Here is a 72,089-nt window from a genome sequence, read left to right on the forward strand (position 1 = left end):
TTTCCGACCTCCAAGAATTTATAGTAGGAGCCCAAGCTGGGCTGGGGGCTAGGCTCCACAATGTTCTCCAACTTTTCTTCCTCCTGTGGTGATTTAGCTGCCTCCCCTTCCATTTCTTCGGTCACCTTTAGCCTAGCCAGTGTTTCCTGTAGAACAGTCTCAGCATCCTATAGAGAGGCCTTTGTGTCCAACATTTTCATTCTTTCTCTCCAGCTGGATGTCTTCGTGCTTCCCCTTTCATAGGTGATGGATTCCTTTGAGGGAGACCTCTCCTTTTGTGTAGCTAGGGTGTATAAAATCGTGATTCACTCTTTTGACGGTGGCTGGGGTCTGCCAGTTTTTATCCGCATGCTCCTCCTTGCCTTAAAATACATGGGAGGCTCCTTCTTTCCCTTCCCTTTTTTCTTTGGATATGTGCTTAGGGTAGCCTGTTACAGGGAAAAGTGTCTAGACAGAACTGCTTATCCCACTAAGGTGTGATAGCTACCTTAGAAACAAACAAAGTAAAGATACTTTCGTTTTTCCTTTATGAAATATAGATGAGATAAGAACAAAGAAGACCAACCTCTGTCTTGCGCTAATCTCCTAGTTCAATTCCTCTCTCTCTTGATAGTCTTTCGCTACTTGCTCCCTTGTATGCTCAGCTTCACAGAGTACCTGTAAGATCACAGTAGCATAGCACTATACAAGAACATGGATCTAGAATCATAAACAATCTAGGATTATATGTAAATTGACCATACAAATGCATAAAACATAAATGACACAAGAGGATGGAGGAAAACTTGAATAGCTTTTATTTATAAACAAGAAAAGGCCAAGGGAGTTACAACTAGTTGTTCTGACCCAACATCATCCTCTCAGCAAGTAAGCCCCTCTTCACCTCATACAAAGCTTAGATCACCCAACACTCTGATGTTGTCTCAAGAAACCAACAACAATTCCTTACAATATGCAAAATTCCAGCCCTTGGATCTCTAGGATGACTGATCCATATGTAGATATCTGTAAGGGAGATGAGTCAGCTTGTGATTTGATTAGTGTCTTCCCTCTGATAGTTCTTGCTTCCACTTGGAGATTGATGATCTCTTACTCATCTTTGGTCGAACTCAGAGAGGCAAGTGTCACAGGAGAAGTTTCTGGAAGATTCCATGCCTCTCCACCTCGTGGAATGACACTACCATTTTTCACTTCTCACCCATCGCACCCCATAGAAGGGCTTTTTGAAATGAAACGCACCCACACAGTGTATTTAGGTGAGATGCAATGCACTTTGCCTATGGAGCAGCTGAAATGATCCTGTTTTGACCAGTTTTGAGCAGTTTTTCATGGAGAACTTCTGGGAGAAGTTGTAATCAGTTGACCTTGTTCCTTTAGGGGTTAGAACAACAGTTTTAGGGACTTAGGAGCCCTTGGTTTATGGACATTTCATGTTTGGGGTTGTAGTGCCCAAAAATTTCTATAACAGTTGCCCCCTAAAGCATGAGGTTGTTAATCTTTTGATGTCGGGTGAAATGCTTTATTATGAGGATCTGAAGTTCTTTCAAGCTGGGAGGAGACCTATAATAAGATACAATACAATACATTATCTTCATAATATTTTCATGATCTAGCTGAGGCGGGCAGTCCCATGCTCAACTTTATAAATTCATTTTCATGTACATAGGACAGACAATCTTCTGAGTGTAGACTGATGATTCTGGTAGAGTCATCATCCCTTCGATTAGATGATTATCTGTGCAACAATAATGTACATTTGATGTCTTTATTTCCCTAAATACATATTGCGGCCCGGATGGATGAAACTAGATCCGAGGTCTTCAATCTCATTCGATCTTCACTCGAAGTACAAGTCTATCCATGTGAGAGATGTTCTGGAGTCGAACATGGAAAGACATCGCCTGATTACCAGCCAATGATGTAAGCTGTTAACATGCACGAGAGGAATCACCGATAATGATAATGACCCTCAAGGTACTGCAGTAAAATTCACGTGGTGTGAATAAAGGACTTGGTGTCGAACACCACGCAAAATCTTTCGGTCGAAGGCCATTGATGTAAACCTATCGCCTGAAGTGAGAAACTTGCCATTGAGGCATGCAAGCTTCAAAGTACTGAACGGGGTGTTCCTAGATGGACTTCTTGGATAATGAGCTGATGTCGACAAGAAGCGATCCATCACAGGAGGGCCTTAATGAATCCCACATCAATGACACGGAACGGAGCAAATTATTTTAATGGAGGTGAAAACGATCTGATGACATAAGGTTCAGGGTGGCGGTCATGAAAGAATGGAGTGTAAATGTATTGTAGCGGGTGAGACACAGGTGAATTCTCTGAATGACTTCTCTTGAACATATCGGCGACACTGGCGTGATGGATTGGTAGCATTAACCCCAAATGTGGATGGTGTGATGGGACCATGGTGATGTGACCGGTGAATGAAACAACCCAACCTGACTTGGATGCAGAGTGAAACTGTCATGTTCAAGAGCGACTTGCTACCATCAAAGTTTCTTCAAGTTTTCTTCCCAATTTTCCCCAGTCATTGCTGACCAGTACCTTTTTATTTTTGTCAAGCTTGAGGAGGATAACATATGCTTTTTCTATAACTTTCCCTTTGGGCAAACCCGTTGCTATGTTTTAACAAGCCTAGCAATAGTGAAACTCGTTCTTGTCTGCTATGGACAAGTTTGTCACTATTAAGTTTTAACGAGTTTAACAACAAAGATAAATCGGTCCTTTTCAATTTTAGAGAGTCTCAAAAGGAACGTAAAGAAAACTCAAAAATTCCTTTTTCGTCATCTAATCCCTTAAGTCCGAAAAAGTATAAAACAATACAAAAGGGATGAATTTTCGATACTTTTAACGAGCCAAACAAAACAAGCACTCGATATTTTTGTGTAATAATCCCTCAGGTCCAAAAAGATTAAAATTTAGAGGAGGGATAGCACTTCCGGTCCCTTTAACGAGCTAGAGAGGCCAATGGCTCGGAAATCTTTTCATATTTTATGAGTCAGTTGAAAAGAGCTTAAAGGAGACTCGTCTTTTGAGGAATGAGTGATAAAATTGGGTAGCAGCTGATTCTAGGTAAGGTTTGGAATTTTCCAATCACGACAGTGTTACAAGGATGGCTAGTGAGATCACTCTTCGCAGTTGTTCCTCAAAAGGGGTAAACAATCAAATGGAGGTGAATGATCGGCCAATACAGAGTGGAGGTGATGATGAGAACACGACCAGGGCTTTAAAGGCTAAAGTATTACATTCACGATGGTTATTTACCGAAAATCGGTTCATTTTTTTTTATTGAGCTTAAACACTGGGGGAAACATTTGCTCATGACTTATGTTTATTTTTTAACGAGCTTGAACTATGTGCTAAAACTGCTCGATTAATCCAGTCGTATAATAAGAATGTCTCATATATGAAAACGACAATTTTTAGAGTTTTGCCCCACATCCTTTCTTTATGCAAGTTAGGAAATGACCAATCCTACGAGTTTAAAGGGTTAGAGGACCTACAAATTTAAAAAAATAAATAGTCGCTCTTCGCTTCCACGCCAAAAGGTTTGCATGCCCCCAGGTATAAAACAAAGTTTCAAGGTCACCTTTCAAATCTCCAACAAAACATTTGCTTTATCAAGAAAGGTCTACCTCTTTCGGGTTACCAAAGATTGTTCTATTCACAGTGCAAACAAAACACTTCTTCGGCGATGTCTACCGAAATAGACAAAGGTGAGACAATCCACTCACATAACTTTGACAAGAGAATCTTATTCCAGTCTAACCCCCTTCTTCCAATCACGGATGGGAGTACAGTCCAGTCATATATCTTTTGCGGAAACTACCCTATACCCGAATTTTTCCTGCCGAAGCAGACCAGGGTGCATGCCCCCTGGGTTTCAGTCATGTCCCCCGAATCAATCGCGCACATCAGGTGGGCAGACTAGAGATTGATGAGACATTCTTTGTGTGAAAAGACCATTCATGGATGGCATATGACTATTTACTTTGTGTGATCCGGGAAATGAAAGATGGTCTACGAGCTTGACCACTCTTCCTTCATGCGGAAAACACATCACTCTAAATAGTGATGAGACAATGGCTCCCATGCAATAAATATAGTCTCGTCCAAGGAGTAGATTATAATCTAGGGGTCCTTGAACTACCATTACGTTCATGTGAATGGTTTTCCCTCTCAATGTTATGGGCACATTGGGAAGGATCCCTAATGGTTGACTGGTTCCTTTGTCAAAGCCTGTTAGATTTCTTATCTCAGGCAAAAGCGATGGTGAACCAAGCGCTTTCCAAGCAGTTGAGGAAAGGATACTCACAGAAGCCCCTTCATCTATGATGGTACCAGCCATAACCATTCTATATACTTGAGCAATGATTCAGAATGGTACACTAGCTGGTAAACGGGGTCTTCCTAGTTGATTCCAGTCGAAGGAAACAACTAGGTTGCTTGGAGGTGGGACCGAATAGACGGCCGGGTACGACTCTAACGAACTTCCTTCCTGCGGTAAAGGAACGGGTATATTGCCACCATGTTCATCGGAGTCTGTGCTTACGAAAAGAATTTGGACGGTGTCATCCTTATTCTCTTCTGTGACTGTATCATCTGAAGATAGAACCTCTGAAGGCAAGACCAAGTCAACTGCCACCTCGACCTTTTGACTTTCGTCTGGTATGGGTTCAGATGGTTTGTCTTCAATGATAGATGCTTCGGCTGATCACCTAGGCGGGTCAGCTAGATTTTCAACTAGTGATGGACTCGGCAAGAGTTTTTTATATCCAGGAAGAAGTTGTAACGGTGAAACCGGACGATCGTTCAAAACTCTTTTAGCCTCCAACGGTGGACGGCATGATCGCCTTCGCACAGTTTACAAGGAAATCTATATTTTCCTTTTTGTCCTGGGGCTTCACTTTCACTAGTCGAGGGTGTGCTTTCAACATGATCATCAGAGGTTGACGACATCGGGTTGTGCAAACGAGGAGACCAATCCCTTAATATCCGAGGGATGCAGGGACAATCTCTATGATAGTGGTCTCCTTTGCAAATGACACATGGTGATTTAGGCCTGGTCGGTGCAGTGTGTGGATTTTCGCTAGACGATGCTTGGTTGCCCCCTTTTGCTTTTGGCTCCTTCTTCTTCTTCTCTTTCTTCTTCTTTTCCTTCTTCTTCTCAGATACTTGATTTTTGGCTTTACCAACCCCATCAAGTGAAGAGGAAGGGGGAGAGGAAGAATTGGAGGAAGTAGAAGGTTGGTGGGTAACTCTAGATTTGTTTAGTTGCTGACTCGATTGTTCAGGAGTTGCTGTGTTCTAAACGACAGAGGTTGAGAAGAGCCATACGGGCAAGCTGATTGTGAATCCTGGAAGTGACAATGTGGCCATATGGGGTGCACCAACATCTCCCCATGAGGAGAAGGGACTAGGATTTCCCCCAAGGGGAATTCCTTGGTTGGTGGGTTCCATTTTCTCAACCTAAGATCAATGTAGGAAAGGGTGATGATTATTCCATTTAAAATAAATTTTAGATGCTTTGACACAACTTGTTTTTTCATTTTTTAAGAGTCGAGAAAAAACAAAAGATGACTCTAGTCGCCTTCGATTTTTAATGAACCTGAAGTGACAAGTGCTCAAATGGACCTTTTCCGTTAAGGAGTTTGAAAAGGATTGAAAGGGACTGCTCTAGAAATTTAGGTAGAGGGATTACCAAACTAATCGCAAAACTGTAGAATACTTTTTACGGTACAGCAGTCAATCTTCCCGAATGATGTGTTCAGTGCATTGTGATCGATAGGGCGACAGACATGGCTTCCTATGGATAAAGGATTAAGCCTATTGGGGTCTCCCAAAATATACTCGATGGTACGTGGGAGCACAAGTCCGTACAGGCACTTATCGTCTCAAAGCGGAGGAATCACCCAACCATCAGTGAGAACAATAGTTACCAGGCTTTACAACACCGGAATACGTCTCTAGCCTAGACTTCTAGATGTTGTGCATTAGGTTCCAAAGCGTTGTTAGATTCATTGAATTTATTTTATAGTTGATCTTGTTTATGAAATTTTCCTTTCAGGTTCACTGCGAGATGTAGATGTATAATTGCTAAAATGAAATCTAAGATGATAAACAGTCTTTTATCTTCTTTGTACAATGAAAATCCTAGCTACTAAGGAGAGAGAGACAGTATTCTTTCACAAAGAGAAAAGAGCACACACTAAATGCACAGTCCTAAATCAAACCAATCAAACAGTCTAAATGCAAATGCACATGCATGTATTTGTTTTCAGCTTTCTTAGTATGTGAATGGTAAAAGGAAAGCTAATGCACAAATCTGAATTACTTTTCAAGCGACAATTATTAACAAGTTTCTTTTCCAAAATAAAAAATGGATACAATCACAACATTTTACGATTTGGAAATGAATACTTGTTTTTGACACTAGAAAAACTACAAATTCAGACCAAATACAATAGTAACAGGATAATCGACTATCAATAGCAACCAAACTCTTTCCTATGACTGAAAACGACACTTGCGACACTTTCAAATCAAAGGACGACAGTACGATTACGTTACTTTTTGCAAAGGAGAACTAAAAATTACTCAACAAATACACAAAAACATTTACACTTCTTTTGCACACAGGAGGCGGAATAACAGCAAGGAAAAGGGGTTTCAAACAGAGATATATTGATTATAGGCAGCAAAATTCATGAATACAACTGGAAAGAATGAATCACAGAAACCAAAACTGAACAATGCCTACTCTGATCAACGCACCTGTAACACAGGGAATTTGAAATGCAGCGCACCTACTACACTCGGGAAGTGCACTGAATTTCAGATTCACAGAACAGTACCTGCACTGGGCCAGAGACGAGACTTTGCTTGGGTTCTGGGTAACAGTTTGCAGTTCAGTTCATGGGTTTTGGCCGAGCAAAAGGTAATCAGTAATGCAACAATCAGGGGTAGATCTAAGGAGGATCTAAGAGCTACCACAAGGGGCAATCAGAGAGTTTGTAAATCAGTTGTTTAATTTATAAACAAATCCCAGAGATTGACTGAAGCGGCATTTATCTACTTTGCATTTGCATAGCAAATGCAGTTCGAAAGCTACCTGGCTCGACTTCAGGCTCTGTCTGTAAGTTTATAAAATAGACAACAAGGAAGATAAACAAACAAACTAATTCATCCCCAGTGGAGTCGCCATTTTGTTACAAGGAAAAGTGTCTACACAGAACTGCTTATCCCACTAAGGTGTGATAGCTACCTTAGAAACAAACAAAGTAAAGCTACTTTCGTTTTTCCTTTATGAAATATAGATGAGAGAAGAACAAAGAAGACCAACCTCTATCTTGCACTAATCTCCTAGTTCGATTCCTCTCTCTCTTGATAGTCTTTCGCTACTTGCTCCCTTGTACGCTCAGCTTCACAGAGTACCTGTAAGATCACAGTAGCATAGCACTATACAAGAACATGGATCTATAATCATAAACAATCTAGGATCAGATGTAAATTGACCATACAAATGCATAAAACATAAATGACACAAGAGTATGGAGGAAAACTTGAATAGATTTTATTGATAAACAAGAAAAAGCCAAGGGATTTACAACCAGTTGTTCTGACCCAGCATCATCCTCTCAGCAGGTAAGCCCCTCTTCACCTCATACAAAGCTTAGATCACCCAACACTCTGATGTTTTCTCAAGAAACCAACAACAATTCCATACAATATGCAAAATTCTAGCTCCTGGATCTCTGGGGTGAGGGATCCATATATAGATATCTGTAAGGGATATGAGTCAGCTTGTGATTTGATTAGTGTCTTCCCTCTGATAGTTTTTGCTTCCACTTGGAGATTGATGATCTCTTACTCATTTTTGGTCGAATTCAGAGAGGCAAGTGTCACAGGAGAAGTTTCTGGAAGATTCCATGCCTCTCCACCTCGCAGAATGACACTGCTATTTGTCACTTCTCACCCATCACACCCCATAGAAGGGCTTTTTGAAATTCAACGCACCCACACAGTGTATTTAGGTGAGATGCAACACACTTTGCCTATGGAGCAGCTGAAATGATATTGTTTTGACTAGTTTTGAGCAGTTTTTCATGGAGAACTTCTGGAAGAAGCTGTAATCAGTTGACCTTGTTCCTTTAGGGGTTAGAACAACACTTTTAGGGACTTAGGAGCCCTTGGTTTATGGACATTTCATGCTTGGGGTTGTAGTGCCCAAAAATGTCTATAACATAGCTAACACAGCTGCTGCCTCCCTGGCTAAAATCTCAAGCGATTTTTCCTTTTCTTGCCCTGTTTCAAGACTTCCTGTAGAAAGTCGTGTGTCGACTATTTTCGAGCTTCCTGTAGAAAGTGTTTTCTGGCTTCCTGTAGAAACGTTTTTCTGGCTTCCTGTAGAAACTGTCTTCACTGTTTTGGTCTGCTTGGTCGGGGGTGTCTTCCCTTTAAATTGTGGTGTGGTTTCCTTGGTTATGTTCTCACTTGTTTGGAATTTTTCAGTCCTCTCTTCCCTACTCTGCAATCGTTTCTCCCTTGGTGTTGGTGCCTTTGTTCCACCCACAGTTTTGGGCTCAGCAGCTTGGCCTTTCCCTCGTTTCTCTTCTTGTTCTTTTTGTGGTGGTTCGTCTTGTGTTTCCTTACCCTTGGATTTCTCTTCTGCCTCAATGTGCTCTCTTTCTTCAGTGCTGGATGAAGTGAGTTCCTCGGCCAGAATTCGAATATCATCATCCTTAGACATATTGTGGAAAATCTCCTAGGAGAGAGGGACAGTATAGGTATGGATGGAATCTTCCACTAGAAGCTTGATAAGCCCATGACGGGATAGCTGATCCGGTGTCCCTTCCTTCAATTTTGTGCCACACTCAATTAATGATTGTAGGAGGAAATAGGGGATGCTTAACTTCTGTTCTGGGGGTAAATCCATCCCATGTCTGAGTTCACTTAGCAACCGGAAGTGATAACCGTATACAATACTGAACCGCCCCTCACAGGTAATGTATATCATGATCTGAAGACTGACCTCGCTCCAAAAAGGATGTAGGCTGGCTCTCCAGACCCCATTCTTATCTTCTGAAAATTGTTCCTCTGGTAGGAAGAATTATTTATTGGCTTTCTGGCCCAATGCCCTCTCCTCTTTGCACCAGGGTATCCCTAATGGCAGATCAGTAACCCGACTAATGAGTTGTGGGGTCAACTTTAGGGTCAACCCTCTGAAATTCACAGTGGCCAGCGTCTTTGATTTAGGCTGTAGGGATATTAAGAACTCTTCTGTTACCTCATTGTCATGACCTTGAATTCTGTCACAAAAGGTCATCCAATTGGCACAGGTGAATATGTTCACCACCTTGGGAGTTTCACACAATTTTATGGAATTTGAGGATTCCTTTCTCATAAACCCTACTGGCATGGTGAGAGTGCTTTATTTTGGCTTGTGCTCTGATTATAAAGGGGAATTATGTTTATGATTTCCTCCCCTGAACTTTGAAGATAATACCCCTCAGGTGTTTATGTTTCAACCTTGCACCAATTCCTTGGTTTTTTTTAAAAACCTCAATTGTTCGTGTATAGAAGGAAGACTTGGGTTTCCCTCAGACAGAGTGCAGAGCTCAATTTCTACCCCCCAACATACATATAACCATGTAAAGTTCACATTTTTCTTACACAGGTTAGTCCTAACAGTGCTTTAACTTTTCTACATGAGGAATTGTTTAGGAACTGTGGAGAAAAACTTGGACACAAAATCAACGAAGAAATTTCATGCAGTCCCAAGTAAACTGCTATTTTGACTCACAAGCAGACTTGTCTCTAACCCTCCAATTCAAGACAGCTCAATTCACCATGTTTTCAATATATACCATGCATGGGAATGGTGTTTTCGAGCCTACCTCTCTTTGAAACTCCAATTTCGACGTAGAAAGCCTAGGTTTCTCGGCTCAGGGAGGCTATGTTGTAGAGCTCCTTCCTGTAGAACACTTTGCTGGCTTCTGGAGGATGTTATGGTGCTTCTGAATGAGCCTGGAACATGAGATAATTTTGAAACAGGCCGAGAAGCTCGGGCTAACAGATTGCGGAGGAGGAGGATGCATACTTTGCTGAGAACAGTTGCAAGTGTAGATGATAGTGGTTAATTGTGAGTTCTTCAGCCGAGCATTTTTGAATTATGGCGCAATTCATGGCGAGGGGGATGAGGTGGCCACGCCAATCCATTAGCCAACGTCACGGCCATCATTCCTCTACCTGTCTCTGACCGCCATTACCTCTCCTCTGCTATTAACCGTCGCCACCCTGCCAATCCCGCTAATTCTCCTTGAATGGACACTTCCCACGTGTCGGCTGCACGTCTCTTTGGTGAATTTAAATGTAACTGAGCTTGTTCGGATCCCACGAAGCCATTCGACTGACTATGGGTGGCCAGTTGACTGGCCACCGAATTCATTCAATCCGAACGATTTCACATATATGCAGTTTTTGGAATATAGTCTATACAATTTGATGAATAAGGTTAGACACTTACCTGTGTGGCTATGGACGTGTTCTGCAGGCTTCGGGATGTGGAACAATGGCTTTGCTCGTTGCTGCTTTATGCACAGGCGCTGGAACTCCTTCTTTCATTGGTTGACGTTGTATCCACGGCTTTGGGACCAGATCCTTTGGTTGTAAACGTTGCATGCACAGGTTCTTTCTGGGTTCAGTTGTCAAGGATGTGTTCACATCCAAGCGGAGCTTTTTACATGTCCCCTGTGTCGATTTCAGCTGCTACTAACTCCAGAGTGTGTGCTTCAGACGGATCAGGTGCTACAGGATTCCTGTAGGATATCCTGTAGTTGCTTCTCATCCTGGGATGCATGCTTAAACGAGTAGGGTTTTATTCACTGAAGAAGAGTCCTGATGGAGATTTGATAGGTGGAGTGTGTGAGCCTTTGTTTGCTTGGTTTGTCACTTTAAAAAAAAATCAATCTGAGGAAAATAGGACTCTTTGTATGACTGTGCAGGAATACATAACCAGATTGTTGCAATGGCGCTGGAAAGAGATGAAACAGGTGATGGATGGAAGAGAGGGGTGGTTGCAGGCCTAATCAACAGACTTCAAGCTTCAAATCCCCTTCTAAAATTGAATTTGGCCTGCCTGAAGGCTCTACAGGATGTTTCCTATAGAGATGCAGAACTTCCTATAGAAAGCCCCAAAACTTCCTGTAGAAAGCCCCAAAACTTCCTATAGAAAACCCAGAACTTCCTATAGGAGGTGGAATCTTGACCTAAATGTGTTCAAATCCTAGGAAAAGTGAGTGGCTATGGAGGGAGTGATTGTAAGGATGTCCTATAGCCTGGTACGGACCCTTGTCCTTGTTTTGCACGACCTTCTTTATCTGCAATGTATTCCTTGCAACCTACAATAATTTTACAGATATTAGACCTGTTCTTTTTTCTTTTTTCTTTCTTTTTTTCTTTTCTTTTTTCTCCTTTTTTTTGAGAGAGAGACAACAGGGGTGCCTCCATGAGGTTTACACCCCCACTATTTTCCCTGGGTGCCTCAGAGAGGTTTTCACCCAAGGATCTATTTTTATTCTATTTCTTTATTTTCTGAGAGATAGTTGGGTTGCCTCCATGAGGTTTTCACCCTCACTGTCTGCCCTGGGCACCTCAGAGAGGTTTTCACCCAGGGATCTTTTCATTCCCTATTTTTTTCTTATCAAGGTGTGGGCAGAATAGAGGCAGAGCCCTGCTCCACTACCAGCACTGATTTTTCCAAAGTTTCAATGAACTCCTGCCTCAAAAGGGGTTTCCTGCAGATTTTCAATCGATGCCCATTGACAAGCATGGGGATGGATTCTTCATCAATGGTCCTGATAAGGATTGAACCATTGTCATTGCATTTCTCCACTATATATGGTCCTAACCATATTGTCCTCAGCTTTCCTTTGAAATCTTTGTATCTTGAGTCATACAACAGCGCCCAATCTCTCGCCTGGAATTGATTTTCATTAAGGTGCCGGTCATGTGATATCTTCCTTTGGAGTTGAACTACTTCTGAGTGGAGGACGCTCTGCATTCTGTGTTCATCTAATCCATTCAGCTGCAATAATCTTTCACGTTGAGCATGGCTGAGATCTAGGTCCAGCTAAGCTACCACCCTCAATGTGTTGTACTCGAACTCTATGGACAACAAAGATTTCTTCCCGTAAACCAGCTCATAATGTGTGAAACCTATTGTAGTCTTCTAAGTGGTGTTGTAGGCCCAGGTGGCCTCAACCAGGTGATCTTCCAAATCCTCTCTGCTACTGCTCACCACCTTAGTTAAAATCCCTTCCAATGCTCTATTAGTGACTTCCACCTGCCCATTTGCTTGAGGATGATATGGGGTGGAAGTCTTTTGCTTGATCTTGTGATGAGCAAGCAAGTCTTCAATCAAGTTGGAGGTGAACTGGCTTCCTTGATCATTGACTAACTCTCTTGGGTACCCAAACTTGTAGAAGATATTTTCCCTTAAAAACTCAGCCACCTTTTCTTCTGTCACTGCTTTGATTGCCTTTGTTTCTTCCCATTTTGTCAGAAAGTCAGTGCACACAATGATGTAAGACCTTTTCTTTGAAGGAGGGTTGATAGGACCAACAAAATCCATGCCCCACTTCTCAAATGGCTCGAAGGTCACTTGAGGTTGGAGAGGCATTTCATCGCTTGGAGTCAGTTTCCCCATCCTCTGACATCGGTCACACTGGTTGATGTATCTTCTAACATATTTATGAAGAGTAGGCCTATAGTAGCCTGCCTGTAGAATTTTGAAGGCAGTCCTTTTTGCTACAAAGTTTCCTCCACAAGGTCTGTCATGATAGGTTAATAGGATGTCAAAGACTTCCTCCTCCCTAACACAACGCCTCAAGATTTGATCTGGGCCAAGTTTAAATAGGTTGCTCCCGATCCAAGTGAACGGGGCACTCTTCCTCACAATTCTGCTCTTCTCCTTTGAGGATAGATGCGGAGGGAACTGTGCTGAGACCAAGTAATTTGCTATATCAGCAAACCATGGAGAGAGTACTGAGATAGCAATCAGATTTTCATCTAGCATATGGTCATCCACTATTCCTTCTTTACCTGCAGGCAAATCCAATCTAGACAAGAAGTCAGCAACAATATTTTCCTTACCTGGCTTTTCGACAATAGTCAAATCAAATTGCTGTAAAAAAAGTAACCATCTAATGATACGAGCATTGACATCATGCTTATTCATTAAATATATAATCGCAGCATGATCAGTGTGTACAAATGTTTGATAACTAGTGATGTAGTGTCTAAACTTCTTTAAGGAATGGACTACAGCCAGGAATTCTTTCTTGGTTACAGTATAGTTCATTTCTGCCTTGGACAGGTTTTTGCTGACGAAGTATATGGCATATGGTAGTTTCTCCTCAAATTGTCCTAAGGCTGCCCCTATGGCTTTGTTCGAGGCATTAGTGTGGATGTGGAAAGGTAGGGCCCAGTTTAGACCTCTCAAAATTGGGGCGGACACCAACTTATCTTTCAACTCATCCAGAGCCCCTTGACAGTCTTCAGTCCATTTGAACTCAACATCTTTCCCTGAGACGCCAAAAAATGGCGAGGCTAGCTTACTGAAATCTTTAATAAATCTTCGATAATATCTTTCTAAGCCTAGGAAACTCTGAACATCTCTCACCTTTTGAGGAGATGGGACCATCTGGATGATAGCAATCTTGTTAGCATCCACTTGTAATCCTTGCCGAGAAATGGTATGACCTAGCACGGTCCCTTCAGTCATCAGGAATTCACATTTTTGAGGACTGAGGGACAGGTTCATCTCAATGAACTTGGTTAAAACTTTTCCCAGATTAGTCAATGCTTCTCGGAAGTTGGACCCATAAGGAGTAAAGTCATCCATATAGATTTCTACTGAATCGTGGACCAGCTCAGAGAATATGCTCAATACTACTCTCTGGAAAGTGCCAGGAGCATTGCATAGCCCAAAGGGAAGGAATCGGTAGGCAAAGGTACCCCATGGACAAGTGAAGGTGGTTTTATATTGGTCCTCTGGGCTGATTTGGATCTGATTATACTTGCTGAACCCATCTAGGAAAGAGAAGAACTTCTTCCCTGCCAGTCCATCCAACACTTGATCTATGAAATTGTGATAGACATTTTTTTGCCTTACAGCTCTAAGCATGAAATTTCCATAAACCAAGGGATCCTAAGTCCCTAAAGGTGTTTTTCTAGCTCCTAAAGAAACAAGGTAAACAAATTACAACTTCTCCCAGAAGTTCTCCACCAGAAACTGCTCAGAACTAGTCAAATCAGGATCATTTCAGCTGCTCCACTAGCTAGCTACGTTGCAAAGCACCCAAATACACTGTCTAGGTGCATTGCAACGCACTTGAATGCACTACCAGGGTGCGTTGAGCGGGAAATGACAAGTGGCAGAGTCATTCCATGAGGTGGAGAGACAATGGAAGCTTCCAGGATCTTCTCCAATGACACTTGCCTCACGGAATTCGACAAGTGATGAGTAAGAGGCTCTCAGTCTCCAAGTGGAAGCAAGAACTGACAGAGAGAGGACACTAATCAATTCATGAGCTGACTCATCCTCTTTGCATACATCTATTTATGGATCCCTCACCAAGAGATCCAGAGGCTGGAATTTTGTACATTGCAGAGAATTGTTGTTGGTTTTGAGACAAATATCAGAGTATTGGGTGATTTATGCTTTGTTGGAGGTGAAGAGGGGATTCTATGCTAGGAGGTTGATGCTGGATCAGGAATCATCGGTTGTAACTCCTCCTGGATCTTCTTGTTTTATCAATAAAACTATTTGAGTTTCTCCTACATGCTTGTATATCATTGATGTTTGTTATATTTGTATGTTTAGCTTAAATCTGATCCTAAGCTATTTATGAACATAAATCCATGTCTTTGCGTAGTTTCTTTCTTCTGTGATCTTACAGGAACTTGGTGAAGTTGGGCAAGTAAGGGAGCAAGTAGCTGGAAGCTGTCAAAGAGGAGAGAGATTGGATCAAAGGACTAGCGCAAGACACAAGTTGGTTCATCCTATTCCTCTTCGGTTATAGTTCATAAAGGAGAATACAAGAGTAGTTTTCCCTGTTTGTTTCTGAGGTCACTGTCACACCTCAGTGGGATAGGGTCGTTCTAAATAGACACTTTTCCCATTAACAAAATGGCGACTCCGCTGGGGATCATGTCTAGTTAGTTTGTTTGTGTTTCTCTTGTTGTTCGTTTCATAAACATAGAAGTAGCGAATCGAACTGCATTTGCCATTAACAAATGCAAAGTAGACATCTGCTGCTTCAATCCATTCACTGGATCTGTTTATGATTTGAACAGCTGGTTCACAAATGATCTGATTACCCTTTGTGATAGCTCTTAAACCTTCATTAAATCAACCCTCTGATTGTGCATTACTGATTGCTTTTACCCGCCCAAAAGCCATAGATTAAACTGCAAACCGTGACCCAGAACCCAGATAGGATTCTCGCTTCTGCCCCAGCGCAGGTGCTGTGAAGAGTTCCTGCATTTTAGCGTAGTTCTCGAGAGGGCAACCTGTGTTGCAATCCAGTTTCTCTGTGTACCAGGTGCGTTGATCAGCTTAGCCTTGTGCAGCTGAGGTTCTTTGCTCATTTTTTCCAGTTTTGTCTCTGATTTTTGCAGCCTGTGATCAGTGTGTGTGTCTGTTTAAAAACCCCTTTTCTTTGCCTTAATTCTGCCTCAATTGCATAAAAGAAACTGTATTTGTTTTTGTGTGTTTGTTGCATCATTTACAGTTTCCCATTGCAAAAGTAGAATAGCCATACTGTCGTCCTTTGATTTAGATCTGTCGTAAGTGTCGATTTTGATCTTAGGAGAAAGTTTATTTGCTGTTGACAATTGATTATGCTTTTACTTTTGCCTTTGGCTTGAATTTGTGAATTTCTAGTGTCGAAACAAGTGTTTACTTCAAAATCATAAAGTGTCGTAAACCTTTTGATTTCGAAAAGAAGCTTGTTTGTGTTTTTCACTTGAAAACGAATTCAAATTTGTACAACAACTTTCTTTTTAGGCATCAATATTAAGAAAGTGAAAAACAAATACATGCACATGTGAATTTGCATATTGACAGTCTGTTTGGCTTGATTTAGGAAAAGTGCATTTACAGTGTGCTCTTTGCTCTTTGAGAAAAGATTGTGTCTTTCTTTTCCCCTTGTAGCTAGGATTTTCATTGCTGAAAAGAGATAAAAGCTTGCTTATCATCTTTAGATTGCATTTTAGGAATTGCATCTACATCGCGTGGTGAACCAGAAAGGAAAAATTCATAAGAAAGATCAACCTAAAATAAATTCAATGAACTTAACAATGCTTTGTAACTTAACGCACAACGTTTAGAGGTCTAGGCTAGAGACGTATTCCGGCGTCGTAAAACCTGGTAACTGTTGTCCTCACTGATGGTTGGGTGATTCCTCCACTTTGAGACGATAAGTGCCAGTACAGACTTGTGCTCCCACGTACCGTCGAGTATATATTGGGAGACCCCTATAGGCATAAAACCTTTATCCATAGGAAGCCGTGTCGGCCGCCCTACTGATCGCAATGCACCGAACACAGCATTCGGGAAGATTGACTGCCGTACCATAAAAAGTATTCTGCAGTTTTTCGATTGGTTTGGTACTCCCTCTACCTAGACTTCCAGAGCAGTCCCTTTCGTTCCTTTTCAGACTCCTTAACAGAAAAGGTCCATCTGAGCACTTGTCACTTCAGGCTCATTAAAAATCGAAGGAGACTAGAGTCATCTTTTGTTTTTTCTCGACTCTTAAAAATTGAAAAAACAAGTTGTGTCAAAGCATCTAAAATTTATTTTAAATGGAATAATCATCACCATTCCCTCGTTGGTCTTCGAAGTTAGTCTCTTTTCATCGCAAGTTCTTGTAGAATCGCTAGAAAATCTTTTGGATAGACTAGATATGTATGAACAACCGTCGACATCCAGGACTGTGTCATCCAACGTAGCAGCAGCAGAGCCTCCTGCTGCTACTCCAACGATGTTTGATGGTATATCATCTGTCCCAGCAAGTTATCAACAACAAGCTGGAGTCCAATCAAGGACTGTTTCGATGACATGGTCAGTTCCTATTTCTTCATCCGGATTATCATCTGGTATTTCTTATGTTAAAACTCAACAAATCGATCCAATGTGTCTTCAAAGGCCAATATACCGTTTAAGTACTGGATTTACACCATATGGAGGGCAGTATGCCTTTTCATTGTTCCCTCCTGGAGAACAACCATATGGGAGTTTACAACAAAGTTTAGGTCAAACTGGAATTACATCCAGCGGTTGGGTACCAATACTGCCTCAACAACCAAGGGTTGCATATTCAATGCAACCAGTCCACCCTGTGTCGAATATTCCCACTATACCTAGTATGGCGATTGCGTCGCAAGTACAAGCGCTACCTGTTGTATGTCAACCCCAAGTTTCTCAGGTTGTAATACAACAACCTCTTGTCTCGACAACTCAATCACAACCTCAGGTTAGTGCCTCCTTATCTGGAGCGACTCAGGCTCAAACAAGTACTATGACTCCTCATCTTGGTCAATCATCCAGTATTGGACAACAACAAATGGTCCAACAACCAGGGCTAGTTCAATCTCAACAACTGCAATTCCAGCAATCATATCAAGGACCTGAGCGACAAGTCTTTGTAAGTAATGGGCAACTGTATTTCCAAAGCAGTTATCAACAACCATACTATAATGGTTATGCCCATCAACCTTGTCAAAGTTGCCAGCATCAAATACATTATGCTGGTATGCAAAGACCCACTGCTCAGGCGATTCCACCTTATCCTGGGTATGCTTCACCTAACCTGAATCAACAATTGCCCTTTGTAGTAACTCTAGAATTACCAGATCTAAACCAGCTGACAAATGATCCAATTGCTTATGCCCCTTGGTGGCCAGTGATTCCGCATAAACTTCCGTCAGATATTCCTAAATTTAATGGAAATCCGGGTGAAGATCCATCGATCATGTGATGACCTTTCATCTGTGGTGTTCATCAAACACCCTGAATGATGATTCGATAAGACTTCGCCTTTTTTAGAGGACGTTAACTGGTCCAGCGGAAAAATGGTACATCGAATTGCCTAGAGCTTCATTCGACAACTTCAGTACCCTAGCCACAACCTTTTTAACCCATTTTCAATTACCGATAAGGTACGAAACGGGAACAGAACTCCTTACCAACTTCAAACAAACGACGGCCACTCACATATCCAATCATATACATGAGTGGCGACGTCGTCGTAGGATGGTAAAAACGTACGTCCCCGATCAGCTCTTAGCTGAATGGTTTATCAAGTCATTACTGCTTTCCATCACGGAAGATGTGGCAAAGGGGGGAGTCATAACAGAAGAGCAAGTTATCGCTCGTGCACAATATCTGGACTTGATTTACACTCAGTCCGGCACGCTCTACGACAAAATACCTGACACCCCTAGACCGGAATTCTCAATTCCTCCTCCTCCTAAATCAAACAATGACTCTCATGCTGACGATGGCGTGATTGGCACAACAGACATGAAATCGACAAAGGCTACATCTAAAAAGACCCGTAAGATTCCCGGTCAAAATGCAAATGAGGAACTTCTTGCCTCGGAAGTAAATTCCATGTCGACCGACAAGGGCAAAAAACTAAAGCAACCACGGGGCAAGAAGAAAAAGAAAGGGAGAAAAAAGAAGCACAATAAAGCTTCTGCAAACCCTTCTGGGCAAAGGAAACCCCCTGCGGGGTGTCATATATGTGATGAGGATCATCAGACGAGAGATTGTCCACATAAAGCTGAAGTTAAGAAACTCTTTAAGAGTTCAAAAACCTCAGCAATATTGACTGATCCGTTTCCAAACCCGGGAACCAAACTGGTTGCTAATCAAAATGCTTCCCGATCCCAAGTGCTTATGTTGTCTATCTCAAAGCAGCAAAGTGATGCTTTGACAAGGAATGAAGATTACGGGAATCCACAGCTGTCGAATAACAAGGCTAATGAACAACCTAGTAGTTCGACAACAACTTTGACTGAAGTTGTGCCACCCATCATTACTGAACCAATGATAAAGTCACCAAAGGGAGTAGTACACAAATCAACAATTAATCCTTGTGCAAAAGTAGCACAGAATTATAATATAATAGAGGACCTGGCTCAATCGTCGTCCGCTATGTCGACACTTGAGGTACCGCAAAATTGCCCCTCCCAAAAGCAAGCTTTATTATCAGCAATAGGTGGGATTGGCCCAATGGATTCCAATCTTGTGGCCTTTGATCATAAAGGATCTGACCCTCAGTTACCAGCTCAACTAGCTTTCCTTATTCAAGTGAAAGCCCTCAACAAAACCGTTCATCGAACAATTATTGATGAGGGGGCATCTACATGCATTATGTCGATGAATTGCTGGAAAACTTTAGGATTTCCAACCTTGTCGCGATCTTCGACGGCATTAAAAGCATTCGATGGAAGGACATATACCCCATATGGTATCCTAAGTAACTTGAAAGTTGAACTAGGAGGGAAAATAGTAGAAATTGATGTTGAAGTAATCGACGGAAACCTTGATTACAACATCCTACTAGGAAGGCCCTGGATATATGCCATGGCCGCAGTTGTGTCAACCTACTTCAGGAAGATTACATTTCCCTTCCAAGGAGGAATTACAATCGTCGACCAACAAACATTTCTCCCCAACAGTTCACAAGTTACGGGAAGCATTCCAATGGTCCATGGAAGCAATCATTCGCTCCAAAATATCGGAGTAGGTATCCTAAAAGACCCTACCTTAATGGGTACTTTTTCCCTACCGCCTCCGAGTAAACTGGCGGAAATGGCCACCGTGGAATATGAAATCTTCTATATCTAATGGATTTGGATTCCGAGGATGGTTCTTATCTCGTGTCGACCTCGTTAAAAAATGAAACAAGGAGTCATGAGGATAGTTCTTTTACTATGTCAACCTCATTAAAAAATGAAACAAATCCCCTTTCCAAATCTCAAAGGTAAATCTTCATTCCAACCACTGAGTTGAATGCAATGAAGCTTGGGGGGCATGCACCTCGATTTGCGTTATTATGCTGGTGGAATGCAAACTTATCACGAGAAGTGTTACTGTAGGTTTCAAGCTCGTTAAAAAATAAACCCGCATCGAGCAGATTTAGCGCATAGTTCAAGCTCATTAAAAATAAACATAAGACCGAGCAAATGTTTCCACCCGCGTTTAAGCTCGTTAAAAAATGAACTATCCCCCCGGTAAATAACCACTGTGAATGAAGCATTTTCAGCCATTAAAGCCTTGGTCGTGTTTGCACCGTCACCTCCACTTCTCTATTGGCCGATCATTCACCTCCATTTGATTGTTTACCCATTTTGAGGAACAGCTGCGAAGAGTAAGATCACTAGCCATCCTTTTGACACTACCATGATTGGAAAATTCCAAACCTTACCTGGAATCAGCTGCTACCCATTTTATCACTCGTTCCTCAAAAGATGAGTCTTCTTTAAGCTCTTTTCAGCTGACTCGTAAAATATGAAAAGTTTGCTGAGTTTTGGCCTTCCAGCTCGTTAAAGCGACAGGAAGTGCTATCCCTCCTCTAGATTTTAATCTTTTTGGACCTGAGGGATTATTGCACAAAAAGATCGAGCGCTTGTTTTGTTCGGCTCGTTAAAGCTAATCGAAAATTGATCCCTTCTGTATTGTTTTATACTTTTTCGGACTTAAGGGATTAGATGAAGAAAAATGAATTTTGGAGTTACTTTTACGTACCTTTTCAGACTCTCTAAAAATGAAAAGGACCGAGTTATCTTTGTCGTTAGACTCGTTAAAAAGATTAATAGCGACAAACTTGTCTTTAGGTGAGAACGAGTTTCGCTATCGCTAGGCTCGTTAAAACATAGCGATGGGTTTGCCCGAAGGGAAAATTATAGAGCAAGCATATGTTATCCTCCTCAAGCTTGACAAAAATAAAGAGGTACTGGTCAGCAATGACTGGGGAAAAAATGGGAAGAAAACTCAAAGAAACTTTATTGGTAGCAAGTCGCTCTTGAACATGACACTTCCACTCCGTGCCTGAGTCGGGTTGGGTTGTTTCATTCACGGGTCACATCACCATGGTCACGCCATACCATCCACATTTGGGGTAAATGCTACCAATCCATCACATAAGTGTCGTCGACATGTTCAAGAGAAGTCATCCAGAGAAGTCACCCGTGTCCCATCCACTACCATACATTATACTTCATTCTTTCATGACCGCCACCCTGAACCATATATCACCAGATCGTTTTCACCTCCATCAAAATCATTTGCTCCATTCCGTGTCATTGATGTGGGATTCATTAAGGCCCTCCTTTGACGGATCGCTTCTTGTCGACATTGGCGCATTATCCAAGAAGTTGATCTAGGAACAACCCCTTCAGTACTTTGAAGTTTGCATGCCTCAATGGCAAGTTTCTCACTTCCGGCAACAGGTATACATCAATGACCTTCGACCGAAATATTTTGCGTGGTGTTCGACGCCAAGTCATTTATTCACACCACGTGAATTGTACTGCAGTACCTTGAGGGTAATTATCATTATCGGTGATTCCTCTCACGCTTGTTAACAGTTTACATCATTCACTGGTAATCAAGCGATGTCTTTCCATGTTCGACTTCAAAACATTTCTCACATGGATCGACTTGTACTTCAAGTGAAGATCAGACGAGATTGAAGATCCCGGATCTAGTTTCATCCATCTGGGCTGCGATATATATTCCGGAAAAATAAAGACATTGAAATGTACAGCATTGCAGCACAGATAATCATCCTACCAAAAGGATGATGACTTCATCAGAATCATCAGTCTACCATCAGACGATTGTCTGTCCTATGTACATGAAAATGAATTTATAAAGCTAAGCATGGGAATTCCCGCGTCAACTAGATCATGAAAACAGTATGAAGATAATGTATTGTATTGTATCTTATTACAGGTCTCCTCCCAGCATTGAAAGAACTTCGGATCCTCCTAATAAAGCATTTCACCCGATAAATGGCCTCATACTTTAGGGGGCAACTGTTATAGACATTTTTGTGCCTTACAGCTCTAAGCATGAAATGTCCATAAACCAAGGGATCCTAAGTCCCTAAAGGTGTTGTTCCAGCTCCTAAAGAAACAAAGTCAACAAATTACAGCTTCTCCCAGAAGTTCTCCACCGGAAACTGCTCAGAACTAGTCAAATCAGGATCATTTCAGCTGCTCCACTAGCTAGTTGTGTTGCAAAGCACCCAAATACACTGGCTAGGTGCATTGCAACGCACTTGAATGCACTACCAGGGTGCGTTGAGCAGGAAATGACAAGTGGCAGAGTCATTCCACAAGGTGGAGAGACAATGGAAGCTTCCAGGATCTTCTCCAATGACACTTGCCTCACTGAATTCGACCAGTGATGAGTAAGAGGCTCTCAGTCTCCAAGTGGAAGCAAGAAATAACAGAGAGAGGCCACTAATCAATTCATGAGCTGACTCATCCTCTTTGCATACATCTATATATGGATCCCTCACCAAGAGATCCAGAGGCTGGAATTTTGTACATTGCAGAGAATTTCTGTTGGTTTTGAGATAGATATCAGAGTATTGGGTGATTTATGCTTTGTTGGAGGTGAAGAGGGGATTCTATGCTGGGAGGTTGATGCTGGATGAGGAATCATCGGTTGTAACTCCTCCTGGATCTTCTTGTTTTATCAATATAACCATTTGAGTTTCTCCTACATGCTTGTATATCATTGATGTTTGTTATATTTGTATGTTTAGCTTAAATCTAGTCCTAAGCTATTTATGAACATAAATCCATGTCTTTGTGTAGTTTCTTTCTTCTGTGATCTTACAGGAACTTGGTGAAGCTAGGCAAGTAAGGGAGCAGGTAGCTGGAAGCGGTCAAAGAGGAGAGAGATTGGATCAAAGGACTAGTGCAAGACACAGGTTGGTTCATCCTATTCCTCTTCGTTTATAGTTCATAAAGGAGAATACACGAGTAGTTTTCCCTGTTTGTTTCTGAGGTCATTGTCACACCTCAGTGGGATAGGGTCGTTCTAAATAGACACTTTTCCCGTTAATAGAAAGGCAAAGGGAAATGGTCTTTCTTGGTGGCTTTGTTAATTTCTCGGTAATCTACATAGGTTCTCCACTTCCCGTTCTTCTTGGGCACAAGCACTAGAGGTGAGACCCACTCACTATCGGAGATGGGGTAGATGAATCCTGCATCCAACAATATTTGAAATTCTTCTTTGACAATGTCTTTAAGGGCTGGATTCATTCTCCTCTAAGGCTACCTGACTGGTTTACAATCTTCTTTAATGTAAATGTGATGGGTACAAACCGAAGGGTGGACTCCTTTCATCTCCTTATAGCTCCAAGCGAAAGCATCTAGATGATTTTTCAGTAAGCTACATAGCTCCTTCCCCTGGGAGGGAGATAGGGAGGAGTTGATCTTTAAAGTTCTTTCGGGGCCAAACTCCACATTCTTAACTCTGGGAGAGGTCGGATCAGTCACATAGAGGTCCACTAAAGTGTTGGCTTGGGTATCTTCCACCAATTCCTCTAAGGATAGTGCACTGTGGGGCAGATTTTGGATCAAATTCTCAATCAAGTCATCCTTGGTTTGAGGGCCTCCCCTAGTGGTTTCTACTGTGCACAATGGTGCAGAGTAGACCTCATCCTCATCTCCCTCTTCCAACCAGAGTGGTAAGTCATGTTCTAGCAGAGGTTGGGCAGGAGGGTATAGGACTAGCTGCTTGGACATAGGCCCATTCTTGATGGTCATGCTTCCAGCTGGACAACTGATGTAAGCATCCGCAGTGGCTAACCAAGGCCTTCCCAAGATGAGGGGTTATCCAGTGAGCTTTGCCTTTGGCTGAATGACCAAGAAGTTTGCCGGGTACTCCCAAGAGTCAACAGAGACCAAGACATCTTCCACAATCCCCTCAGGAGTCACAGTGGAGCGATCTGCTAACTGCATGACTGTCGAGGTCTTCCTTAAGGAACTCTGAAGGTTGAGTTTAAGCATCGTGTCCCTGGTCATCACATTAATGGCAGCCTCTAGATGAATCAAGGTATGGGGGATAATGGTGCCATTGATGTGGACATCAACTACAAGACTCCGAGGGTCCAAATACTTTGGACAGATTACTTGCCCCAACATTAGATTGGACAGTTTTCCTATGACATTGATAGTCGAGGCATCTCTCTTTTGCTTGCCTGGGTGCCTGAAACACTTCTCCTTAATCAATTTGTTGTATATTGGTACATATTTTATGGCCTGGAGAAGTGGTATTCTCACACACAACTGTTTAAGTTCTCCCAGAAGTTCAGTCTCCTCTAGGTTTGGCTGCGTGGTTACTGTTAGTCACTCAAGGGGTGGAATGGCTTTGGGTTCACTTTCCTATTTCTCTTCCTCGTCCTCTGGGGGAGGAGGTTAGTGATCTGGAAGGGTCTTCCCAGATCATAGGTTGATCTCTTGGATCTACACAGCATAGGTAGGGCATGTTGTCTCCCCAGTGTATACCTGTTGAGCTTGTCGGTTGTTGGGGTTCGGGTTCAGTTGAGCACGCATCTGGGGTTGTCTTGGAGGAGCAGGAGGTAATGGTTGTGTCTGAGTCGGTGGTGGAGGCAGAATGGCAAGAGGAGAGTTGTATTAGGACCTCCACCCTAATTGAGGTGCATTCCACTGATGTTGTGGCTGGACATGTGAGTGAAACAAATGAGCAGTGGTTTGAGTATGGTATTGAAATGGATAAGACCATGGAGGAGGTGCGGACCAGGAAGGACAAGTATGGGGACCCCAAGAATGTATGTGAGCAGATTGGTTGGGGCTATAATAAGCTTGGCATGTCCCTTACATCCCCTGTTGGTAAGGCCTGGGCCCATGCGGCCTCCTTTGGTTGAGGAAGTAGAGAGGTTCAGTGGTTGCCTCAGTCCCTTGGTACATGGCTTTAAATCCGGGCAAGGTTGGCATTGGTTTGTGGGGTGGTTTTCCTCAAAAACGAAACATACCTCTACTAAGTGCAATGGACACTCATTCTTAGGATGCTTCCTCATACATCTGGGACAAAAAATGGCCAAAGCCCTCTCAGCTTCCTCTTTCTTTTGTTGGATTCGGAAGGTATCAAATGTCATGGCAATGGTCAGTCTCATCTCACTTTCGAGGTCATCCATCTAATTAGAAAATTCATGCTTGGAGAAGGTGGTACTAGCTGAAAGTGGATTCCCCCTACCTCTTTTCCAGGCCGCCCTAGAATGATTTATAAACATAGTCTTTATGTCCTCATAAGGTAGTTGGTAGATGTCTCCTCGAGCTAGCATGTGAAGGGTATCTAGAAGGTCTTCAGGGACTCCTCGGAGCAGAACCAGCTTTAGAGATTCAGGGTCAAGTGTGCACCTGGCCCATTTATGGCTGAGTTGGAACCTTTCCTCATAGTCTTCTAATGACTCATCATTTCCCATGGTCATCCGAAAGATTTCTCCCTTTGTTTCCTTTTACCTACAGTAGTCCCGGTATTTGTTGTTAAAGGCTTGCTGCATATGAGCTCAAGTTTTGATACTGTTTCCAGGTAACCCCATGAACCAGTGTAATGCTGCATCCTTGAGGGTAGAGGGAAAGAGTTTCAACTTTTTCTCATCTTCTGCATAGTCATAAGTTTGACAAAGGACAACAAACTCAAACAAGAAGGTATCAGGGTCTTCAGTGCTCAATCCATGGAAATGAGGTAAGGTTGAGGGACTTATGTTCTTCATCTTCATGTCCCCGTTGGTCTCTCGGATGGGGAAGGTACCTTCTATTCTCTCATCATCTTCTCTACCATTTCTGTTTTCAGCCATGGTCTCAAAAGGAATATTTTCTTGCTCTTCTTCTGTTATAGGATCTTAGTATATCTTAGGAGGTTCACCTATAGGTTCTTCTGGGTCACTGCCACCAAAGAAGAGAGAAGGGCGATTCAGTGAAGTAGTGGGGGTGTTGGGTAGGAATTTTCTGATAGTATCTCTGTTCCTACGAGGCATGAAAATATTTTTGGTTGCTTTTACTTTTTTCTGCTTTTACCTGCAAAACTGAAACAGATGGAATTGCAACTAACTAAAATCTATCTTGCGGAAATGAAAATGTGTAATTGAAATGAAAGCAAGAAAGGACTAATCTATTTTGCTGAAATGAAATTGCACGAATGAAATGCTAGACTACAGTTGCAGAATGGAAATGTTATTATACACTTGAAGAATTGAAATTCTATTCTGTTAGACTCAGTCTTGTCAGTCCTCTGTCAGAGTCAAATTCACCAAGGTTCATTTCTCGTCATTTGCAGTCATCAAATTCCATTTTGGTCAAAAAGAGTCATTATAATTCTTGAGTCCAGGGTTTTGTCTCCAGAAGTGTGAAATAACGCTTGCAGGCCAGAGGGAGGTTCAATAAGTTTCTTATTTCAATAGTTTCATCATCATTTACGCTCAAAGATATTTCTTCTTCAAAACTCTATTTTGAAGAAGAAATTGTCAAATTTGTTTTATGATACGCTCCATTCACAAAATGAACTCTTGGAAAATCATCCTAATTGTCGAATATACAACATGCTCAGCAGTTTGGTGGAGTTTGATGGTTATTATCTTGAAAGTGAACCCTGTGTGGCTTGTAGCTATCCAGAAGTGCCTTATACAAGAATGAAGTTGGACAATCTGAAATCTGAGACCAAGTTCACTGACAACTGAAACATTGTCAAATGCACAGGATGTATCAAATGAAGTAAGTGCAGAGCTGAAAGGTCAACCTGATCTGATTATTGGAAATTACAGCGATGGGAATTTAGTTGCATCTTTGATGGCACATAAACAAGGAATTACTCAGTGCAACATTGCTCATGCTTTGGAGAGGACAAAATACCCAGATTTAGACATATATTGGAGGGATTTTGAGGAAAAATACTACTTTTCTTGCCAGTTTACTGCAGATCTAATTGCAATGAATCACACAGATTTCATTATCACTAACATATCAAGAGATTGTAGGAGGTAAGGATAATGTTGGATAGTATGAAAGCCACATTTGTTTTCACCCTTCTTGGTCTCTACCGTGTGGTTAATGGAATTAATGTTTTTGATCCAAAATTCAACATTGTTTCTCCTGGAGCAGACCTGTAGATTTATTTCCCTTACACAGAAAGGCAGCACTGCCTTACTGCTTTACATGATTCAATTCAGGAACACTTATTTAATCCTGAGCAAACAGCTGAACATATGTGTGCCTTGAATGACCATAAAAAACCCATTATATTTTCTATGGCAAGACTCAACCGAGTGAAAAATATGACAGGATTGGTTGAATGGTTTGCAAAGAACAAACGCCTGAGGGAGCTGGTTAACCTTGTTGTGGTTGCTGGTGATATTGACCCATCAAAGTCCAAAGATAGAGAAGAAGTGGCTGAAATTGAAAAAATGCATAGACTTATCAAAGAGTATAACCTGAATGGTCAGTTCCGGTGGATATGTACACAAAAGAATAGAGTACGGAATGCAGAGTTGTACCGCTACATTTGTGACACAAGAGGTGCCTTCATACAGCTTACACTTTATGAAGCTTTTGGGATAACAGTTGTTGAGGTAATGACACGTGGTCTTCCCACATTTGCAACATGTAATGGAGGTCCTGCTGAAATCATTGTGGATGGGAATTCTACAAGTGAACAGATTGCTGACTTTTTTGAGAGGTGCCAGACAGATCCCACCTACTGAAACAAGATCTCTGATGCTGGTCTACAGCGTATCTATGAAAAATATACATGGCAGATTTATGCTGACAGATTAATGACGTTGTCTGGGGTTTATGGATTTTGGAAGTATGTATCAAAACTTGAAAGACGAGAGACACGCCGTTATCTGGAGATGTTTTACAGCCTAAAGTATAGAAATCTGGTTAAAACCGTGCCCTTAGCTGTTGAAGAAAATGTTGATGGGATTGAAGATGAAATGCTGGGGGGAGATGTGCTGCCCAATGGATCTTCTCATAAACATTGAGTGACACCTCTCCTCTGCTTAATACGTGTTTCGTGCCACCATAAGTTGCCAGAGAAGGCTGTTTTATCATTCACGATTTAGAATATGTGATATTTCTTATGCATTTCTATTTTCCATAGAGGTGGGGGCCAATTTTGTTAAATTAGGATGGTTGAACACCTTGATAAAATTGTTCATCACTGGTTCAGAGGCAATGTTTGCAGACCTCGAGCACTTCTCACAATTATCAAGCAAGTAATTGTCAAAATGCCCAAAAGAAAAGCCGAGTTGAAGTCTGGAGGGATGGAAATGCGTTTTATAAGAGCAGAATGGGTGTTTGCAAGCAGTGCGACACATATACTCAGGGGCACGGTGCACACAGAGCTAACCCTCAGTTCATTTGTTCAACGGGCGCGACGCACACCCAGGGCGCGGCGCACTGGGTTTTGCGCGCGGCGCACACCCACAAAGGCCCGAAACTTGTTCCAAATTGCATCAAGTCGCCTTTGAAACCCCTCAAATCGACAGATATGAGAGCATCTGTGAGAAGTACAGCCTTTCACTGTTCTTCTGGTGGGCGGGCATTCATGGAAGCGTGGAAAATGATATTTGGTTTACTTTTCTGTATTGGTTTCAATTCAAATACCCTCTTTATCAGGGGAGTGCAGGAGCCAGGCCATTTCTGTGCCACACTCGTGCAACCTTATTATTCTAAATATGGTTGCCAGGAATACAAGACTACAACTGTAGATGGCTTTCGGTTGGGAGTTCAGAGGATCTATTCTCGGGCATTCCCATCTAAATCCAATTGAAAGAGTCCCATTTTCTTTAACCACGACGTTTTAACTGGTGGAATCTCATGGGTGGTGAATCCCCCTGATCAAGCCGATGTGTCCCCTGCGTTTGTTCTGGCAGATGCAGGTTATGATGTTTGGATTGGGAATGCTCTCACCACTTGTTATAGCTATGGCCATGAATACTTGATAGAATTATATAAGGCATACTAGGATTGGAGCTCGGATGAATTGGCAGCCTTTGACCTTCCTGGCATGATGTACCTATGCACAACATTACAAACTGAAAAGTTCATCTCATCGGCCACTCTCAGGGAGCTCAATGTGCCCTGGATGTTTTAAGTGAAGGGATTTTAGTGGATATTGTGGACAAAGTGGCATTATTGGATCCAGTTGCTTATGACTCTCATATGTTTTCACCGATAGAAGTTGCTGGAAAAGTTCTAACTCTACTTGAAGACTTCATAATCTATGCGAAATAAACTGCTGCCTTAACATTTCTAGAAGTGGGATGTATGAGACTTCAGAGGATACCTCAGCTAGGAACTTAATTCATTTAGCTCAATTGTGTAGAGCAAACAAGTTTTGGAAATATGATTATGGAGTTACAGAGAACAATCAGAGATATAATTCCATGTATCCTTTGGCATATGATCTATCCAAAGTGCCCACCCAAAACTTGTTCCTCTCTTCTGGAGGTGCAAACGCTCTTACAGACCTACGAGACGTGGAAAAACCAAAGTCTGAGTTGAGAGCAGGATACAAATATGTTTTCAAACCCAAATTTGCCCATTCGGACTTCATCTTTTCCATCAATTGCAAGGAGAAGCTCTATTATAGCGTCATCGTTTTTTTTTTTAGAATTAGATCTTCTAGATTGATGCATAATAATTTTTCCAACTAAAAGTAACGTTTTGATTACTTTAATAAGGATGTTTACATGGGAAAGAGGGTACCAGATTTTAACATATCGATTACCTTGATGAGCATGGTACGGTGCCTCTCTATCTAATCACAAGCCACCATACTATCAAAACAACGTAATGGCAAAAGGAAAATGAAACAGTCAAAGCCAGAAATTCACCACGGCTTCAAATAAAAATCAAAATAATCTCATTCCTTCTGCTCCAAAAAGGTTTTTCGAATTAGATGGAACTGCAGCTATACAAGTGGCTGCCAAATATTCAGGGGTGGGCATGTCTTCTCCTCCAATTCACTGATAACAGATTCCAGCCTGTCCACGACTTGACAATTGGCATGAAGTTTGATGCTCACATGTTTACCATTGATAACAATTCAAATAAAACTTCAAATCTAGGACACAGTTGAACAGGTGTCATTCCGAGGATGCAGCTGGAGCGTTACTAGTTTATGACATCATAAGGAGAGAAGTCCAATGATGCAATGGTTTCTAGGCCTAAGAAAGTTGAGTTGCCCAAGCTGCCCAGATACATCGATACTCGTGTTGCTGATATTTATCCTGTTACAAAGCCTGGTGATAGGCTTAAAATACTTACCTCTAAAGACAAGTTTAAGGATGCTCCTTTGTTTCAGAAATAGATAAAAGGGACCAACCAATGTTCCACACCATCTGATGTGAAGCTTTCATCAAATTTATTTATAGAATGAATGGAAATCACACTTCATTTGGTAATCCATATACCTCCATAAATAGTTCATATACAAACAAGAACGCTACACTAAAGGCTGAGTGTCAAGAATATAACAACTTTCGTAATGTTGCTGAGCTCTCTTCGAGTTCTCCTACTTTGTCTTCAAGAACGACTGTTGATATGGCCAAGGCATTTAAGGGATTGGCAAATAATAAGGCCTCAACTGTTGTCACTCAACCTCATGACCCTCCAGGTTTATTGGGAAATTTAGGATCATCCTTGCATGCTAACAGTTTTGGACATGATTTGCAAATAGCTGGAGATAGAGTACCTTTGGATTTGAGCTTGAAAGTTAATATGCGCCTAATTTCTTCCTCTTCACTTAACTGGTGCCATATGTTGAATAATACTAGTAAGTACATGGGATGAAATAATTCATGTTTTGGTTTGATTGTTCACATGATAAAGTACATGCAAACTATAATTATTGCTCACAGTTCTCCCAATAGAAGGAGATTTCCTTTTGGAAAGCGTTGCACTTGTGGGTGTACCCACAACATATGTTACCATCATCTATTATTTCTACTATGGCATTATATGTTGCTCATGTCAGTGTTGCAGAGAGTGAGTTCCTATCAAAACGACAATCAGCTTGGGAAGATTCATTTCGTTCCATATATTACAGGTTTAGGAAAAAGACATGTGATATCTTTTATTTTTGCATTCAACAATTTATAGTCATGTTTGTGGGAGGTAGTTTAAATGCGAAAATGGAGAATACATGTGCTGCATATCTCACAAGATCCATTCGTGGGCTTCGAGCTTTTATAAAGAAGCATGATGTAAGCTTCTCTATGCTTCTCTATAGCATGGAAGTGGAGCAAGCTACAACAGAGGATTTGTAGGAGCTAAACCAAGTACTCTGCGAGAAGTTAGAAGATAAAATGAAGGGCACAGCTGTTGAGGATACAATAAAGCATCTATTTGAAGGAAATCATATGAACTACATCGAGTGCATAAATGTGGTTTATAAATCTACAAGGAAGGAATCATTTTATGATCTACAGCTTGATGTTAAAGGCTACCGAGATGTCTATGCTTCATTTGATAAGTATCTTGTAGTTGAAAAACTTGATGGTGATAACAAATATCATGCAGAGTAGTATGGACTTTAGAAGGCAAGAAAAGGTGTTATTTTCCTTGGTTTTCCTCCCGTACTACAACTTCAGTTGAACCGTTGAATATGATTTCATGCGAGACACAATGGTCAACATAAATGATCGATATGAATTTCTACTTCACTTGACTTAGACAGAGACAATGGCAAATATCTCTCTCCAAATGCAGATAGAAGTGTGTGCAATTTATATACTCTTCATAGTGTTTTGGTTCACAGTGGAGGTGTGCAGGGTGATCATTGTTACACTTTCATTAGACCAACTCTCTTAGACCAGTGATTATAAGTAATTTATGCAAAATAGAGACACGTGTCGAGCATAGCAAATTACAGCTGGGTGCATTAATTAAAGGAAAAATTTTAGTGGCAAACCATTTTTATTGAAAAATTAGTTTTTGATCCAAAGGGCCTGCGTAAGGTGAAGAGTCACCGCAGCAGAAAGATAGGAAACGATGGTCTACTTTTAACTGCAGTTGCAATTCAAAGGGTTCACGCTCTAGATTCTGTCTTTCAATTGGCCATCAACAAACAAAATGTAACGCTACTCCTTTTATAGAAGACTTTTCCTATTCTCATGATTTTAGGTGAAACGACCCCTACTCTCAATCGATCTGTTTTCCCATTCCTGAGTCTATTTATTGTAGGAAAAATTATGTGTCAGAGGTTCTAAGTTCTAAGAAAAAGTGTTGGAAGAGAAAGCCCAATGCTATCACTGTATAGTTTTGACAGAGAAATAATTAAATGGTGCAGCTCTAATTTATAAGATTCTTACGGTATGAGTTTTGGCATGTGTTTTTTTTCTCTCTGTTTCATATGTATCATGTGATGTTTTGCAGTTCATTCATGATCATTTCTAGCTAAATACATTTAAGTGAGAAAGGTAGAATTCAGTCATTGCTCTGCTTTGAGGAAGTGTTCAGCCTTTATGTGTTTTCTTCTGCCTGGAAAGGATTCATACATTAATACCCTTTTCAGTTTTCTTTAACAGTCTTTTCACCCCATTTAAATTCAATTCGATTGCTAAAACCTCATGCTTATCTCGCCTTATGAAATGTCCTGTGCCTTTGGTTAAATCTCTGCTCATTCTGCCCTTGTCCCATACAGCCCAATAACTTAGTCATTAAATCAAATCTCCCTCATTTAAATTCATTTACTAGCCTAAAATTAGTTCCCATTGTAAGTCATCTCAAACTCTATTGATCATTTTATCGAGATAGACCCAGAGAGAGCCCTCTCCTGTCCTCGTAGGGCTAGCTACGAGGCTGAGCTTGGTTTGATGTTGCCTTGAACTTGCCTTCCTTCAGCCTGAGGCAGATTCGAGTGCTAACATAGTGGCGACCATACTGGGGACAAAAATGGTTTTCTTGAAGATTGTTTTGCCCCAGCACATATCTCAAGTTCAGAGTTGATTGTTGATGGTGAACAACGATCAGACATAAGAAGACGGCTGGAATCATTCACCTGGAAACTCCATTCGCTGAAGAATCTAGCAATCAATCCTTCATGGTAACTCCACTGTAGAGAGATCAGTAGCGGTAAGATTTTCAAGATGGATCGGATTGCAAGAAGATACGCTCCCATGATCCGAGATCACATCCCAGGTTTTTCAAATAAAATGCCCAAGGTAGATTGGTCAAATAATTTGACTATGTTCAGAAATGTGGAAGGTAATGACGCTGCTCTTCATCTGGTGAAATTTCACATTCACGTGCATAAATTAAAGATTGATTTTCCTGAAGACTGTTTGATGAAAATTTTTATAGCTACTCTGGAAGACGAAGCCCGATCTTGGTATGAAAGTTTGCCACCTTCTTCCATTTATTGTCTAAAGGATTTTCAATCAATATTCTTTGAGAAGTATAAAGAATCTTATCCATCATTAAATTTAGTTCAGGATTGTTGCAAGCACGCTTATGGTTTTATTGAGAGTCTTGAAAAATACTATGACGATGATAATTTTATGGACGAAGAAATCATGGAAGCATTGTATGAAAATCCGTTTCAGCAGTCTACAGAACTCTTAGAGGAAACATTGCAGCAGGATCAGAATCAACAGGTTAAAGATTTCCAAATGACTGAAAATGATGAAAAAAGGAGTCCTATTTCAGATCTGGTTGAAATAAATGAGGATACGCACGAAAATGATGTTCCAATCTCTGAAAATGATGATGATATACCAGATCAAGAGACAGATTGTTATGAGGAAAAACAGCTTGTTCCAGATCCCATAGAAGAGAATTGCATTGTTGAGGCTGCCTCAAACGAAGAAAGCAGAGTTATAGGCCTAACTGCCCTCATCTCATCAGAACACAACCTTCCTACCAAGGTAATCCAGCCAATTCATAAACAACAAGAGGATATCTTTGTTCAAGTAGATGAAAAGGTTTCTCTGGATGAATTTATGATAGATGATAGAGATCTCTGGATGAATTTATGATAGATGATAGAGATGTCATGCTTGAGTTTCAAGAATCATCTGAAGTTTCTTTTCTCATGATTGATGAATGTGATGAATGTAATGAGAATCTGGTTGTCATATCATGCCAATATGATCAGAAATATATTCAGACTATAGCTGACCATACCATTATGGATTCCATTTCAGATTCTTCTTCATATATTTCGTGTTTTGAAACATTCTTTGAAAAGGAAATCTGCTCACCTATTTGTTCAGAATTTGTTGAAGACCAGGAGCATACTCTTATTTATCAAGAAAGACCAGAATCAAGAGAAAAATATACCTTGTTTTTTCAGCAGGAGGAAAGACTTCATATTTTTCAGGATCCAATGGCAGATTTATTGCAGCCAGCAGTGAAGGTGATTATTGTAGTGTTCAGTGATGAAGGAGATCATGGTAAATTAGCTTTTTGGAGACCTAGTTACAAGCATCTATTGTTGACCAGAATATCTGATAGGAAGAATTAGTCAAGAAGCCATCTTCTTGATTGGTTGCATTGGCATTTTGATATAGTCTGAGGATATATTGTCTTGTAAGAAACACAGGTGGCCATGTACCGCCACCAAGCTTTAAGTTTTAAGTCTAGGTATTTTCCATTTTGAGTTAGTTTGCTAGAGTCAAGTTTTTCAGTCATTTCAATTTGATTGAGATAGTTTAAGTCGAGTTTCAGTCAATAAATTGAGTCATGTTGGTTTGTCGAAATAATGGACTCCATAGCCCAATGGATGGAGGCACTGTCTGCTCTCCCAAAGATCTGCTATTCTTGGCACCTCCACGGAGTGGCAACTGCCATCCCAATTGGACCCAATATTAGACTCAGTCTTTTCAGTCCTCTGTCAGAGTCAAATTCACCAAGGTTCATTTCTCGTCATTTGCAGTCATCAAATGCCATTTTGGTCAAAACGAGTAATTTTAATTCTTGAGTCTAGGGTTTTGTCTCCAGAAGTGTGAAATAACACTTGCAGGCTAGAGGGAGGTTCAATAAGTTTCTTATTTCAAGAGTTTCATCATCATTTATGCTCAAAGATATTTCTTCTTCAAAACTCTGTTTTGAAGAAGAAATTGTCAAATTTGTTTTATGATACACTCCATTCACAAAACGAACTCTTGGCAAATCATCCTAATTGTCGAATATACAACATGCTCAGTAGTTCGGTGGAGTTTGATGGTTATTATCTTGAAAGTGAAACTTATGTGGCTTGTAGCTGTCCAGAAGTGCCTTATACAAGAATGAATTTGGACAATCTGAAATCTGAGACCAAGTTCACTAACCACTGAAATATTGTCAAATGCACATGATGTATCAAATGAAGTAAGTGCAGAGCTGAAAGGTCAACAGGATCTGATTATTGGAAATTATAGTGATGGGAATTTATTTTCATCTTTGATGGCACATAAACAAGGAATTACTCAGTGCAACATTGCTCATGCTTTGGAGAGGATGAAATACCCAGATTCAGACATATATTGGAGGGATTTTGAGGAAAAATACTACTTTTCTTGCCAGTTTACTGCAGATCTAATTGCAATGAATCACGCAGATTTCATTATCACTAACATATCAAGAGATTGCAGGAAGTAAGGATACTGTTGGACAGTATGAAAGCCACATTTGCTTTCACCCTTCCTGGTCTCTACCGTGTGGTTAATGGAATTAATGTTTTTGATCCAAAATTCAACATTGTTTCTCCTAGAGCAGACATGCAGATTTATTTCCCTTACACAGAAAAGCAGTGCCGCCTTACTGCTTTACATGATTCAATTGAGGAACTCTTGTTTAATCCTGAGCAGACAGCTGAACATATGTGTGCCTTGAATGACCATAAAAAACCCATTATATTTTCTATGGCAAGACTCGACCGAGTGAAAAATATGACAGGATTGGTTGAATGGTTTGCAAAGAATAAACACCTGAGGGAGCTGGTTAACCTTGTTGTGGTTGCTGGTGATATTGACCCATCAAAGTCCAAAGACAGAGAAGAAGTGGCCGAAATTGAAAAAATGCATAGACTTATCAAAGAGTATAACCTGAATGATCAGTTCCGGTGGATATGTACACAAAAGAATAGAGTACGAAATGCAGAGCTGTACCGCTACATTTGTGACAAAAGAGGTACCTTCATACAACCTGCACTTTATGAAGCTTTTGGGCTTACAGTTGTTGAGGCAATGACACGTGGTCTTCCCACATTTGCAACATGTAATGGAGGTCCTGCTGAAATCATTGTGGATGGGAACTCTACAAGTGAACAGATTGCTGACTTTTTTGAGAGGTGCCAGACAGATGCCACCTACTGAAACAAGATCTCTGATGCTGGTCTATAGCGTATCTATCAAAAATATACATCACAGATTTATGCTGACGGATTAATGACGCTGTCTGGGGTTTATGGATTTTGGAAGTATGTATCAAAACTTGAAAGACGACAGACACGCCGTTATCTGGAGATGTTTTACAGCCTAAAGTACAGAAATCTGGGTAAAACCGTGCCCTTAGCTGTTGAAGAAAATGTTGATGGGATTGAAGATGAAATGCTGGGGGCAGATGTGCTGCCCAATGGATCTTTTCATAAACATTTAGTGACACCTCTCCTCTGCTTAATATGCATTTCGTGGCACCATAAGTTGCCAGAGAAGGTTGTTTTATCATTCACGATTTAGAATATGTGATATTTTCCATAGAGGTGGGGGCCAATTTTGTTAAATTAGGATAGTTGAACACCTTGATAAAATTGTGCATCACTGGTTCAGAGGCAATGTTTGCAGACCTCAAGCACTTCTCATAATTATCAAGCAAGAGATTGTCAAAACTCCCAAAAGAAAAGCCGAGTAGAAGTCTGGAGGGATGGAAATGCATTTTAGAAGAGCAAAATGGGTGTTTGCAAGCAGCACGATGCATATACTCAGGGGCACAGCGGACACCCAGGGCTCGGTGCACACAGAGCCAACCCTCAGTTCATTTGTTCAACGAGCTTGACGCACACCCAGGGCGCGATGCACTAGGTTTTGCGCACGGCGCACACCCACAAAAGCCCGAAAATTGTTCCAAATTGCATCAAGTCGCCTTTGAAACCCCTCAAATCAACAGATATGAGAGCATCTGTGAGAAGTATAGCCTTCACTATTCTTCTGGTGGGCGGGCATTCATGGAAGCGTGGAAAATGATATTTGGTTTACTTTTTTGTATTGGTTTCAATTCAAATACCCTCTTTATCAGGGGAGCATAGGAGCCAGGCCGTTTCTGCACCACACTCGTGCAACCTTATTATTCTAAATATGGTTGCCAGGAATACAAGACTACAACTGTAGATGGCTTTCAGTTGGGAGTTCAGAGGATCTATTCTCTGGAATTCCCATATAAATCCAATTGAAAGAGTCCCATTTTCTTTAACCATGACATTTTAACTATTGGAATCTCATGGGTGTTGAATCCCCCTGATCAAGCCGATGTGTCCCCTGCGTTTGTTCTGGCAGATGCAGGTTATGATGTTTGGATTGGGAATGCTCGCACCACGAGTTACAGCTATGGCCATGAATACTTGACAGAATTAGATAAGGCATACTGGGATTGGAGCTCGGATGAATTGGCAGCCTTTGACCTTCCCGGCATGATGTACCTGTGCACAACATTACAAACTGAAAAGTTCATCTCATCGGCCACTCTCAGGGAGCTCAATGCGCCCTGGCTGCTTTAAGTGAAGGGATTTTAGTGGATATTGTGGACAAAGTGGCATTATTGGCTCCAGTTGCTTATGACTCTCATATGTTTTCGCTGATAGCAGTTGCTGGAAACGTTCTAAATCTACTTGAAGACTTCAGAATCTATGCGGAATAAACTGTTGCCTTAACATTTCTAGAAGTGGGATGTATGAGACTTCAGAGGATACCTCAGCTAAGAACTTAATTCATTTAGCTCAATTGTATAGAGCAAACAAGTTTCGGAAATATGATTATGGAGCTGCAGAGAACAATCAGAGGTATAATTCCATGTATCCTCCAGCATATGATCTATCCAGAGTGCCCACCCAAAACTTGTTCCTCGCTTTTGGAGGTGCAGATGCTCTTGCAGACCTACGAGACATGGAAAAACCGAAGTGCGAGTTGAGAGCGGGATACAAATATGTTTTCAAACCCAAATTTTCCCATTCGGACTTCATCTTTTCCATCAATGGCAAGGAGAAGCTCTATTATAGCGTCATCGTTTTTTTTTAGAGCTAGATCTTCTAGATTGATGCATAATAATTTTTCCAACTAAAAGTAACGTTTTGATTACTTTAATAAGGATGTTTACATGGGAAATAGGGTACCAGATTTTAACGTATCAATTACCTTGATAAGCATGGTACGATGCCTCTTTATCTAATCACAAGGCACCATACTATCAAAACAACGGAATGGCAAAAGGAAAATGAAATAGTCAGAGACCAGAAATTCACCACAGCTTCAAATAAAAATCAAAATAATCTCATTCCTTCTGCTCCAAAAAGGTTTTTCGAATTAGATGGAACTGCAGTTGTACAGGTGGCTGCCAAATACTCAGGGGTGGGCACGTCTTCTCCTCCAGTTCACTGATAAGAGATTCCAGCCTGTCCACGACTTGACAATTGGCGTGGAGTTTGATGCTCGCATGTTTACCATTGATAACAAATCAAATAAAACTTCAAATCTGGGACACGGCTGGATAGGTGTCATTCCGAGGAGCAGTTGGAGCATTACAGAGGAGTAGCTGGAGCATTACTGGTTTATGACATCACAAGGAGAGAAGTCCAATGATGCAATGGTTTCTGGGCCTAAGAAAGTTGAGTTTCCCAAGCTGCCCAGATACATCGATACTCGTGTTGTTGATATTTATCCTGTTACCAAGCCTGGTGATAGGCTTAAAATACTTAGCTCTAGAGACAAGTTTAAGGATGCTCCTTTGCTTCAGAAACAGATAAAAGAGACCAACCAAGGTTCCACACCATTTGGTGTGAAGCTTTCATCAAAATTTATTTAGAGAACGAATGGAAATCACACTTCATCTGGTAATCCAGATACCTCCATAAATAGTCCATATGCAAATAAGAACGCTGAAGTAAAGGCTGAGTGTCAAGAATATAACAACTTTAGTAATATTGCTGAGCTCTCTTCACGTTCTCCTACTTTGTCTTCAAGAACGATTGTTGATATGGCCAAGGCGTTTAAGGGATTGGCAAATAATAAGGCCTCAACTGTTGTCACTCGACCTCATGACCCTCCAGGTTTATTGGGAAATTTAGGATCATCCTAACATGCTAACAATTTTGGACATGATTTGCCAATAGCTAGAGGTAGAGTACCTTTGGATTTGAGCTTGAAAGTTAATATGTGCCTAATTTCTTCCTCTTCACTTAACTAGTGCCATATGTTGAATAATACTAGTAAGTACAGGGGATGAAAGAATTCATGTTTCAGTTTGATTTTTCACATGATAAAGTGCATGCAAACTATAATCATTGCTCACAATTCTCCCAACAGAAGGAGAATTCCTTTTGGAAAGCATTGCACTTGTGGGTGTACCCACAATCTATGCTACCATCATATCTTATTTCTACTATGGCATTATCTGCAACTCGTGTCAATGTTGCAGAGAGTGAGTTCCTATCAAAACGACAATCAATTTTGGAAGATCCATTCGTGGGCTTCGAGCATTTCTAAAGAAGCATGATGTAAGCTTCTCTATGCTTCTCTGTAGCATGGAAGTGGAGCAAGCTACAACAGAGGATTTGCAGGAGCTAAACCAAGTACTCTGCGAGAAGTTAGAAGATAAAATGAAGGGCACAGCTGTTGAGGATACAATAAAGCATCTATTTGAAGGACATCATATGAACTACATCGAGTGCATAAATGTGGATTATAAATCTACAAGGAAGGAATCATTTTATGATCTACAGCTTGATGTTAAAGGCTGCCGAGATGTCTATGCTTCATTTGATAAGTATCTTCCAGTTGAAAAACTTGACGGTGATAAAAAATATCATGTAGAGCAGTATGGACTTCAGAAGGCAAGAAAAGGTGTTCTTTTCCTTGGTTTTCCTCCCGTACTACAACTTCAGTTGAAGCGTTGAATATGATTTCATGCGAGACACAATGGTCAAGATAAATGATCGATATGAATTTCTACTTCACTTGACTTAGACAGAGACAATGGCAAATATCTCTCTCCATATGTAGATAGAAGTGTGCGTAATTTATATACTCTTCATAGTGTTTTGGTTCACAGTGGAGGTGTGCAGGGTGATCATTGTTACGCTTTCATTAGACCACCTCTCTCAGACCAGTGATTATAAGTAATTTCTGCAAAATAGAGACATGTGTCGAGCTTAGCAAATTACAGCTGGGTGTGTTCATTAAAGGCAAAATTTTAGTGGAAAACCGTTTGTATTGAAAAATTAGTTTTTGATTCAAAGGGCCAGCGTAAGGTGAAGAGTCACCGCAGCAGAAAGATAGGAAACGATGGTCTATTTTTAACTGCAATTGCAATTCAAAGGGTTCACGCTCTAGATTCTGTCTTTTAATTAGCCATCAACGAACAAAATGTAACACTGCTCCTTTTTATAGCAGACTTTTCCTATTCTCATGATTTTAGGTGAAACGACCCCTATTCTCAATCGATCTATTTTCCCATTCCTGAGTCTATTTATTGTAGGAAAAATTATGTGTCAGAGGTTCTGAGTTCTAAGAAAAAGTGTGGGAAGAAAAAACCCAGCGCTATCACTCTAGAATTTTGAAAGAGAAATAATTAAATGGTGCAGCTCTGATTTATAAGATTCTTGCGGTATGAGTTTTGGCATGTGTTTTTTTTTTCTTTGTTTCATATATATCCTGTGATGTTTTGTAGTTCATTCATGATCATTTCCAGCTGAATACTTTTAAGTGAGAAAGGTAGAATTCAGTCATTGCTCTGCTTTGAGGAAGTGTTCATCCTTTATGTGTTTTCTTCTGCTTGGAAAGGATTCATACATTAATGCCCTTTTCAGCTTTCTTTAACAGTCTTTTCACCCCATTTATGTTCAATTCGATTGCTAAAACCTCATGCTTATCTCGCCTTATGAAATATCCTGTGCCTTTGGTTAAATCTCTGCTCATGCTGTCCTTGTCCCATACAGCCCAGCAACTTAGTCATTAAATCAAATATCCCTCATTTAAATTCATTTACTAGCCTAAAATTAGTTCCCATTGTAAGTCATCTCGGACTCTATTGATCATTTTATCGAGATAGACCCGGAGAGAGACCTCTCCTGTCCTCGTAGGACTAGCTACGAGGTTGAGCTTGGTTTGATGTTGCCTTGAACCTGCCTTCCTTTAGCCTGAGGCAGATTCGAGTGCTAACATATTCTATGCTTGCAGAATTGAAATTGCTGAATTGAAATGCTAATCTATGAGAGCAGGAAATATCTAATTTACTTTTGCAGAAATGAAATTGCAGAATGGAACTGAAATAAACTACTTAGTAGAAAGTTGAAGTAGAAAAATAGAAGAAAAGCAACAATTGCAAATACTCTGAGGCTTCCCCGGAAACGGTGCCAAAAAGATGGTGGGCTCCAGTATTGCAGCAATAATGCTGCAACTCCTGGGACTCCCTTCTTTACTCTTATCAACCCGATAGTTCGTAACAAACTTGGAATCGTCGGTGTTGTATGCACAAGTACTAGCTCTTGCCGCAACTGTCACTTGGTCAGCTGGCACAAGTCCGCTAGGAGCTTAAGCCAACTTCTATGAGCTCTGAGAAGGAGCTTTTTAACTGATGGATGAAAGTTAACTCGAAGAAGGCTGATCTACTTGCAGAAAGAAACTAGGAAGCTAAAAGGAAACGTAAACCCTAGCAAACCCTAATTTTACCAACTAGCCCTACTGATGCAAGAAAGAGGATGCAAGCTACTGAAAGAGATGCCATTGAATTATAGGAAGTTAAAATGCATGAGTCTAAGCATCTTCTACATAACATCTAAAGAAAAAAATCTTTTTGTATTTTTGAATAAGTTGCCAAAATTATCATGCATGCGATTTAACTCTTTTTTACTGTGCAGAGGTGGATTGGTGAGAGAAAATTCTTGGAGGAGGTTGGGAAGGTTCAGAGAGGGCCTAAGGGGTCCCTAACACCCTTCCAGAGAGTTTCATAGAGTTTGGCTATCAAGAAACCTCTTTTGTGAGCTTCTACAGGAAGTCTGTAGGGGTTCAACAGGATGTTCTGGAATTTCTACAGGATGTCTATAATTTTCTACAGGTTGTTCAGAATTGGGATTTTGGAGGATGGATGGGGGAGGAAAGATTAAGGAGTGAGTATGGAGGTAGGGCAGGGCTGTGAGGAGGTCCATGACTTGGTGGATGGAGCTGAGGAAAGATGAAGATGGCTAGATTTGTTCAAGGAGGAATGAAGCAATTTTGCACAAAAATTAGGGTTATGTGAGCAAGTGTGGCAAACATGAGGCAATAATCCATGTTAGGGGATGGAGTATATGGGATTGATGGAGTATGGGCAGGTAGAGAAGTGGTACGGGTTCTCTGCAAGTTGTTTTTCCAACTGAACCAATGAAGACTTGTAAAATCAGAGACCTAGTTACATTAACCTAATCTGATCTAGCTAACAGTAAAGAGAATGAATAGAAGTTTATTTGCAATGAAAGCATGTATACTAACTATGCAGCGAAGTAATCAAGAATATGAACATGTAACCAGCTTCTGCATATAAAAATCGAACACTAATGATTGCATGGCAAAGCAAAGACAGTGTTTTTGTTGGCAGCAGGGTCACCTTGATCCTAGCTCCTGATCCCAATGAGGGAGAGGTGAAATCAGAGGTGCTTGATGGCCTCTTTCTAAAGCTTGTCCCTGTTATAACCTATCAACTCAATCTGAACATCAAAAGTCTTTCTAATCATCAACAATGACCTAGTTAATCAGCAAGGTTTTAATCTACTTAACAGAAATTATTATGCAAAGACACAAAAAGAAAATAACAGTACATAAGGAGGCCTTGGCACTTGCATTGGGCCCAACCCCAAGAGCTACATGCTCCTATAAAGAACTTAGAACCGATGCCAAGTAAATTTGCTCTTCATTACTTAAAAGTAATCATCACAAGAAAGTTATACAGCAGTAGCTACAAAAATGAGCTCAGAAAATGACAACACTATAGTGCAAAACCCAACAGTTCCAAAAGTAAACTACGAAGGCTGAGGCCTCCCTATTTATGCCCTAAGAGGTTCATAGTAGCCCTTATTAACTCAAGGGACTCGGCTGTTCAAACTGCCAGTAAACAGTCACTCTTCACAAAGCTGCTTAGTTGCCTTTAGGATTCGTTTTGGTGGCCTGCTGAGCTCTGAGTTGAGGGTGGAGATTTCGAGGAAGGGTCATTTAATGCAAGAGACAACCTCCCTATGAATCCTCACCCTTGCTTCCTCATGCTTGGCTGTCACCTGCCTCATAATTGCTTGGCTTTGCTCCAAAATTTGTCCAAAAAACCTGAAATAACCACGTATTAGCCTCCTTGGTAAAGTGACCACCCTTATTCATTCAAATAACATAAACATACTCAAAAAAATGCATAATCTATGAAAAATGGTGGATTGATCAAGGACAATTAGGCAAAATGAGCCCAATAAGTTACCCAATTTGGGGCTCATCAGGGATACCCAGAGAAATGGTGACAGATGGAGGGCCCCAATTCACATCTCATTCGATTCAGAAGCTAGTTGAAAAATACAAAATCTGTCATAGGATTACTTCACCTTATCATCCACAAGAGAATGGCCAGGTGGAGAGCACCAACAAGGTTATTGAGGGAATTGTTACCATTATTGTGGTGAACCATCGAAGGAATTGGGATAATGAACTTCTAGAGGCATTGTGGGAATACATGACTACATGGAGGAATACTACGAGATTCTCACCATACAAATTAATGTATTGTAAAAGTTATTTATTTCCCATAGAGTTCGAAATCAAGACGTTAAGAATAGCGATACAGGTGAACTTGGATCCGGTAACAACGCATAAGCAATAGTTGAATCAACTCAATGAGATAGATGAGAAAAGGCTAGCTATTATTCAACAAATAGCCATCATTCAACAGCAAAGGGCTAAGTGGAACAATAGACTCATTAAAGAGAAGAAGTTTCAAAAAGGAGATTGGGATCTATTATTTGATTCGAGATTCAAGGATTTCAAGGGGAAGCTTTGCACTAGGTGGCTAGGTCCTTATGAATTTGACATAGTCTTTGACAATGGGATTATGAATTTAGTTACCATTGATAGTGTTAGGACACCATTACTCGCTAATGGGCACCGTCTACGACTATATAACCAACCCACTTCAAAGGACTCATTCATCAACATTATTGAGGATCCTGAACTTTAGATTACAGGGGCAGGGGAAAATTCTCCTGCGCTACCAAATTTTTAATTTTCTAATAAGTTTAACAGTTGAAAACCAAATTTTGTTGGTAGCTATTACACCAAGTAAAAGAAATAAAAAAAGAAAAAAAAGAAAGAAAAAACATAAAAAAATACATGTAATACAAATATGTAAATAAGAGTCTGACTGTGAAAACCTCTTATAGGGGCACAGAAAGACAAATTGTGACAATTGAAAACCACCATGTGGCCGCTATTACACATTCTTTTCTTTCTATAACAACATCTTTTATATCATTCAGATCCTACAATATGTTGTTACAAGTTTAAGTCTTTTCTTTTTCTTTCCAATTTTTTGTAAGTATCTGTAAGAGTAGTGTAAATAAGAATATGCTATAGAAATAGTATTAGCAATTGTATTTACTATTACATGTGTAACAACTAACAACTGGAAATAGTGACCCAGGCCAAATCGTCTATTGCAATAAATATCATTCATCAGCATCTTGCTATAGGAGAAAATGACACAACTAGCGTGTCATCGCCGAAATTAATTATATTGTTGGTGCCTTTTCGCCAGTCCCCTTTCACCACATCACCTCAGGTACATCATGCAAAAGTTATATCACTTTTTCCCTTGTTTAAAATTTATGGAAATTAATATGGAACCTTTTTCGATGGCTGAGGATGATGATTGAATTAAACTCGGGGGGAGTGCAAATCATTTCACGATCTGGGATTTAAAACTAAAATTAAAAGGACAATCATGTAATAATTATTAACCCTACAATTATTGTTATCTTTTTATGCCAATCATGTCGAGGATTAAATCACATTTAATCTAGACCTCCATGATCCATGATCATTCATGAGATCATAACGTGTGCAGTATGATCCCTGTTATGAAACCAACTCAAGAAAAGATAGAAAAGATAGATCAACGCCTTAGAATTCAGCCTCTTTGAGGAGGAAACCTCCTTTAAATTACATAAATGAACAATTCTTTGATGATTCAAATGACAAAACATCCTTTCTATATATAGGAGTCTAAGGAGTTGCAATATAATCCAGCCGACCTACCAATAATAATATAAAGCCACAAAAATAACAATAGAGGGATTCTATGGGGCACATAAATAACAATATGGGGGTAATAGGGGCACAACAATATAAATAAGGGGTATAACTATAATAGTAATGGGGTAATCACTAGTATTATAGGGACCCAACATGCCCCTCTCCTTCAAAAAAGTGTTGTCCTCAACGCTTGAGTAATTCTGGATACTCCAGCATAAAATTCTCATCCTCCCATGTGGAATCTTCAGCAAATAAGTTCTTCCACTTGATAAGATACTCTGAAATTGATCAATTTCGTAGCTGTCGAGTTCTTGTTTTTGTGACTGCTTCTGGTTCCAATATAATTTTTCCTTCCAGGTCAAGTTCTGGCAATATTGCTTGAATTGGGAGCTTGTCGCCTATAACCTTCTTTAAACATGAAACATGGAAAATTGGGTGCAATCGAGAAGCTGCAGGAAGCTCCAATTTGTATGCCATAGTACCAATCTTTTGCAACACCTTGTACGGGACATAATACTTTGGTGATAGTTTATTATCCTTCTTAGCTTGCTTTAGGGACATTTGCTTATATGGTTGTAGCCGTAGGAATACCCAATCACCTACATCAAAACTTCTTTCACTGCGATGTTGATCTGCCTATTGTTTCATTCTATTTTGTGCCAACACGAGGTTATCCTTTAAGAGTTGGAGGACTTGTTGTTGATGTTCGATGTGATGTTCCACTACCTGAACCTTAGAATTTTCTCTTAAATATGATGTGATGGATGGTGGTTGATACCCATAAAGTGCCATAAATGGGGTCATTTTTGTTGCTGTATGGAAGGAAGTGTTATACCACCATTTAGCCAGAGGCAACCATTTGACCCATTGTGTCTGTTTATCAGATACAAAGCAACGAAGATATCCTTCCAAACATTTGTTTACTATCTCAGTTTGCCCATCAGATTGAGGATGATAAGATGAGCTATGAGCTAACTGAGTACCAAGACAAGAAAATAATTTTGTCCAAAAATTTCCAGTGAAAATGGGATCTCTGTCACTTACAATAATCTTTGGGTTTCCATGTAGCTTTTGAACTGTTTCCATAAATGCAGTAGAAACTGTACTGGCTTTAAATGGGTGTGATAATGCACAAAAGTGTGCATACTTGGTAAGTCTGTCAACTACCACCATGATGACACTCTTTCCCTCAGACTTGGGTAAACCTGTGATAAAATCCATTGAAACCTCCTCCCAACGTTGGCTTGGAATAGATAAAGGTTGTAATAGACCTGATGTCTTAATTATTTCAACTTTATTTTGTTAGCAAAGCAAACATTCTGCCACAAACTTTTGAATATCTGATTTAAGGCCATCCCAAAAAAATTCCTTCTTAACCCTGTGGTAAGTTTTTAAAAATCCTGAGTTCCCTCCTAAGGGAGAAGTGTGCAATTCCATAAGAATCTTTTGTTTTATCTGGGAATTCTTACAGAGGTATAAGCGATCTTTGTACCACAACGAACCATTTTGCTAGCTAAATGTATCAGAAGCACTGGAATCTTGTTGTAGCTTGCGAATAAGTGCCCACACTTCTTCGTCATTCTTCCATTCCTCCCTTGCTTCGTTTATCCAATCTGGTTGGATAACAGAAATGGCACACAACAATGCTTCCACATCCTCATCCTTTCTTGAGAGTGCATCTTCCACCACATTTTTCTTCCCTTTTTTGTAGATGATTTCAAAGTCATAACCCAACATCTTTGTGAGCCACTTTTGTTACTCTTCAGAGGATAATCTTTGTTCTAAAAAGTATTTAAGGCTATCATGATCCGTTTTTACCTTGAAGTGTCTTCCCATTAGGTAGGGTCGCCATTTCTTAAGTGCATGGAGTATTGCCAACATTTCCTTCTCATAAATAGCTTTGCTTAAAAACATTCCCTTGATTGGACGACTTTCAAAAGAAATGGGTCTTTCATCTTGCATTTAAACAGCACCAATTCCATTTCCTGAAGCATCACATTCCACAATAAATGTTTTTGTGAAGTCCAATGTAGCTAAGACCGGTGCTTGGCACATTGCCTCTTTAAGATGTTCAAAGGCCTTTGTTGCTTCTGGAGTCCATGAAAATGAATCTTTCTTCAATAATGTTGTTAGAGGTGTTGCTATTCTCCCATAATTCTTAACAAACTTGCGATAATACCCTGTCAACCCAAGAAATCCTCGCAGATGCTTTATGGATGTGGGGATTTTCCATTCCTTAATGGATTTAATTTTGCTAGGGTCTACCTTAACTCCTTCATGAGATACAATATGACCCAAATATTCCACCTCCTAGACTCCAAAGAAACATTTGGATCTTTTTGCATATAATTGTTTCTCCTCCAATAATTGTAGCACCCTGTCAACATGTTCAACATGATCCTTCCATGACTTGCTGTAGATTAGTATATCATCAAAAAATACTAACACAAATTTTCTAAGGAATGGTTTGAAAATTGAATTCATCAAACCTTGAAATGTTGAAGGTGCATTGGTAAGGCCAAAAGGCATGACCAAAAATTCATAATGACCCTCATGAGTTCCAAATTCCGTTTTCGGAATGTCTTCAATCTTCATTCTAATTTGATGATATCCCGAACGAAGATCCAACTTGGTGAAGTAAATTGATCCATGCAATTCATCTAGTAATTCATCAATGACAGGAATGGGGAACTTATCTTTAATAGTGAGCTTGTTGAGCTCCCTATAATCCGGACACATGCGCCATGATCCATCCTTCTTGTGTACCAATACTACTGGAGCCGAGAAAGAACTTTGACTCGGTTGAATTATACCAGCCTCTAGCATTTCTGCAACCATACATTCAATTTCACTTTTTTGGACATAAGGATATCTGTACGGCCTGATGTTTGGAGGAACACTTCCTGGAATCAGATGAATAGCATGATCATGATCACGCATAGGTGGGAGACCTTTGGGAGTCTCAAACACCTTGGAATGGTTGTCCAGGACTTTTTGGAGATTTGGAGAAATAGATGAGTCCAATGTGTAAACATCTAGTGAACATAATTGTGCAATTACACCTCTTTGCTCCTTTTTTAGAAGCTTAGTCATGCCATTAGAGCTGATTATCTTTCCTGGTTTCCCTGCAATACCCCTTAATTTAACTTCCTTTCCTTCTGTAGAAAATTTGATGAAAATTTCTTGAAAATTAAAAGCTATTGTACCCAAGGATTGTAGCCATTGGACTCCTAGTACAACATTGGCACCTCCCATTGGAATGGAAAGCATTGGGCTAGTCAACACATATTCTCCCATGGATAGCTTGATATTATGGCACTTTCCAGAGAAATTTATTGTTCCTCCATTTGCAATCATCACTTGACACTCTGGTGCTGGATATAGGAAGCATTTCAATTCTTTTGCTACCCTACAATGAATAAAATTGTGGGTGCTTCCTGAATCAATCAACACTATTACCTTTTTCTTCTTGATTTGTCCTTCTATCTTGATGGTTTGAGGAGTGGTAATTCCCGCCAATGCATTATAAGATATGGTCGGATTTATTTGTTCTTCATCTAGGCTTTGTTCTTGGAATATATCCTCTTCTTTTGACCATTCTTGCTCCTTTTCTTCTTCCTCTTCACAATCTATGTAGAATAATTTCTTCTCAGCACACTTATGACCTTTTGTGTATTTGCTATCACAATTGTAACAAAGCCCTTTTGCTCTTTTTTCTTCCAATTGTTGTGGTCTCAACCTTGTAGGTTGTGGAAGACTAGGGGCAACAACACTTCCGTCTTTATAGTTGTGAGTGGTATGCTTCCTAGTTGCCATAATTTTTCTTTCCATTTTTCTTGCTAACCTGAATGCCTTCTCTAATGAATCAGATTCCCAAAGGCGAACATCATGTTGGATATTATCCTTTAAAGACCCTATGAACACATCAATCCTATGCTCCTCTGGAATATCTTTTACCCTTATGTTCAATTTTTGGAACTCCTCAATGTGCTCCATTATTGAACCCTTTTGTTTGAGACTTATTAATTGGCTAAAAAAAGTGTTGCTTTTTGTATCCTTATAATGTGCTATCAATTCTTCCATAAAAATTGCCCAAGTGATAAATTGTTTACGAGAACAAAGCCATTGATACCATACAAACTGATTTGGTTCCAAATATGCAGTTGCCATACGTACCTTTTATGCGTTTTGCACATTATTGAGATCGAAGAATTACTCCATCTGTAATATCCATGTGGCGGGATCCTTGCCATCAAACTTCCTCATATTTATTTTTGGAATATGGTGATTCTTCGATCCAACATTAGCGTCTATGGAATCATGATTAACATTTCTTTTTTTCTCATCATGAGTTTCCTTTACTACCTTTTCACCATTAGTAAGTATTTCTTGTAGAAAATTTGTCAAATTTGTCTTCAAATCTGCCATGCCTGTCTTCAAATTTATGTTCAAATCTATCTTCAAATTGTCCATCTTAGCTTCCATGCCATTCATCTTAGCTTCCATGCCATTTATCTTAGCTTCCACACCATTTATCTTAGCATCTGTTAACTTTTGTGAGCGTGACATTTGTTGCACTTGTTGTTGTAATTTTGATATATCATGTAGCATTTCTTCCTCTTCTTCATGAGTCATGCTAGAGCTTTCAAGTTCCTTACTATTTGTTTGCGTTTTCTTTCCTCGGAGCATGAGTTACCGATAATAATGCTCTACTATGCCCTTTGAATTCCTTTAAAATAAAATTTCAAACCAAGCTTAAGCAAAAATTTAAAAAAATCTACACACCTTTTTTCACTTTATAGGAGCTCGATATTGCCTCTAATGTATCTCTGTACTTTCCAATCATCTAGTTCTAAATTTTTGACCTGTCGTAGCCCTCTGTGTCCTCTTTCCAATGCCACCAGTCTAATCCAAATTGGATTCTCCAAGAAAGAGTTATGCAAAATCGCCCAAGCTGACCTGATTATAGACCTTTCCAGAAGAGCGGAGTTGTATGAAGTGCCACGTGTACAATTTTCGATATTTGGTTCTGAAAAAGCTATACAAGAAACTAAATTCCGTCCTCTTTATGTAATTCTTACGAAATTTCAATCTGATTCCTAGAGAGAAAGTTATGACAATTTTCCCTAGGTCACTAGTTTTGAATGTAATTCAGGAGTCTGCAAAAAGACCAACTTCCTCAGATCATATATCCGCAAATATCACGCAAAAAGCTCTAAAATTATGACCCAAGGTTCACCACGATTTCTTATCAAATGGGTTTTTTTTGCAACTTCTGAAACATCACAGAAAAAAAGGTATAGCGAAAATGCCACGATGACCTGTTTGGAGCAGCGAAACCCTAGAATCCAAAGCTCTGATACCAAATGTTATGAAACCAGCTCAAGAAAAGATAGAAAAGATAGATCAACACCTTAGAATTCAGCCTCTTCGAGGGGACAACCTCCTTTACATTACATAAATGAACAATTCTTTGATGATTCAAATGACAAAACCTCCTTTCTATATATAGGAGTCTAAGGAGTCACAATATAATCCAGCCAACCTAACAATAATAATATAAAGCCACAAAAATAACAATAGAGGGATTCTATGGGGCACAGAAATAAAAATATGGGGGTAATAGGGGCACAACAATATAAATAAGGGGTATAGCTATAATAGTAATGGGGTAATCACTAGTATTATATGGACCCAACAATCCCCTTGATCTGACATTCCTACTTTTATTGCCTACCTCACTGGCCTTATATCAACCTCACCAAAGCATTGCACCCTCACTTCAAAATTCTTAGAGAAAGAATAGAGAAAACATAGAGTGTAGTAACTGAAACAAAAATGGGAGGAGCAGCAGTCTAGCATGAGCCCAATTCAATTGAAGCATTGGAAAATTACCCTGCGGCATGCCAGGTTTGTAAGGAAGTAGGATGGTTTGAGTTCTTTGAGCAACTTAAGGGATCAAAGGAGTCAGGTTCCATGTAATTTGCTAAAAACCTAAATAGAAACTAGACAAAGGTTAGCGGGTTGAAGCTAGAAGTTACAAAAGAAGTAATTTGCCAAGTAACAACATTGAAGGCCAAGGGGAAAAATGTGGTTCAACAGAAGTATTAATGACCCCTCCTTTAAGGCGAATTTCATGTGAGGAGAAGAGAAATTGGAGCAAAAAGGAAGGGGAACTGACAAGTTATCACTCCCTCAGCCATGGGGATATGTCACCCTACACAACATCAAGTACATTACTTGTGAAGGAAGGGCAACGATCATGTTCCACTACCATTTTCCATTGTTAAACCACCTTCGATAGAGGCAGCTGGTCAATCTCCCATATTTCCTACTAGAAAATATAATGCACATGTATGCTACTGTGAATATTGCTACATACGCAGAGAGTCGCATTACCAACCATGGCCTCATCAAGTTAATTGTGTTGTATGCGTTGGAACACCAAGGTAGGATATGAGTAGAAAGACGAGGACTTCCCATTGAAGGCAAGCTAAAATCTCCAATGACGCTCTAAGGGAAGCTAGGGAGACCAAAGAAAAATGGAAATCCTCGGGAATTAGGATTAATAAGAGATCATTAGAGAAGTCGATAGGCAGTAGGATACCGAAGAAGAGGGTGAAAGTTATCTCATAGCCAAAACCTTCACCTCCATCTAGAAAGGAGCAAAGTAAGCACAAGGACACAGGGAAATAGAAAGAAGGGGAAAGGCCCATTCAAAAGAGGTCCTTCTATTAGGTAAGGACAAGACCCAACTTTTGCTGCATAAAAATGAAAATTCAAAAAAATAAAATGAAATATTAAGGTAGAAATTAGAGGAGAGGAAAGTAGAAGCATTGCTCCCGGGCCTAGACACCTTGATAGAGGTTGTAGACAAAATGAGGGAAAAAACCACACCAGGATCTATATGTGCAACATGTGCTAAGAATATAACAACAGTCGAATACAAATTCTTTGTTGCAAACACCATTTTGACAAAAACTCAAACCAAACCCTGGGAAGTTGTTACACATGAACCCATTAAATAAGATGTTGTTATACAAGAACCAACAGCTGAAATGAAGCATATCATTGTAGTCAACCTGGAAATTGATACACAAGAACTTGCCAGTGACACTGTTGCTACAAAATAACCAGCAGTAGTGGTATATGCTACTTAGAAAGAAAAAGAAAGATTTGAACCATAAGAACCTATTGATGATGCAGCTGGTACACAGAAACCGATAACCAAAGTAGAACAACTCAATCCTCGAGATGTTGTTACACCCTCCAGTGATATTGAAAGTGAAGAGACACAGGGTCCTAAAGAAGGATGGTGTTCGAAGAAGATTTTATTGATATTAGAATCCCTGAAATGGAAACAACAGGCACTCTCCTTACAAAAGGGAGTGATCTCGCAGGAAGAACATAGAAAGTTATAGATTCGCTCAAGGAACACTGTGCTGAGAATAAATTGGCAGAAGAATGGGAAATATGGGAAAATAAGGAAGCTAGGAAGGAGAAGGAGAAGCAAATATAGTTGTTACACCAACATTTTTGAGATTTAACAAATGATAAACACAAGTTGTATGAAATTTCCATAAATTTATTAGGGTGTAGAAGGCCCTATCCATCCTACCTAGTCCTTTTGTGGAAATATTTTATTTTTTTTAGTTGAAGGTTGCCTATGAAAATAGATCGTATTTGGGTAATTATACCCGAGATTTTTTGTACGTTTTATGTGCTTGTGATTTTAATGACCAAAACTTACTATGAAAACTGTTTCTTCATAATATAATCTGCGAGCATGCTAGTTTGCACATGGTTGCATGCATTTTCTCCTACATGGGGGACCTACAGTTGCATGATTTTATTTCTTTCATGATAAATCAGATAGAATGGCAACTGTCCATGAAGTTAGCGGACACCAATGAAGAAAAGGTAGCATTATAGATAAGGGAAGAACTAGGAATGGCTACATAGTTGAGGCGCAATTTTAAGAGATTTTTTAGTACTCTGGACATCAGAGAGAAATGATATATCTACAAAAGGAGAATCGTGGGATTATGCCTCAACCTCTTTACATCGTTTAAGAGTTGAGCACTAGCAAAGTGTATAAATGCACTGAGGCTGGTAGTGTAGGCCTATAGGATGGTGACACTTTTGGGTTTCCAAACTTCATGGTTGCTATTACATGGGTCCTAGAGTATGCCCAGATTGTGAGATCATTCAGAGCCTTTTGGATAGGAATCAAGTTTAAATATCCATATATTTGGCTGTCAGTGGAGGAGTATCAACTCCATTATCAGTTGTGTGACTATGAGGAGGAATCTTGGCTACATTGGTTGATGGCCACTCAGGGCTACAAGTCTGTTGATGAAGATATTGCAAACGCTTACAACTTTACAGATATATAGTGGAGCTACAACAAAAATATCTGAGAATTTTGCATCAGGACATGCAATTGCTTCAGTTAGGGGCAGATGTTGGGTGTAGCTTTTGGGCATACTTTAGATACCTCTTTCCCCCATTTTTTACCATTTTACCTTTGAATCTGCGAGCTTTATGTCATAATTATAACTTTTCCTAGTTATAAGAAGCAACTCTTGTTGCGACAAATTATTTTTCCATTTTTATTAAATATGAATGGAGTGATATATTTTTTATGGCTAACCACAGTAAGTGTGGAAGAAGTTCTCTAGCTCTTTTTCTTTCAGGTGTTTCCCGTGAATTGAAGGCCAAAGGATGGAAAGTTGTGTTGTTAAATCACAAATATGTTTTGATGATTTGTTGTTACACACCATTGTTGTTATGCCTCAAGTTATTGTTACACCTCAAGTTGTTGTTATATCACAAGATGTTGTTACACTGCAATTGTCAAATACCATGGGTAATATTCCATAATACACTGTCAAGAAGCATGAGTTATCTATGGGTGGCCAAAGAATCTAAGCGGTTATGATTTTAGAAAATGATGTAACCTGAATAGTCTTTGTATTTAAAAAGAACTTGTAACAATTTCTATTTTCTTTTAATACCGATCAGCATGAGAATCGTAAGATTTTGATGACTGATCTGTTCCCTATTTTGGGCACGTAACTTTATAAAACAATTCAGTTCCATGGAAGGGAACATAAGGCAACACAAGATAGTACCGTCATTTTGATTCTGTAATTTAGAACTCTCTTTATACAAGAACATCGTTGGTGATGCTTTTATATATTCAGTGTTGAATTCCTAACTACTTCTTATTTCATCCCTGTGCCCTGCTAGGGAGGAAGCGCCCTCCTCTTTAGCGAGGATTTCAGTAGTAGTTGTAGCAGTAGATTAATTATTTATTTTCATAAGTGTGAAGTTATTATTGTTGTTGTATAATTTGTAGAGAAGATTTACTTCTATTTTGCAGATTTATGATATGTTGTTACACAGGATTGATTTAAGATATAATACTTGATCAGTGGGTTCATTCACTAATATTGTGTGTGGTGCACCCATTTCTTGGTAAAAAATAAAGTGTGATTTCATTCTTGTAGAATTATTTTTCATTTCTGGATTAGTTTTTAATTTATGTGTTTGGTTTAGCAACATTTCTTTCCATTCTTTATTTCTATCCTTGGTTGTATGTATTAGCATAGATAGTGCAGACACCTTTGAGATAAACATGCCTACCTGTTGATGGTGTTGGACATACCAACATGTCCAGGGGATCTCCCTAGTAAGAAGTCCCAATTAGACCTCAGAACGTTTGGCGTAGGAGTCCTAGCAGTGGGTAGTAAGGTAATGCCTTTACCGTGATGTCGCACAGAGGCAAGTAAGATAACTTTGTCAGTAGCAAGGGTGTGACTAATGCAGAGAGTCAAGGAATGAGTATAAGAGGTTCCAACACTTCAAAGGGAGAGGAAGGTGAGGGTGAGTTCCAGGTTGAAAGGAATCAGTCCCAACTCGGCTAGGAACACACAACAGAATGGACATGCACAACTTTCGACAGAGCAGTCAACATGAATGTGGCAGTCACAACATAAAAGTTCAGATAACATGAAAAACACTCATGGATCAGTTCGAGATGAGTGTAAAGGTTGATATAACAAGGTTCAGAGAAAGGTTTGTCTGATATCCAATAGCGTAGTCGACATGGACGGTGACATCATTAGTAACATATGAAACACATTAACAACATGATTCATATAAATTCATACAAATCAGTTCATATGCAAGTACGTAACTTAAACATCATATATCATTAAGGCAACCAGAACAGTCCAAATACAATAAAAACATATGCATGAAAAAGTGTTGACTCTTATTATTAAAGAAGTGTAAATCACAATCATACAATACACCATGTAAACCTGCTAGCCCCATCAGTGGAACGTTACAGCCACATCCGCCTACTCCTGCAAAGAGATGTATGAGGTCCATGCAGTGGAGAAGCCAAGGTGTATTACAATACTGTCCAAACCTTATTCAAGATATTCTTCGTCAAAGCTTGGCTCACCGAAAGCCTATATAATGAGTTAGAGGGACTATTTATAGGAAAGGGTGGGGTGATGCTTCACATTCCCCTTTGTGACAGTTCAACCACCCTCATGATTCTTCACCTACTCTATGACTGTTACGTCTATCTATTGACACTTGACTTACAGTTGACATGACTCAACGTTACAATGCACATGTACTCATGTGAGACAACATGGCTTGAGCACGCCAAGCAAAACATCACTTACACTCGGTCTGCTGTGGTGAGACCAACTTTTTGACATGCTTGTGATGATGAAGGTGGTGAGCTGATGCCAAGCTTGGTCATCCATGATGGTGTGAATGCACCTCATGGTGACATCTTGTTGAAGAAAACTCTTGCCTATGTTGCAACTGGTGCATTGGTTCGGCCCCTTTCATCCAACTCATCTTCTAACATGCACATGATATTCTTGGGTATGGTTGAACTAAAAACACAATGATACATAGTGTCCATGTTGATCTTCAAGTTTGTGCTAGTGGTCATGCACATCAACTTGACGAAGTACATGTTCATCCCCAGTTGGACTTGCTTCTTGTCTTCGCCTTAGTAACTGTGTTGAATGGGTTGGATTGCATTCGCGCACTCAATGACATGCATGCTACTGGATCCTTTGCAGGTGATCAACAACACTACTCACCATGTTTTCTCTGTGTCAATTGCTGGGATGGATCCTTAACTTGCACTGGTGCATTTTCATCTATGAGTGTAAACTGCGCCCACTGATGTTCTTGTTCCTACTGAAACTCGTTGGATTGTCTGTGCATCTTCATGTTCTTCTTCAGTTGTTGCTTCAGCACATGCAAATCCTTCTTTGTTCCATATTCTACCTTCGTGTGATCTTCATGTCACGCCGTCACTTTGTAGCCTGAGCCTCCAAATTTTCTTTTATTATCAGTGGATATTCTTGATCTTTCAACTTTTCTCTACCTCTATGTTGTCAACAACCTTCCTCTTGTATTCGTTGTGTTCGCTTCATTTGTTGCATTCGATGCATTCTGTATGCTACCTTTAGTTGCTGTTCATGATGTTGCTCATTGTGATGCTACTATTTGATGTCCTTGTCTGTGAAAAACTTGATGTCTTTGTGAGTAGGTATGCCCATGGACACTTGATTGACTGCATCCCTAAGCATGCTCTGAACAATGTCTTCATCTCTGCTTTCTTGGAAACCATCGTACCTATATTGTTGAGAGGAAGATGAACACCTGCTACACCTAGACACATGACAACACTCATAGCAAGCAATCTTTAAGTCAAAAACCAAAATGAACATGGGAACTGACTTGCAACATACCTTGGTGAATGATCACGAAGGTTGCACAATTTCAGCCGGGAGGTCAACACACCGACTGCCAAGAGTGCACAAGGCATAGTTTGAGCTGCTGGGAGACTCACTAACTGCTGGAACTATGCAATACACAGTCTAGTTAGGTAGATGGTTGTTAGGATTGCATAATGAGAAATCCCAGCTAGGAAGGACTGCTAGCCTAGGGGCAGATTTGCGTAATATTTTGGGCCAAGTAGCCACTGACCTCCAGAAATTCCCAATTTAGTCTAGGAGGCCAGTACTAGGCCAGAATGCACAAATCTAGAGAGCAAGGTGAGCCTTCCTTCTCTAGATTACACAATGCAACCTTGGTGAAGGCTGAGGTCGGGCCAAGGTTGGCTCGACTCACCAACGGGAAATTGAACGCAAGTAAGTCGACGAAATTCATGGCGACACTAAGTGATGGTAGAAGTGATAAACAATGCATTTAAAACATGAATGGATGATTGAACAAACATATCAATATGCATGTGGGTGAGGTCATTCACCGGTTGGGTGAATGTCCATGCAAAATAGTTTCATGCATGTGACAGCATGGAGATAGCAATGAAAATTGAAAAAGAGCTAAGACAAGCTAGTATACATGTAAATGATATCAAGTGTTCAAATAAATCAAACAAATGACACTCACAAGCGAATACACAAAAAGTGATAAAAATGCATAAAAAAGCATGGGAAGCGATCTTACCCCAAAATAGTTGAACTGAATGTGTCGAGTGCTCCTAGATGTGATGTGGGATGTCAGAGCTACAAGGTTGATGTGAGGAATGATCTCTGCAATGTCCGGTTGATGAGTTTTGATAACATCGAGGTTGTGACGAGCATGCCACAAATCTTGGGGAAGTGACACTTGGATGGAGGTTTTTGAATTGTTCCTTGCATGTAACCTCCAACTGCTAAACATAGATCCCTAAAACAAGGGATTTATTTACATGATGCCTTGGGAGAGATAGCCCATGCATGAAATTCTATTTTGCTCAGTCTTAGAGGGAACTAGTCAACTCAGCTACAAATGGAAGAGACTATTTGATTGCTGGAGAGAAATGTGCACTCCTGACTGTAAGTTGGGCTGACTGCCCAATGCGATTATGCAATTTCTGGGCCCAACAACTGATTGCTACCAAGATTTACACAAATCCTCGGTTGAACTAGATTTTGATGGGAAAAATTGTTCAAATATTACTGGGAGGGTTGGTTTCCAAGATTGTGCAATCCTAGAGCCCAGCAGGCTGTTAGAGGGAATTGCACAATTCTGGAGCGAAGGCTGGTTTCCCTCCAGAAATGTGAAAATTTCACTAGGAAGCTACTCAACTTGCAACCTGACCAAGTCCAGATGAGCAACATGTGAAGGGAAAAGATCAAACTTTCATCGATAGGCTGCTTTTGACCAAGAAAGGCATTGAAGCTTGAGGACTTGATGAAGCAAGGCAAGCTATTGTGAAAGTTGGTAAGGAGGCTCCAAGACAGGCTAAGGAAAAATTTTGGAGGGTGGTTGTAGCTACAACACTTGGCGACACACTGGTAGAACTCCAGCTCTTTGAATGGACCTTGTTCATGAAAAGAAATTATAACACCTCTGGAAGTATTTTTCATCTCTCAGCTCATCTCGGCTTCGCACTAGCTTGATTGTAAGATGTAGTATCTGCCAGAATCTTGGTAGATTGACACACATTCCAAGCCAAGGAAACACAATTCTGGCAATTACTTGAGGGGAATATAAGTGCATAAGAATTATAGTCATCAGAGTCTAAGTTTCATTTATGGTGTTGCTCCATTGCCAGTGGGCTTGGATAGTACCTTGGTGGAGTCACATAGGGGCACAAGAATGTATCCACTACCAGTGAGCCTGGTCAATAACCCTGTGGAGTTGCTTGTATCACCTCCTTGCATAGGAAGCCTTTCTCTTCTTTCACCTTATTCAATTTTTTTTTGAATTGTTTTACTTTTCATTTTTCATTTTCACTCTGCATATCACTTATTCATTTTAGAGGTGGAAGAGGGATCCCGAATTATTCATAGAAGAAGAGGTTGTTCCAGTAGAGAAGTATTTTATTATATCTTTGACGTGCCTATTAATGTTTTTCCCCTCACCTTACTCTACTTAACTGAGCTAACAAGGCTTAACCCAAAAACAATCGACTAGAGAAGGTGAAACTAATTAGCATGCAAGAGTTGTGTTTACACCAAGATTCACTTCGCAGACTACGTAGTGTCCTCTGACGTATCATGGACTTAGAGTAACAAGTTCATCATACAGAGACAAGATGACAGATAACCAAGTATCGATAGTTGTACAAACCATCTCGTACTTTACCTAGTTCATTTCATGAGTCACACATGGTTTCATGCAAACTAACCTTTGAACGAATGAAACAAAAAACAAAGAAAAGCAAGAGCAGAGGTAAAAGTGAAAGCAAAACAAGTAAAATAATACAAGCAAGCAAACAAACAAGTAAATAAAGCATGTAATCAAACAAGCATGCAAGCAAACAACTGAAAGCAAACACTACTCCTACTGCTACACTAACGTTGCATGGGCCTGATCATGAAGTGACACTTCTAATGTAGCCACTAATGCATTGGTAGACCCATGTGGGTGAAGGCTTGGTCTGCAAGTAAACTAGTTGTGTAGACCAACATACAAGAAAGATATAACAATGAAGACTGCCATACTTCATGTTTCAAAGTGCCCACAGGACATAAGTGAGTGCATGTGCATGAATGGTAGTCCATGGACTTATCATGGTGCTCTGTGACACTACATGCAACTTTGAAGCAAAACCACACTCTGGATTGAGACATGCAAGCAAACGAAAGAAACAAAGACAACTTGAGCTGAGAACGAGTGCTTGCATTGCAAGACTCCTCCAATGCATGAGAAATGGGATCATGTAGTTTGAGTGAAGGAAGTGTGATCTGAGTGTTATATTGACCTTGAGTGCATACAGATAAGTGATGAGGATTCTTGAGTGTTTGAACAATTTCCTGATCGAAAGCGAAACTGTTAAACACACATGGACAGCAAACAATATGAAAGATAAATCATGTGAGTTCATTTTTTTATTAACAGGAGATGTACATTTATAATACAATGTTGTGACTCTTGGGTTTCAGATCCCAAGGTCTCTTGGACTGCTTAGTCTTTTCGGCTTCCACACTAACCCTTTAGGATTAGGTGTCCAACATTCCCCCCCTTAATCCGAAGGGTTATGTATGAGTCCAAGAAGAGAGCTGTAATACAAAATGTGCAAAAATGCATGGCAGCACTAGGCTGAATGTGCTCTATGAAATGTTGGTAAAAAAGGGCGGTGGTTTAAGGATGACCACCAACAATGGAACGCTTAGTGCAGTTCCCGGAACTCTTCCAAAACTAGCAAGAAACTGAAGTTTTCTGCTAGAGGAAGTGTTCTCAATCTGTGATGGTTTAAGGATGACCAACAACTCTGGAATGCTTAATGCAATTCCTGGAACTCTTCCAAAACTGGCAAGAAGCTGGAGTCTTCTGCTAGAGGAAGTGTTCTCAATCTGTGATGGTTTAAGGATGACCAACAACTCTGGAACTCTTCCAAAACTGGCAAGAAGCTGGAGTCTTCTGCTAGAGGAAGTGTTCTCAATCTGTGTTCACGGGCATCTTTGTCTCTGGCTGTAACTCTGAAACTGGTGTGGCAGGTTGTAGCTCAGGCTCGCTTGATGTGACTTTGAAGCTTGTAGATGACCATCATTTTCCCCCCTGTCAAGTACAAGGTGAGAAGATGGAGAAAACTCAACTGCAAGACTATTCAATACTCTGGAACAAGTTCTGACATGTGTTTGGAATATCTTCTTGGCTGTTGATGCCCATTGCCAAGAAGCGATCCATCCAAGATGAATCTTTGTTCTTGCAGGACCTTTGTTTTTGAAGCATCTGTGTGAAGAATGGCTGGTTTTATGACAGTGCTTACATGGATGAAGATCAAAACAGTGATCTTTCAAATGGCCAACTCGGTCACAGTGTTGGCATTTTACAATCTGTTGTTGTTGTTGTTGCTGTTGTTGTGGAAGAGGGGCAGAGTCTGGAATAGCTGAAGTTGAACTGTCATGAGGAGCAGGTGAACTGTCATAAATGAATCCAGCACTCTGAAACTGAATGGGCTTGGCATAGTCTGGAATATGAAAGGACAAGTCCTTGTCATATCCAAGACCAGTTCTGTGCTTGTTGTGGACAAGTTGTTCCCAAGGTCTGATGATGGGCTTGGGAAGTGCAGACTGAGTTTCTGCATTTGCATGTACAATTGCTGCTTTACTTGAATGAACAGTAACATTATTGACTTGCTGTTTATGGGAGTCTGCTTCATTGTTCTGAACAGAAACAGGTTCAGAATGGTGTCTATTTTGATGTAGCTCTTCTTGCTGTAGCTGTGATTCAAGCTGCAAAAAATCGATCTTTTCTTGTGCATTTTGTAAACATGTCTGAATTTCTGAGAGAGATCCTTTGTTGATTTGTAATGTGTCATCAACAGTAGATAATATCAAAGTTTTAAGGAACTGTAATACTTCACTGGTTCTGGCCATTTTTTCTTTAATGTCAGAATTACACCTCAAACACTGATCACAACTACTAATGCAAAAAGGTAACACCCACTAGCAATATCCCGTGCAACAAATGATCAGTGTGCGATCAACAAGCACCAATTACAATCCATATAAAATAAGATGATGAAGCTACGTTACTGTTGAAGACCTTAAATTTGATGCTATGATGATATCACTTCTGCTCCAACATATTGTTGCGGTACTAATGATAGACCTTCAAAAAAACCTTTTGTAATGAATGATTTGAAAGCACAGTCAACAGGTTTGTTTTTAGAATTGCAGGTCTTTATGTAATTAGAGTAATCTGGTGCAGCCAAATAGGTCTCTGAACCTCTGAATACATTGCATTCTGTTGCATTATGTTTTACATATATTTCACCAACTTCTTTCAGCACAACCTTCTGTGACCATAGTGAAAAAAGGGCAATGCCTTTCACTGATTTCTGAAAAATTTCTAATTGAATGAAACCAAAGTTACCAGACTTGGCTTTAAAGCAATCAACTCAGCGTGGCAAGACAGTCAACAGTTGACTCCGGACTTAGCAAGCCTATGCAGTTGACTTGGAACATGCTATAATTGGGACCTTTTCCAGTTATTTTTTTTTTCAAAATTTGACTAAAAAATTTAGAATGAAACGTCTCCAATCATTTTTGTCCTGATCATTTTTTGCCTAAAATTTGAAAAATAACTAGAATCATAGATATTAATCATTGAGATTGCACGACCCAGATACAATAAAAGTTCGCCAACAATTTTTCTATAACCAAATTCCAATAATGATTGCTGGAAAATCTAAATCATAGAACACTTAAGATTTCAAAAAAAAATTGGAAGTTTACTCCACAAAACTTGGGAGCTGACTCCGTTGTCTCTACAGGAGTCTCAGATTGATGGCGAGCAAGCGCTCTGCTGGAAAGCAAATGACATTTGAGGGACGAGATTATGTAGTAGAGGAGCTCACTGAAGATAGTTTCCGCGGGATTGACATTGCTCTGTTCAGTGCTGGTGGCTCAATAAGCAAGAAGTTCGGACCCATAGCTACACAACAGGGGACAGTTGTAGTAGACAACAGCTCTGCGTTCCGTATGGACGATGGTGTACCCCTTGTGATTCCCGAGGTGAATCCAGAGGCAATGTCTCACATAAAACTTAGTTACAAGAAGGGAGCGCTTATTGCCAACCCAAACTGTTCAACTATCATCTGTCTGATGGCAGCTTTTGAGGCGGCCTTCAGCTCATAATACGACTGTCACCATAAAACGAATGCAGCTTCCAAGCCGAAGTCTCAAACTTTCAAAAGCACAATACATGGAGTAGTTCGAAACACTGAATATTTGATACAAATCTCCATTGAATCAGCGAGAGAAGCAAAACAAATTTTCGAGAATTAACAGCCAACTTTCTTTAAGGCGGTCTCGTTTCACAACAATTTTTAATAGAAACGAATAATAGCTAACAAACTCCGTCTCCACCCTCTGATTCACACAATAAACGCAATCCGCCACCAAAAAGAAGCAAACCTCCCCCAAATTATCAATCCACGTGAGAGTAAAACTTACAAATCTGAGTAAGGATACATAAGAGTCCGGGTAATTATATAACCAGTGAAAATATCGGCCATCAAACAGTAAAGAAAGGAATGTTGTACCTCAAAAAATACAAATTTCACAAAACTGCGTCTCAAATAGCTGATAATCTCAAATCTGTAGCATAGCTTGGCTCCTTATCAAACTGCGCCACTTCAGAGTTCAACCCAAACTACGCTTTCCAGATAGCAGGTAGCCAACGATTGATATGCAGTTCGCAACTGGAAACGCACCACGCTTCACTTTCTTCTCTGCGGCATGCAAAAGTCATGTAATTCCAATAACACTTAACTTTTACACATCATTCTCCATATGAGGTCGAGTCCCTTCAGGTGCCCTCCATCCATGACTCTTGAATTTTCGAGCCTGTACCGCTCACAATTACCTTCAACCTTTTCGTTTGACTAGCAGCTCTTCCACCGAGACAAGCTGCTTTGCGCTTAACAGCCTCACTCTTTTTCTTTCCAACACCTTTTCCACCTGATTTCCGAGGACTTTCCTTCGATTTGTCCACGCTCAAAGACTGGATCACTTGTTCAATGACAGGGCTTCTGGGGCGCGAACATGGTCAACATAGCTTCTTGAGAAAGCTAAGAGAAGAATACGTTGCCCAGGTCCGGGAGTGCGCTGTCGGATCTCACGCAACTGGAAACGCAAATTTCAAACGCACCAGGATACTAAAACGATTTTCAGCGGCATAAGTCCAGTGCAAGAGATGAAAGGGCGACAGAATGAGGCATGGGTATTCATGTGCAGAGAGGTGTATTCATGCGCAGAGAGGCAGCAAATAAAAAACTGATGCGCAGGGATTCAATGAGGTACAGGGAATCACGCAGAGAACATTATGGAATATGGAGAAACGCACATTAATTACTTATGATCTAAGGGCGCAGTCTCCAGAGGCGCTCAGGACAGAGGCAGCCAGAGAGCGTTATGTCAGGAACAGCGCAGAGACAGAACGACAAAGGCAGAGAGCGTTTCAATGTCAGCACAACAGAATTTTAAATTGTCAGGACAATGCTTCTTTTACAGAACGTTTATAAACAGTAAAGAGCGCAGGCATAATTCAAAGGACAGAGGGCGCAAGTAACGCAGAAGAGAGAGAGCGCAGGTATGATTTCAAGGGTCAGACAGAGAGGCTTAAAATAGCCAGAGTCAGCTGATTTCTGGCAAAACAATGAATAAATGGAGCTTTATAGGTAATGGGCAGAACTGGAAGGTCTGCACAAATGACATATACATAGAGACCACAAAACAAGTGGCTCAAATATGAGCAGGGCTAGAATTCGCCTGCTCTGATACCATGTTAAACACACATGGACAGCAAACAATATGAAAGATAAATCATGTGAGTTCATTTTTTTATTAATAGGAGATGTACATTTATAATACAATGTTGTGACTCTTGGGTTTCAGATCCCAAGGTCTCTTGGACTGCTTAGTCTTTTCGGCTTCCACACTAACCCTTTAGGATTAGGTGTCCAACAGAAACCAACCTTAGGACAGTGAGGGCATGACATAACCATCAGCTTGGGTTGAAGTGCCTCAATGGTCTGTGGGGTTTGACTTTGTTGACAGATGGATCTTCTTAGACTAGTGGCTTAAACGGATTAACAATGAGTGAATCAACATCGTGATTGGATGACGAGGTGAAGAGATCACGACAAAAAAGATCAGAAAATTCAGGATGTTGGTTGGCATCTTCATGATTTGACGAATCACATAGACGGGTAGATGAAAAGTGAACGAACTCATCCTCCGTGTATTCAGAATAGAAAAATGAAGGTTAAAGTGGATTTTTAATGAGTAACTTATCCTCTCTATTTTCAAATGATGGGCTATCATCTGGTGAGTCCTATGAGTGATCAACAAGAGGTGCATCCATAGATGAAGACACATGGACGACAGGTTCATCAGAGAAGCTAGGAAGAAATAGAGGTGGCTTGGACAGAAGGGAGTCATCCTTTGCTGAGTGTTGATGTTCAAGCACCCACTCATACTCTTCATGAATGACAACACATGTTGGTTGTGCAACACCAACTACGTCATTGGGTTGTTCCTCGTTCACTACAAGTGAAGAGTTCGGAATCAATGAACACAAGACAACATCAACACCTAAGTGTGAAGACGGAGGTCAAAGAAAAGAATGCATATGGGAACTTGAAGGACTCATAACCAACTATGTGCAAAAATTAAGTCGAGTGATGTTGGGAGGGTGTGAAGAATGAACAGATGTGTGAACATGATCCTCAGCATCATTGGGCAATGGTGGAACTATTGAATGAAAGGGAGGTAGACAGTCTATTGACACAGTGCCCACTCCCACATGGGATTGAGCAGTTCCATCAGCAAAGAAGGTTGAGTGATGCTTGACATCAAGATTCCTCTTGGGACGGGTAGTTTTATTAAGAAAGCACTCAAACCGGTCCCAGAGATAATCAAACTTCATCTAGCTGTTCGGATCTTGAAATTGTAAGTCACGAAAGCGATTCAAAAAATCAATAACGGATTCATGTGGAGCCCTCCATTTCTATAATAGTTTCCGGTTAAGATGGTCTGGATCAAAATTATGGAAAGTGTCTTCAATAAGATCACAAAAGTGCTCACATGAGTATATGGTGTCAGCCGGTAGTCTGAGAACCCAACGAAATGGGGATTCACAAAGAGTGAATGCAAGCAGCAAACCAGCCTGTTTGTTAGTAAAATCATCTTCATCATAAATCATGGAAAGGAAGTTATGTAAGTTCTCATGCCAGGCCACTTCGCCTTCACCATCGTATGTGTCAGTGGACAATATATTGAAAAGCTTCCCTGAGATGGAGACATGTTCACGATTTGAAAAACACATCGAAGGAAGAAGAATGCAAGACTCCATGAAAGATATGCAAACGTTCAAAACTCAATGAGAGGACACTGCTCGTCATTAGGCCCTCATTCTAGTACCATAAATGTTGATGGTGCTGGATCCACCAACATGTCAAGGGGATCTCCCCAGTAAGAAGTCCCAATTAGACCTCAGACTGTTCACTGGAGGAGTCCCAACAGTGGGTTGTAGGTAATGCCTTGACCATGATGTCACATAAAGGAAATAAAGATAACTCTGTCAGTAGCAAGGATGTCACTGATGTAGAGAGTCAAGGAATGAGTATGAGAGGTTCCAAGACTTCAAACGGAGAGGAAGGTGGGGGTGAGTTCCAGGTTGAAAGGGATAAGTCCCAACTCAGCTAGGAACACACAACACAAAGGACATGCACGACTTCTGGCAGAGCAGTCGACACAAATGCAACAGCCACAACATACAAGGTAAGATAACATGAACAACGCTCATGGATTAGTCCAAGACAAGTGTGACGGTTGATATAACAAGGTTCAGAGAAAGGTATATCTAATGTCTAGCAGAGTAGTCGACACGGATGGTGAAAAAATTAATAATATATGCAACACATTAACAACAAGATTCATATAAATGCATACAAATCATTTCATATACAACTATGTAAGTTAAACAACATATATCATTAAGGCAACCGAAACAATCCAACTACAATAAAAACATATGCATGAAAATGTGTTGTCTCTTATTATTAAAGAAATGTAAGTCACAATCATACAATACACCATGTAAACCTGCTAGCCCCATCAGTGGAACATTACAGCAACATCCTCCTACTCCTCCAAAGAGATGTACTAGTTCCATGTAGTGGAGAAGCCAAGGCACGTTACAATATTGTCCAAGCCTTCTTGAAGATAGTCTTAGAAAGACGCTTGGCTGACCAAAAGCCTATACAATGAGTTATGAGGGACTATTTATAGGAAAGGGTGGGGTGACCCTTCACATTCCCCTTTGTGACAGTTCAACTACCCTCATGACTCTTCACCTACTTTATGATTGTTACGTCCAACTATTGACACTTGACTTACACCTAACATGACTCAGCATTATAATGCACATGTACTCATGTGAGACAACATGGATTAAGCAAGCCAAGCAAGACATCACTAACACTTGGTCCACTGTGGTGAGACCAACTCTTTGACATGCATGTGATGGTGAAGGTGGTGAGCTGATGCCAATCTTGGTCATCCATGATGGTGTGCATGCACCTCATGGTGACATATTACTGAAGCAAACTCTTGCCTTCGTTGCAACTAGTGGATTCGTTCGACCCCTTTCATCCAACTTGTTTGCTAACATGCGCATGGTCTTCTTGGGTATGGTTGAACTCGCAACACACTAATCCATAGTTTCCATGTTGATCTTCAAGTGTGTGTTGGTGGTCATGTGCATCAACTTTCCGAAGTACATGCTCAACCCTAGTTGGACTTGCTTCTTGTCTTTGCATTGGTGAGTGTGTTGAATGGGTTATATTGCATGCATGCGCTCTACGACATGCATGCTGCTCAATCCTTTGCATGTGATCAACAAAACTGCTCACCATGTCTACTCTGTGTCACCTTCTGGGATGGATCCTTAACTTGTACTGGCATAGTTTCATCCGTGAGTGCATGTTGCGCCTACTATTGTTCCTGTTCCTGTTGCAACTCATTAGACTGTCTCTGTAGCTTCATGCTCTTCCTGAGTTGCTGCTTTAGCACATTCAACTCCTTCTTTGTTCCATCTTCTGCCTTCATGTGATCTTCACGTCGCATCATCACTTCATAGCCTGAGTCTCCAAATTTGCTTTCATTATCAGTGGATCTACATGATCTTGGAACTTTGCTCCGCCTCTATGTTGTCAACAACCTTTCTCTTGCATTCACTACATTCACTTCATTTGCTATGTTCGTTTCATTTAGTATGGTGCCTTCAGCTGATGTTCATGATGTTTCTTGCTGTGATGCTGCGGCTTGATGTCCTTGTCTGCAAATAACTTGATGTCTTCGTGAGTAGGTAAGCCCACGGACACTTGATCAACTGCATCCCCAAGCAAGCTCTGAACATTGTCTTCATCTTTTCTCTCTTGGAAACCATTGTACATGTACTGCTAAGAAGTAGATCAACACCTATGATACTTGGAAACATGGAAACACTCATAGAAAGAAATATATCATTCAAAAATGAAAATGAACATGAGAAATAACTTGGAACATACCTCAGTGAGTGCTCATGAAGGTTGCGCAATTTTAGTCCAGAGACTGACTGCCAAGACTGCACAAGGCACAGTTCGGGCTACTGGGAGACTCACTGACTGTTGAAACTACACAATGCCTAGTCTAGTCAGGTAGTTCACTGCTGCGCTTGAGTAATGATAAATCCTAGCTGGGGAGGATTGTTGGCCCAGGTGCAAATTTGCAAAAAAATTTGAGCGAAGCAGCCATTCACCTCTAGAAATGCGGAATTCAGTCCAGGAGGCTAGTGCTGGGCTAGAATGCATAAATCTGGAGAGGAAGCTAAGCCTTCCTTCTCCAGATTGTGCAATGCAGCCTTGGTGAAGGCTGAGGCCAGGCTAATTTTGGCCTGAATCGCCAACAGGAAACTGAAAGCAAGTAAGTCGATGAAATGCATGGTGACACTAAGTGATAGAATAAGTAATAAATAATGCATGTAAAACATGAATGGAGGATTGAGAAAACATATCAACATGCATGTAGGTGAGGTCATTCGCTAGTTGAGCAAACGTTTGTGCAAAACACTTTCATGCATGTGACAACAATGAGATAGAAACTAAAATTGAAACAGAGCTAAGACAAGATAATATACATATAAACGACAGTAGGCGTTCAAAGAAATCAAGCAAACAACACTCACACAAGCGAATACACAAAAAGAGACATAAATGCAGCACAAGGCATGGGAAGCAATCTTACCCCAAAACAGTTGAGTTGAATGTGTCGACTGCTCCTAGCTGTTATGTGTGATGTCAGAACTACAAGGTTGATGTGAGTAATGAGCTCTACAACGTCTAGTTGATGTGGTTTGATAACATCGAGGTTGTGATGCGCATGCCACAAATATAGAGGAAGTAACACTTGGAGGGAGGTTTTTGAATTGTTCCTTGCATGTAGACTCCAGCTGCTAAACATAGATCCCTAAAACAAGGGATGCATTTACATGCTTCCTTGCGAGAGACAACCCATGTATGCAAGTGTATTTTACTCAGTCTCCGAGTGAACCGGTTAACTCAGCTGCACATGCAAGAGACTACTTGACTACTGGAGAAAAATGTGCATTCCTGTCTATAAGCTACGCTGACTGCCTAAGGGGATTGTGTAATTTTTGGGCCCAACAACTGACTGCTACCTAGATTTGTGAAAATCCTAGGTTGAACTAACTATTGATGGGAAACATTGTGCAAATCCTGCTCAGAGGGTTGGCTGGCAGGATTGCACAATCTTGGAGTCCAACAGGTTGTTAGAGGGAATTTCACAATTCCCAGAGGGAAGGCTGGTTGCACTCTGGAAGCAAGTTTCACTGGGAAGCTACTCATCCTACAATTGGACCACGTCTAGATGAGCAACCTGTGAAGGAAAAATATCAAACTGTGATCGACACGTTTCCTTTAAGCAACAAAGACATTGAAGCTTGAGGACTTGATGAAGCAAGGCAAGCTACTGTGAAGTTTGCTAGGGAGGCTCCAAAATAGGCTAAGGAAAAATTTTGGAGGGCGGTTGTAGCCGCTACAACACTACCCTAGTTGACAATTAAATGGTTGTGGTTTAGTTTATTAAATTGTTATTAAACCGACACAACAAAGCTTAGTGTGTGAGGGCATGTAATTAAGTGTGTGTGAGAAGAAGTGTGAGAGTGTCCAAGAGCTAATATCTTTACAGAGAAAGTGAGGGTTGAGGCCATAGATAAGAGTAGAAATGTGTGTAGTGAAAAGAAGGACTATAGAGCAAAGTAGAAGGTGTTGTGTGAAACAACTGACTAGGTTTTTGTTATTGTTCATTTGTATAGTTCTTTGTTTTCATTTTGAAATTTGTATGAAAAAAAAACCACTTGGCAAGAGTAGGTAGTGGCCTACATTCATAATAGGTTGGTGCCTCTTGGAATAGTGGTTTGTTATCTTAAAGGGGGTTGGTGTGGGGCGTGTGTTATATTCTTTTGATGACTAGCCCCACGTGTGAAGCTGATGGGTTAGAGGGGGGGCATCTAGGCTCCCCTTCATTGTAGCGAGCGCAATGGGGAATTCACAACAACGGCAACAACCCCTCGTGTTGATGGGTTTGAGGGGGGTGGTAGCACCCCTCTGCAGGATCTAGGGAAATGGCCAAGGAAATTTATTTTTTGGACCCTATATTAGCTGGGTAGACCTACATATGGTTTTGTGCATGGGTTTTGCGCATGGTTTTGGGCATGATGGTTTTTTTTCCATGTTATTTTATAGATCTCATGAATGGAACTACGGTTATGTCCTAAACTAGGGTTAATGGATTGGGGTCATATGAATGCTTCATCATGTATATATAAATTTTCTAACATTGAAAGGAATATAATGAAAAATCAATCTGGTAGTCCCAGGTTTTGGCTCTGGGGGAAAATCTCTATGTATATCTGCTTTGTTTTATGCTCTCAGCCTTGTTTATTTTCTGTTTTTAGAATTCATATGCAGGTAATTTCTATACATGGTTAAACCTACAGTTGTGGCTTCCTATAAGCAAGTGTTCACAAATCAATCTATGTAATTAAGTAGGAGCTTAAATTACATCATAATATCAAACATATTGGTGGTTTTATCCCTTTGGGTTTCCATGTAAAAATACCTGTCAATACGTGAATGTTATTTAGTTGACGGATTTTATGTTCATGTGAAAGGTTTATTTTTCTTTCTATGTATTGTATTAAGATCTCTCATTTCAGTTATTTCCAAGGAATGGAAATTAAAAATTGAGCCTAAAGATAAAAAAGCTCACCAATTACTTATTGACCCATCCCCCCTCTTGGTAATTACTTATTCCAATAATTGGTATCATATCCAAGTTCCTTTAGGAATATTTTAACCACTAGAAGGTATATATATAAGGAATCATGTCTAGAAAAGAGAGTTAGGATGCATACTCATGTAAGATACCAGTCTCTGATGGGAAAAACTTTCCCTTTTGAAAAGTCGATATGGAAGCCTATCTTATGTCTTTAAGGGTAGATGTTTGGAGCTCTGTGTTGGTAGATTATGATGTCCCTACAGTTCCCCCTATATATGAAGATGGTCAAAGGGTGTATGGAAATAATGCTAAAGCCAAGAATGTATTGTAAAGGTAATGCACTATAACTTTTCTGAGGAGGTATGGGACAAACTCAATTGGAGCCATTAAGGAGATGAGAAAGTCAAGCAGGCCAAACTTCAAACTTTCAAAATGATCCCGATGGATATTGGTGGCCACCCACCTATTCCACTTGGACTACCACCACTGTCTCTTTAAGTTTTTTAGTTTCCTTAATTCTAGCACAATTTACTATTTTTGGCAGTTTTTGGGTTGTGAACTTCCAGGGCCGTTTTGAGGCCCTAAACGATGTTTTTTGGTAAAACTGGGTAAAAATTTGTCTTATATTGATGTCTACATTATAAATTTGTATTCCACAGAT

General features: G+C 40.3%; 1 protein-coding gene and 4 pseudogenes across 1 annotated transcript; all 5 read left to right on the forward strand.

Moving 5' to 3' along the window:
• The first annotated feature begins 10,553 nt into the window (after nt 1-10,553).
• LOC149187775 (sucrose synthase 3 pseudogene) lies at nt 10,554-28,109 on the forward strand (annotated as a pseudogene).
• A 509-nt stretch (nt 28,110-28,618) lies between these two features.
• LOC149187776 (triacylglycerol lipase 2-like) lies at nt 28,619-29,786 on the forward strand (annotated as a pseudogene).
• Nucleotides 29,787-30,286: 500 nt separating this feature from the next.
• Nucleotides 30,287-31,400, forward strand: LOC149187777 (uncharacterized). Its single transcript, XM_089409758.1, has 3 exons — nt 30,287-30,411; nt 30,507-30,884; nt 31,109-31,400. The coding sequence occupies exons 1-3, from the start codon at nt 30,287-30,289 to the stop codon at nt 31,398-31,400; spliced, it is 795 nt and encodes a 264-aa protein (XP_089265884.1).
• A 39-nt stretch (nt 31,401-31,439) lies between these two features.
• LOC149187778 (sucrose synthase 3 pseudogene) lies at nt 31,440-36,791 on the forward strand (annotated as a pseudogene).
• A 429-nt stretch (nt 36,792-37,220) lies between these two features.
• LOC149187779 (triacylglycerol lipase 2 pseudogene) lies at nt 37,221-38,342 on the forward strand (annotated as a pseudogene).
• The last annotated feature ends 33,747 nt before the right edge of the window (nt 38,343-72,089 follow it).

Source organism: Pinus tabuliformis, chromosome 3_1, assembly GCF_031772625.1.
Source record: "Pinus tabuliformis cultivar Carrire ecotype Pingquan chromosome 3_1, CPIR1, whole genome shotgun sequence".
NCBI lineage: Eukaryota > Viridiplantae > Streptophyta > Pinopsida > Pinales > Pinaceae > Pinus > Pinus tabuliformis.

Excerpts from the sequence above, each read along its gene's own strand:
- LOC149187777 (XM_089409758.1), top strand. The coding sequence starts at position 30,287 with ATGGTTTCTAGGCCTAAGAAAGTTGAGTTGCCCAAGCTGCCCAGATAC. Across the intron at positions 30,412-30,506 it reads ATACTTACCTCTAAAGACAA|AATGAATGGAAATCACACTT; the intron begins GTTTAAGGATGC and ends ATTTATTTATAG. Across the intron at positions 30,885-31,108 it reads TCTTCCTCTTCACTTAACTG|TGTTGCAGAGAGTGAGTTCC; the intron begins GTGCCATATGTT and ends TGCTCATGTCAG.